General features: G+C 42.0%; 2 protein-coding genes across 2 annotated transcripts in view; both read left to right on the top strand.

Annotated features, from left to right (window-relative positions):
• The first annotated feature begins 18,113 nt into the window (after positions 1-18,113).
• Positions 18,114-23,633, top strand: LOC144671975 (beta-1,3-galactosyl-O-glycosyl-glycoprotein beta-1,6-N-acetylglucosaminyltransferase 3-like). The gene is made up of 2 exons (XM_078533913.1): positions 18,114-19,499; positions 20,964-23,633. The coding sequence occupies exons 1-2, from the start codon at positions 18,756-18,758 to the stop codon at positions 21,558-21,560; spliced, it is 1,341 nt and encodes a 446-aa protein (XP_078390039.1). The 5' UTR covers positions 18,114-18,755; the 3' UTR covers positions 21,561-23,633.
• A 36,378-nt stretch (positions 23,634-60,011) lies between these two features.
• LOC144672044 (NACHT, LRR and PYD domains-containing protein 12-like) overlaps positions 60,012-72,089 on the top strand; it is a 15,891-nt gene continuing 3,813 nt past the window's right edge. The window contains exons 1-8 of the mRNA XM_078533986.1: positions 60,012-60,034; positions 62,036-63,369; positions 67,249-67,415; positions 67,668-67,839; positions 67,942-68,007; positions 69,540-70,975; positions 71,060-71,280; positions 71,933-72,019. Of these exons, the coding sequence (XP_078390112.1) occupies positions 62,931-63,369; positions 67,249-67,415; positions 67,668-67,839; positions 67,942-68,007; positions 69,540-70,975; positions 71,060-71,280; positions 71,933-72,019 (2,588 nt within the window). The 5' untranslated portion in view covers positions 60,012-60,034; positions 62,036-62,930. The remainder of the gene's footprint in view (positions 60,035-62,035; positions 63,370-67,248; positions 67,416-67,667; positions 67,840-67,941; positions 68,008-69,539; positions 70,976-71,059; positions 71,281-71,932; positions 72,020-72,089) is intronic.

Below are 72,089 nucleotides of genomic sequence, written 5' to 3' on the forward strand. Positions count from 1 at the left end.
TAAGGTAGTTAAAAACAAAACAAATCTAGCATAAAGATTAAAAATGTAGATAAAAGGAACAGCCACTAAAAGGTAGATGCAGGGATTTGAGGAGTGCAGTTAGGATATTTTTTTACAAAAGGAGAGTGGCCACAAACTTCGACGTCACTTCCAAGATGGCAACTAATGCTAGATCATTTTCTTATTTTAAATCTGAGTTTGATAGATGTTTGTTAACCGAAAAGTTTTAGAGACGAAGGCGGTTATGTGGACGTAGGTCTCAGTTCAGTCATTACCTCATTCAATTACTGTACAGCCACTAGGTGGTGAATGGCCTCCTCCTCTTACGATATTCCTGTCGAAGGTGTATCCTGCAAGCTCGCTTCCGCTATTCAGGAATGAATTGCTCATCTGTACATAATAGATGTGGATAGATGGTGGAAGATGAAATTTCTCTCCCGTTGTCAGTAGTTGAAATGATGTGTGATAGGCACCATAGACTGGTTCAGGCAGCTCCAACATATCGCCACACCCCGCTTTCCCTACTACGGTGGTTCTCCATCAAGAAGGGAAGGATAAGCGGAAATTTAAGTGAGCAGTTCAAAATCAAACGAGCTTTTCAAAGAGATTATTGGGAGATACTGTTTTCGATTGCACAGCGTTAGTAACCAGAGGACACGTGTATAAGGTAATTGACAGAAGGAGCAGAGGGATGAAGGGTAAACATTTCCTGCAATGAGTTGTTGTGACCTGAAAGGCAATGGCTGAAAGTAAGGTTGATGCAGGTAAATATCACGTTAAACTAAATGGAATTCTGGCCTTTATTTCCAGAATATTAGAATACTGGGTTTAGTGGAAACGTTACAGCCATGAAAAGCCCAGATTAGGTCGTATTTCTATAATTTTACCCCGCTTATTAGAAGACAAGATAATTTCTCTCCTACTTCTCATTTTATACTAAGAACTATCACCCTCCTGTAATACATAGCATGCTTGCTTCGAGCTTCACTGTTAGGCATGGAGGACTTATCCTTGATGTCTTCTCAATTTCTCGCTCAGATATATTTATACCAGTTCCTCTATCTTACTTCCGCCAATTAAAGGCGTTAGAAGCGATGAAGAATATATTGGTTCGCTTCCTGTTGCTTAATCTGTATCAATTAATTATATCAGAACTTAGCTCCCTCGAATACGCTGATGATACGGACTTCTCTGTTTTTCTGCATATCTCCCTCAACTCTCACCACCTGTCCTGCTGCCCTCAAGGACCTATGAACATGCACACCAAGGTCTCTCCGATCTTTTTTATTCATTCGCTTCGCTGGCTGTGCCGGCACTTATTGCCCATACCTAGTTGCCCTTGTGAAGGTGTTGGTGAGCTGCCATCTTGAACCACTGCGGTCCATGTGGTGTTGATATACCCTTAGTGCTGTTAGGAAGGGAGTTCCAGAATTTTGACCCAGCGAAAGTAAAGGAAGGGCGATATATTTCCAAGACAGGATGGTGGGCTACTTGGAGGGGAACCTCCAGGTGGTGCTGTTCCCATCAATCTGCTGCCCTTGTCGTTCTAGGTGGTGCTGGTCTTGTGTTTGGAAGGTCTACTTCCTAGGGTTCTGTTATTCATCGTGTACTCCCTTGCCTTGTTCCTCCACCGAAACTGCAGCGTTTTGCAATTTTCAGGATTAAATTCCATTTTCCTCAGTTCTGCCCATCTGACCAGCCTCTCTACATTATACTATAGTTTAAGGCTTTCCTCCTCGCTACTTACCACACTACCAGTTTTTGTGTCACCTGCGAACTGACTGATCATACCTCTTATATTCATGTCTAGGTAATTAACATACACTACTAACAACAAGGGACCAAGCACCAAATTGTGCTGTGCACCACAGGGTTCAGGCCTCCCGTCACAAAAACAATCTTCGACCATCACCCTCTGCCTCCTGCCACTAAGCCAATTTTATACATAATTTGCCAAATTGCCTTGGATCACGTGGATTCTTACGTTCTTGATCAATTGTGCATGTGTGCCCTTCTCAAAAGCTTTGTTGAAGTTCATGTAGACCACATAAACTGCACAACCCCCATCTGCACACATTATCACCTCCTCGGAAAAATCAATAAAATTTATTACACATGCTCTCCCCCTGAGAAAGCCATGCTGATTATTCTTGATTAACCCTTGCCTCTCTAAGTGGAGATTAATGCTGACCCTCAGCATGTATTTTTCCAAAAGATTCCCTACCACTGATGTTATGCACACTGACCTACAGTTCCCTGGTTTATCCCCACGAAACATCTTTGATAATGATACATCTTGAGCTGTCCTCCAGTCCTCTGGCTGTCCTGTGGCCAAAGATCATCTGAAAATTAAAGTCACGTCGCTGTAATCCCCTCCTTTGCCTCCCACAGCAGCATGGGTAACATCTGATCTTGGTCTGGGGATTTATCCAATTTTAAGACAGCTAAAACGGCTAATTCCTCCTCCCTCTTCATGCTAACTTGAATGTATATACACGGGCCCCCTGCATGATTCCTATACCGACATTGTACTTCTCTATAGTGAATACAAGTGCGAAATATTCATTTAAATCCTCAACTGCATCTTCCAAATTTTCACACAGTTGGCCACTTTGGTCGTTAATGAGCCGTTCACTTCCCAAGATTATCCTCTTGCCCCAAATATACTTACAGAATGCCTTTGGATTTTCCTTTACTTAACCAGCAACCGTTTTTTCTTGCCCCCTTTTCAGTTTACTAATTTCTTTGTAAGCAATCCCGTGCACTTTCCATACTTCTCTCAGCCTTCCACTGTTTTCAGCCCTCAGTATCTATTATAAGCTTCCATTTCTTACTCATCTCATCCTACATATTCCTCGACATCCAGGGTTCTCTGGACTTGTTCGACCGACCCTTCACCTTCACGAGAAATTGTTGGCCCTGCACTCCCACTAATTCCTTTTTTGAATGATTCCGACTGTTCTGAAGTACCTGCTCCCATCCATTTTGGCCAGTCCCTGCCTTGTCATATTAAAATTGGCCTTCCCCCAATATGGAACCTCTATTTCCCATTCCCCATCCATTTTCGTCCTTTCCCAAAACCACCTCAAATCTTATTGACATATGGTGACTTTCACCAAAACTTCCCCCACTGAAACTTTTACACTTGCTCAGCATTGCTTCCTAAAACTAGGTTCAGCACTGTCACCTCTCTTGTAGGATTGTATGTTTGCTGCCTTTGAAAGCTCTCCTGGATCCATTTTAAGAATTCTGCCCCCTCTTAGACTTTCATAATTTGCCTTTCCAAGTTAATTTTGGGAATATGAAATCCCCTACTCCAGTTACCCTGTTAATTTTACACTTCTCTAGGATTTGTCAATATACCTGCACTCCCATCTCTCCCTGACAGCTTGGGAGCCTATAGTACGCTCCCAGCATTATAATTGCCCCATTTATTTTAGTTCTACCCATATGGCTTCATTTGAGGAACCACCCCTCCTTATTACAGTAATTCACTCCTTGATATATATTGTTACATCACCTCCTTTTTTACAGCCCTCCCGCTTACCCCCCCCCCCCCCCCCCCCCCCACCCCACTCTCCCAAACCCGCTTCTCGCCTGAAGATTGAATACCCCGGAATACTGACTTTCCAGTCCTATCCCTCCCTCAACCATGCCTCCATGATAGCATTGATATCATATCGCCATGTGTTAATCAACACCCTCAACTCATCAGCCTTTTTCTCAAGCCCCTTCGATGTAGAATGAATGACATCCAACCTTGCCATGCTCGATTGTGTCTTACCTCGACTATGTACATTCTGTCTTCCAGACTGACTTGGTTTGTCTTCTAAACTTGCCTGCACATCACCAACTATTATACCTTCTCACCATACCTCCCGCCCCCCACCAAATTAGTTTAAACCCCCAGCAGCAGCACTAGCAACCCCCACGAAACCACCACCCCACCTCACCACAAGGATTGTGGCCCCGTTCCAGATAGGTGCAAACTGTCGTACTTGTATAAGTCCCATCTTCCCCAGAAATGGGCCCAGTGACCCAAGAATCTAAAGCCCTCCATCCCGCACCAACTCTTCAACTATGCATGCATCTGCTCTATCCGCCTATCGCTATATTCACTAGCACGTGGCACCGGGAGTAACCCTGAGATTGCAATCTTTGAAGTCCTGCATGTCAACCTGCTATCTTGCTCCCTAAATTATTGTTGCAGGACATCATCCCTCTTTCTACCAGTGTCGTTGGTACCAATTTTAACTGTGATCTCTGACTGTCCTTCCCCCCACCCCCTCCCCGCCCCGCCCCCCAGAAACCCCTACCCCCTTTAAAATGCCCTGCCAGCCGTTACGCCCTTGATGATCCTGGCCTCCAGGAGGCAGCACACCATCCTTGAGTCAATCTGCGGCTGGTGAAAAGCCTGTCTTTACCCCTCATCATTGAGTCTACACTAGTGTTCCCCCTCTCCTTCGCCTTTGTGCAGCTGGGCTATGGTTGTGCGCCCCAAAGGCACAGTTACTCTCGCCATTTTCCAACACAGGAAACAACTGTTCTTGAAGGAGATGCACTCCGTGGCTTTCCTGACTTCCTGCCTGCCTCCCTTCTGACTGAAGGACTTTATCGTCACCTATTCCTTCTCTGAATGCACTTCCTTAAACTGCGGTGTGACGATGTCTATAAACGTGCTATCCACGTAACACTCAGCGTTGCACATTTGCACAGCTCTACCTCCAGCCGACGCTTCAGCTCCGAACCCCGGCGCTCAAGCTGGTCAAACCAGTGGCACTTCCTGCAGATGTGGCCATCCAGAAGTCCAGGAGCGTCCAAGACATCCACTTTCTGGGGGCCGTGCAAAACACAGGAATGAGCTCCACTGCCACATCTTTAGTTAAAATACTCTTACCCTCGAAGGAAATTGTTTAAGTTTCTCCTTTAAGATTTACGTAAGAATGATTTCATTTCAGTAGTTTTTAAGTGGATTAAAGCAATTTACCCTCAAACGACAAACAGCTCTGTTTTTTGCGTTGGCATCACTTTCGTCAGCCTTTTCGATTACTGGCAGGTTTTCTGCTGGGGTTAGGCTGTTGCTAAGATTAGGGCTTCGAAGCTCAGCCTTTTATTGATTAGCCCCGCTGGCGCCGTTCACCCCCAGGTTTGCTCTGCTACTCTGATTGGCTCGGAGACAGTTGAGTCACTTTTGCGAAACCATATCAAACCTGCGAGCCTTGGTATACCAGCACCACTGAGCTAACTGGCCATCAGAAATGAAGCATAAACAATATCAAAATGCAAGCCATTGTTCATGCAGAGGATTCCTCTTATTCCAGATATGAAGTTGGTACACAATCGCGACCGTTAGATAGAATATGATCAGAACGTTCCTTAATGTGTATGTTACACTCCAACTAAAAATATATTGTGTGCTGATTGAAATTTACTATCCCAAGCATCTATATGGATATTACGACAGGTGATTGACCCCGTATAGTTTCAGAAAATAGTACTGTCAGTTCTAAACATGAAATCGTTTTCCGATTTCAAGCACTAAGTTCTAGTTTCGATACATAGTAAATGGGATATTTCTAAATACAAGTTGTGATGTAAATATTGCAGAAGAAAACCTTATGTGACCGGATAGTTTAGGCTGGGCAATGTGAGGAAGGGGTTGGAGGCATTAAGATGCAACGTCTGTTTAGACTGCTTCTTGCAAGATACCACCTCAGTAAAGGAGCTGATACCAGCGCAAAGAAGATTCACCGGTATGCCAGTAAGATTGTCCCTTAAAGTCGATATCAGTGCTCATTAAATACATTGGATTACGATGTATCACATTTGAGGTAGAGTGCTATCTTACCACTGACCAGCTATTCGGGAGCAGGCATTACATTTATGCGGATGGCAAAGACGACTGTAAAATGATTGTACTACTACTTAAAGGGGACACACCATTTTTTCGCTCACGTGATGTGGGCGCCATTAACAAGGCTACCATTCATCACCCACTCTTTGAATAATTGTCGACCGGATGAGAAAGATACGCCCATATTGTGTTCGGTAGCGTCCTTCCCAGTGACAGTGAAAAGCAAAGCAATACATTTTCAAGTCAGAATGTTCACCGCAGTGTAACATGGAATTGGCGTTATTCCCAGGCATCTACTGCCCTTATTCCACTGAATGGCAGAGGTTGCGAGTTTGAGAATTGGTATGGGAGAAACCTTAATGAGGTGCCGCACTACATCTGTTCCATAATCCACTCTGGAACTGAGGCCCGTAATGGTGACGGAATTGAAATTTTAATGTGTAGACGAAGAGGCAATCAAGTGAGTTGCATTGCCTTGAATTCTTCCGAGCTTCTTCGTCTTCTTTACAGCTTCACTGATTCAAGCATTTTGAGCAAAGATCATTGGCGAAGCAGCTGAAATGTTTTGTGCTGTTGCATTAACATGCGGAACTCCTGTTGAGATGAGTCACAAAGAGAAATGGGGTGCTTTGTAATGGGCATCCGCTATTGACACCTATTGGTCTAACGAGCAATGGGAGGTGAACATGAGACCATACAGAGCGGCAACAGCACCTGGTGGATAGAGGGGCAGGAGGTGAAATGATGTCCTTCCTCGTTTCAGTAAGGTCACACTCAAGAGGTTAGTAAGCAAATTTAGAATATATGGAATTGGGAGTAATATATCGACATGCAATGACCATTTTTAAAGGGATAGTAAACAGTCAGTAGGGATAAAAGAGTAATTCTCAGATTGGCAGGCTGTGCCTAGTGGGGTATGACAAGAATCACTTACTGGACCCCAGGTATTAGCAAACTACATGTGGATTTGGACGTGAGGACCAAGTATATTATTTCCATATTTTCTGATGATGCAAAGCTAGATGTGAATATGAGTTGTGTGGGAAATGCAAAGCGCTTGTGAAGGATTTAGGAAGACAAGCTGAGTGAATGAGAACTGGCAGATCGAGTAAAATGTGGGAAATCGTGAAGTTATCCATTTGGTAGGAAGTGAAATGCAAAGCCATTCTTAAATGATGAGAGATTGTGAAGTTCCAAGGGACCTTCGTGTCCTGGTTCATGATTCACTGAGGGTTAACATGCAGGCACAAAAAGCAATTTGGAAGGCAAGTGGCATGTTGGCTTTTATTGCAAGAAGATTTGAGTGCAACAGTCTTGCTGCAATTTTATACAGTCTTGTACTACTGCGTAGACTTATGGTTCCCTTACCTAAGAAATTATGTACTTGCCATAGAGGGAGTGCAATGAACGTTCAAAACGCTGATTTCTAGGATGGCAGAATGAATGAGGCTGAGAATGTATTCTCTAGAGTTTAGAGGAATTGGAGTTAATCTCATTGAAATATGCAAAATTCTTATAGGGCTCAACCTATGCATGAAGGATGTTTCCACTCTCTTGGAGTCTAGACGAAAAGCACCCAGTCTCAGAATAACAGGTGGGAAATTTAGGACAGAAATGAGGATGAATTTATTCGCTCAGAGGACGGGAAATCTTTAGAATTCTCTACACTACAATCTGTTGTGGCTCAGTCATTTAGTACGTTCAAGAGAGTGAGTATAGTTTTCTGGTTAAGAAAACTATAAAGAGATATGGACATAGCGTGGGAAACGTGTCGTTGAGCTGCAAGATAAGCCATGAGCTGCTTGAAAGGCAGAGGAGACTGGAAGGACCGAATGGCCTCCTTGCAGAATCACAAAATTGTCACAGCATGGAAGGAGGTGATTTGGCCCTGCGTGTCTGCACTGGCCTCGGAATGAACTTTGTTACTGCTTTCACTCTGCAACCTTTAAAGTTGTTTATTCTCAAAAAATTATCAATTGCTTCTTTAAAGCCTGAGTTAAGCCTGCCCGCCACACCCTCAAACAGTTAATTCCAGAACCAATCACTTGCTGTTTGATCACGTTTGCTTCTTTCACCAATTGCCTTGAACCTGTGCACTCTGGTTATTGACCGGTCTGCCACTGGGGATAGTGTCTCCCTCTCTACTCTGTCTAGGCCCCTGTCCCAGCCTTCTTTTTTTCCAAAGAAAAGAGCCCCAAATTCTCCAATCTGCCTGAACTTTTTCAACCCTGGAATCATTCTCTTAAAACTTGTCTTTGCATCCTACTCCTGTTGCTATTTCCAATGGCACGAAGTATAGTACAATGTTCCTCCCCTGGGTGACCTCCATGATGACATTCAGGGTGTCACCCTATAGGCTGTATTTCTTGACCTTCTCCCGATGAACTATCTTGTAATGGGCTGCTCTCTGCCAATCAGAGCGTTGTACAGGTTGGGTGGAAACAAACACTGCTCAAAGGAAATTGCACGTAATCAGCAACTGGGTGCTAATGCAAGGGGTTTCTGATTAGTGTTGTCAGGTAAACTGAATTTATAGTAATCCACAATATGACCAACATACTGAATTTGAACCTTTAAACACACGATCTTTAATAACACTGCATCCAGTTACTACCAATTTCCACCATTTGTCTAAGATAAGCTCCTGTACGCTTTATCCGACTGGGATACTCTCTAAATAGTTTACAGAAGAAGGTAGTCTATATTAGATACAATTTTCGCAGTGTGTACGGATTAAAATTACTGCAGAGGGAACATTTTTCAATGAAGACTCGAAGCTTGATAACCCAGCTGAAATGTACGGCTGGGGTATTAGTGTATTTTCACATGTTCGGCAATGAGCTATCCTGGACCTCCCTCGCCAACCACATTGTGGATGTATCTATACCACATGGACTGCAAAGCTTCAAGAAGGCAGTTCAGCACCACATTCTCAAGGTCCGTCAGGGATGGACAATTAATGCTGGCCCAGCCAGCGAAGCCCACATCCATTTAATGAATGAAAAAAAAATGAACATGGGTTACTTATATTTACCCGCCGTTTTTTTAATGTTAATTGAAAGCAAACTTGAAAGCACCCACCCACCCCCTCCATTCGCCCCCGCCCCTTCGCCTCCCCCCCACCCACCCGCACCCCAGCAGAAAATATTTCAATAATTATCCTGTTTTTTGGCAAGCAATAACTCAAGATTGAATAAATATTTAATGATTCCGGTAATTTTTTTTTAACTGAGGAAAATGATAAATAGATATTGCAGTAAACTGGAAGCAATAACTTACTCAATAACCGGATACAGCACTACATTAGAAATGCAAACAAATGCAATACACTGTGTGATTTGGACACCCGCACTTCCCAAACTCACGCCACTTAAGGGATATTCTTCCTTCTTGTTTTATGCTATCAAAGTGAACAACTTCATACTTATTCATATTGTATTCCATTTGCCATGTTTCAGCCCATTCGCTTAGCCTGCCTAGGTCCTCTGGAATCCTCTTTGTATCCTCCTCGCAACTTACATTTCCACACAGTCTGGTGTCATTAGCAAATTCAGAAGTTTAGTTGTGGTCAGGTGTTTTTACCTTGCCAACAATATTTGATGCGGTGCTCAGTCAGTGGGGTGAGGATGTGTGTCTGGTTCAGCACCATAGCGTGTAGTGATTGTCAATGATTTGAGGATGTTGGTTTCAGCAACTTGGGTGTGGATGCGGTTAGGCAGTTAAGGTATTTGTCTGGGACTGGTTCATTGTGGTGTAAAAGTGAGCTGGTAGGCCATGGGTGTGCGTCTGGGTCAGTTTTGAGGGTGCGGTTCTGGGCTCTGACGTGTGAGATGTGAGCCTGTCTCTGCAGTATGCAACATCAACAAGATGAAATTCAGCAAATTACCAAGCCTCATTCGACAGCAGCTTCAAAACCGTGAGCTCTGCCACTTTGAAGGTCAAGGGCAGCAGATGCATAAGAAAGCCACAATTTGCTGGCTCCCGTGTAACCACACGCAGTCCTTACTTGGAGCTACAATGTGGCTCATTCGCTGTCACTGGGTCAAAATCCTGGAACTGTCTCCCTAACAGCACCTACATCACAGGACAGCAGCTCTACATGAAGGAGGTACACCACAGCACTCTAATGGACGAATAGGGATAGACAATAAATGTTGGCCTAGCCAACGATGCCGACATCCTTTGAAATAATTAATAACAAAAAGAAAAAGAGATAGCGTTTCACATCTGTGACCATTCATCAGAACGCTACTTTGACTATAACTATGGTAATAGTTCCCTGCTGGTTTCTCTCAAACCCGAATGTATTTTACATAGTGGAACACAACGCCATCCTCCAATTCCTCTTCACCGTTTTCCAACAATTTTATCTATCGATTCATGTCCAGAAAAAGTACATCCATGGATTCTCTACCCTCACCATTACGTATGGAGTCCTCCATGGCCCTAACCTTGCCTTTGTCGTCCGTTTACCTAACAGGTGACATTTTCTGAAAAGAAGGGGCAAGCTTTTACATGCAAGTTTACAACACCATACTCTAGCTCTACAACCTCTCCATAACCTTCCATTGCCATGCTTTAGAAAACTGAAATTAGATGTCCACTCTCAGCTGAGCTTCACATATCTCCACCTAAAGGTCATGGAGATCAAATAGATTGTCCACGCCATAATTCAATTCCAATGTTGGTGATTCAATCCCAGCCAATGATTTAGATGCATCAAATTATTTGAGCCATCAGAATCCTTCTTAATACCAAGCTAAGCTTTCAAAACGACATTGTCACAAATTATAATTTTCCTTGAATACTTCTCTGGCCTTTTTTTATGAGTTGGACACTGTATTTTCCAATGTTCTTCCAGAAGGCTTTACATCTCTTGCCCACCACAATCATGCACATATGCTACATTCTGATCACCTCGGATGTATAACATTTAATACCACGGTGGGAAAGCACTCAGGAGATTACTTGCTCTGATTAATTTCTACTTAAATATATGGGCCATGGTTTTCTGGCGCTTTCTCACTTTAAAAGCAGAATATTCTTCACACTCATGTTTCTCTGGATTTCACTAATGTGCTATCAATCATGCTGGAATTATACGTTCCTCGAATCATAGACGAATGCAGTACTTCTGAATGCCGTTATGAGGCCAGCGATCCTGAGCTGGCTGTTTGGAATACAATTCAAATTCGACCAAATCACCTGCATCTGTCCTTAAATTTCTATCAATTTAAAAAAAAAACAAATATTTGTCTAATTTTATTCTAAAAGTTACTATTGAAAACGGGTCCACTCCTTCATCCAATGTCTTTACAATCACAGCTCAGTGCATGTTTTGGTCACATTGATTCTATTTTTCTTCTTCCCTATAGTGTTAAATATGCTTCGAGAAGCATTTCCCCTTTATTTACTGTAACAACGTTGTTCATATTTTAAACACATCTTTCAAATTTCCTCTCAAAATTCATAAGGAGACCAACCTCTAGTGCCTGCCCAAAACAGTAGTTACTCATATCCCTGGTAACAGTATATCACCGATCTTCCTGCACACCAGCAACAAAAAATAACTTTCTTACTATATCGTGCAATGCCTGGAACGGAAAACTGTACTCCAATTGTGGCTGAAACAGTGTGATAAACCTCTGCCATGGCTTCCTTGTTTTTTTTTGTTTTCGTACGCCAAGCATCCATTTATAAAGACAGGGTTACTTAAATTCATTCTCAACTGTCCTTCAAAGATTGAGTACAAGCAACCTGATTCTCCCTGTTCATGTGCCATCTTTCATATTGACCTAATTAATTTATATTGTCTCTACTCAATCTTCCTACAAAAGCCTATAATGTCGTAGTTTGTCAAATAACATTTGTCAACAATCAGCCAAGCAGTATCTCAGCTAGCCTCTCTGCCATTAGGACTTTGGTAGGAGCTTCTTCACTGGTAAAGCTAGATGAAAAATATGGATTAAGTATATCATCCATGCATTTCATCCTTCATGAGTCAGACCCAGGTTTGGTTCTTAATTACTACAGATAATACAATTTTCCTATTCTTATATATATTGAAAATTTGGATTCCAATTCATATTAAGGGCCAATTTATTTTCTTACTTCCTCTTTGCCTCTCTTATTTCCCTTTTCATTTCGCCATTCACCTTTCTATGTTTAACCTAGTTGTCATGTGCGTTAACAAACTGATGCTTGTCATGCATCCGTTTTTGCTGCTTCTATCTCTTTTTTTGACCAAACAGCTCTGGATTTGAATGTCCATTCTTCCCTTCTCGGAGAGAAGGACGTCCTCTTTGATGGCAGTCCACTCTTTTATAATAGCTTTTCTTGCCAGTGTTTGAATCTATTTTCCATTAGCCAAATTCGTGCTGAACCCAATGAAGTTGGACCTGCTTCAATTATAAGTTTTGCTATCGATTGCTTGTTGAACTTTTCCATGCTTTATGATGTGATGATCACTGTTTCCTGAATGAATAGTAAGCAAAAAATTTTAAAAGAATCAGCTTACATACCAACGTCAGTTATGTTTGAGGAAGTAACAGAGGGAGTAAACAATGACGAAACCTTAGACACAATTTATGGATTTAAAAAAAACCTTTAATACATGCCACATAATGGACTAATGGATAAGGTCAGAAAATGTGGACTCAGGCTACGAGTAGCAGAGTGCGTTGTTCGCTGATTTGGAAACAGAAATCAGAGAATGGAATTCGAGGGCATTTAATCAGACTGGTCCAAAATGATGAGTCTTGTGATCAATTCTGTTCACAATTTATGTTCACAATTTGGACTTATGGTTAAACAAAATCTAAATTTATGGCTGACACCAATTTTGGGAAGATAGTCAATATTCTTGAGGACTGCAACAGATGAAAGGAGGGGGCTATTAATAAAATAGCAGAAAAGGGAAAAACCGTTGGCAAAGGAAATTCAGCGCAAATGACTGGAAGGTAAGCATGTTGGAAGGAGGAATTGCCACACCGCAAAGTAAATGGAAGTTGCAAGTCGAGCCGAGGAACACAGGGATCAGGAAAAACAGATGTACCAATCACTTGCGCCACAGGGTAGCAATTTTTGAATAAATAGAAAACCAAGAATAAATCATCATTTCTAGAGGGATGGAATTCAAAAGTAGGGAATGTGTGTTAAGAAGAAAGAAAAATACAGCACAGGAACAGGCAGTTCGGCCCTCCAAGACTGCGCAGATCATATTGCCTGTCAAATTAAAGCATTTTGCACTTCCGGGGTCCATATCTCTCTATTCCCATCCTATTCATGTATTTGCCAAGCTGCCTATTAAATACCACTGTCGTACCTGCTTCCACCACCTCCTCTGGCAGCGAATTCCAGACACTCACTACCTTCTGCGTAAAAAAACTTGCCCCGCACATCTCCTCTAAAGTTTTTTCCTCTCACCTTCAATCTATGTCCCCTAGTAAATTGATCTTCCACCCTGGGAAAACGTTTTTGACTATCTACTCTGTCCATGCCACTGATAATTTTGTAAACTCCTATCAAGTCGCCCCTCAATCTTCGTCACTCTAGTGAGAACAATCAGAGTTTCTCGAGCCTCTCCTCATAGTAATAACCACCAGACAGCAGCTTGGTAAACTTCCGCCGCACCATCTCCAATGCCTACATATCCTTCTGGTAATGTGGCGAACAGAATTGCACGCAATATTCCAAATGTGGCCTAAACAATTTTCTATACAGCAGCAGCATGACTTCCCAGATTTTATACTCAATACCCCTGCCAATAAAGGCAAGCATGCGATATGCCTTCCTGACTACCTTATCCACCTGCGTTGCCGCTTTCAGTGACCTGTGGACCTGTACACTCAGATCCCTCTGCCCGTCGATGCAATTAAGGTTTCTGCCATTTACTTTATAATTCCTATGTGTATTTGACCTTCCGAAATCCATTACCTCTCATTTGTCTGGATTAAATTCCAGCTGCCATTTCTCCACCCAAGTCTCCAACCGATCTATATCCCATTGTATCCTTTGACAATCCTCCTTGCTCTCTGCAAATCCTCCAAACTTAGTGTCATCTGCAAACTTACTAATTCGCCCAGTTACATTTTCCTCCAAATCATTTATTAATACTACAAACAGCAAAGGTCCCAGCACTGATCCCTGTAGAACACCACTAGTCACAGCTCTCCATTCAGAAAAGCACCCTTCCACTGTTAACCTCTGTCTTCTATGAAGAAGCCAATTCTGTATCCATTTTGCCAGCTCACCTCTGATCCCGTGCGACTTTACCTTCTGTACCAGCCTGCCATGATGGACCTTGCCAAAGGCCTTACTGAAATCCATGGACATAACATCCACTGCCCTTCCTATAGGTTAAACCTATATCGAACGGTGAAAAAACAAATTTAGTTTGTTGTGTGGCGTTCTGGTCACCATATTGTAAAGCAGCACATCGAGGCACTGAGAGGAGCAAACATGATTTGCAAGGTTTTTAAGAGAAACATATAGGAATGTTTTAATTGGCTGCGGCCTTCCTGTGTTGCACACAGAAAGCAGAAAGGAGCAAACATAGAAACATTTAAATTATGAAATGCTTTGATAAATTAGCGGCACGGAGATATGTTTTTTCTCCCGGGGAAAGAACATATCGACGATCGTAAATATAACAGAGTCACACAGAAAACTCCCAGGGAATACATAAGAAAGTATTTACCCAAGTAGTGGTAAGAATGTAGACACTGCTGTATCAAGCAGCTGCTGAATTCAACTGTTTAGATGGCTTGGAAGGAAAGCTGGGTAAGTATATGAGTGAGAAAGGGATAAAGGGTCACGATGGCAAATTTCGAAGAGGGAAGTTCGGAGGAGATTCGAGTGGAACATAAACATCAGTTTGGACTGGTGGAACTTTCGCTCAATTTTGATGGCATAAATATCCTACGGGGTGAAAGGGATTTTGCAGAGGGACGGATTAACAATGACCAGCGATGAGGCAGAGTACGGGACATGCACAGAATCTTATAGTTGCCTACCTCCCCCCTCATCACTCAAACACGCTAGCCGAGGCCGGATTGCGTTGGGGGTTGGGGGAGGGGGTGTAAATGCACTCTGTAATGTTTACCGTGGATGTGAACACTTTATCAGGCAGACATAAAAACATGTAAAACAGGAAGCACTAGGATTTCTCAGCTGGTCTGGCAGCATCTGTGTAAAGACTAACAGAGTTAACCTCTGCATTGAATGTACTGTCAGACCTGCTGAGCACGCCCAGCACTTTCCATTTTAATTTCAGATTTCCAGCATCGGTGGTATTCCCCTGACTGGCCGCATAATATAATTTATATGGTGGGAAAGATATCAAAGCTGTTCCAATGATATCGGAATTTATGAACTTGTTCCTAGGAATGGCCGGGGAGTGAAAGGGAAAGGTCGCTAAGGGAACTATGGGAGATATGGTGATTAATGGAAATGGGGAAGTTCCTGATTGTGAAAGCATCCATTCGTAAAATTAACATTTTGGGCACCTTTCATGAAGCATGAGATTGTTTTGAAAGCTCTATTTCATGTGGCTTTAAAATTGATTTTGTTTGATCAAAGTGAATAGATTATTTGCAGTATATTTTTGGCTAAATCGCTTTGTATTTGTTGTTCTCCTGACGGCATCAGTAAAAAAGAGCACCATTTAGCAGCGTCATTGTCAAAATAACTTCCAGGGCAGCTATTTGCCAGTGATAACATAAGTTAGTTGGCTGTTGTTTAGAAATTCCCATAATGCAGGATGACGGAAAGTCCTGATATCACTATTCGTTCTTTTTTAGTAAATAGGGATGGACAATAAATGTTGGCCCATCCAGCGATGCCCACATTCAGTATATGAATAAAAAATATGTTTCAGTTTATGCTGTATACCTTAATACACGAGAACGTTTATTTAAACAATTATAAACCCTTAAAAAAACATCATATCTTTGAAATAAACAAGAACATTATTGACAAAGTTTTGCAAATATTTAGTCCCCTTCGCCTCTAACAGATTGAAAATAATGAATGGGATGAATATAAAAACATAAGAAAGCAAGAAGAGTAAGCCGTTTCGGCCGTCAAGCCCACGCCACCTTACAATGAGATCGTGGCTGATCATCTATTTCAACAAAATTTTGCTGCACTGTACCGACAATTATTTGGTTTAATAGATCTAAATATATCGATTTCAGTCTTAAACTCAATCAGCCAGCCTCAAAAGCCTTCCTGGGCAGTGCATTCCAAACATTCAAAACCCTCAGAGTGAATAGATTCCTCCCCATCTTAGTCATAAATGGCCTACCCCTTATTATGAAACTGTTTCTCCTGGTTCTATTCACCTGCCCCCCCATCCCCAACCCACAGCCCACCACCCCCCCGCCCCCACCCACACCCCCCCCCCCCCCCCCCCCCCACCCCCCCGACTCCCAGTCACGGGAACCAGATACCTGCATCTACCCTCTCAAAACCTTTAAGCCTCTTTCATGTTTGAGTGAGGTCACATGTTCAAAGCTCCAGGGAATAAAGGCCTAGTCTGCTTAATCGTCCTCCATTGGGCAATCCCTCCATCCTAGGAAATAGCTAGACAATTAAACATGTCTGTATATTAAGCATTTTCTGGTACATTCACTCTAGAATCATAACATTATAGAATGGAACAGCACATTAGGCTCAATTATTTATCCTATACTCCATGGAATCTTACTATTCAATCTAATTCTTCCACGAGCCTTTCATACACACCTTTCCAGGTAATAACATCTACTGTCTAAATCATGTTCCTGCATGTTGCCTCTATTTGTTGTGCCAACAATTTAAATCGGCATTTTCCAGTTACCAATCCAAAGACTATTCGAATCATTTTCTTTCTTTACATTAACGGAACCGTTCACACATTTGAACACTTTTATTTTTCTCAAATCTCATCTTCACTTTCTCTGTGATTAACAAGGCAGCCACAGATTCACCAGTTGCTCCGCACAACAGATGGCACTCATCCCCGGTAACATTCTATTACATTCTTTCTCCAGCCCCTCAAGAAGCTGATATCCTTTCTGAAACACAACTGTTTCCTAATTAGTGGCTGATCAGTGTTAGATCAGCTTTCATATTTGTGTAACGTAATCATCCAAAGTCAGAATATTGTTTGTTTGCTTAAATGCGTCCAGTCACCTTCACGCGCCCAGATGTGTCTGCTCCAGCAGCTTTGTGCCATTGATTTAGCTCCACACCTTCCAAAACAGAGTGCGCAATTTCAGTCTTGTCTGTGATAGATTTTATCTGTAATGTTTCTGCCCATTTCATCACTCTGTTTATATCTATTATTACCCTCCTAATTGCTTACTTAATTTCGGAGCTCCGTGTTATCTGTAATCTTTTAAATGTTGCCATAGAGTCCATCGCCTGGTAAACAATACCTCTTTAAAAAGTCAATGACTCTCTACTACAAGTGAGTTGAAAATATCGCTCTATTACCGTCCAACAGTCTAATAAATAACCGGTGACCACCGTTGAGTGCATTTGTCCGTTTACAATTTCTGTGTCCATCCATACTGCCACCACCCTAATCCCAAGGCTTTAATTATGCAATAACTTCCATTTTAAGGCACTGTAACAACGCTCTTTTGAAAATACATATGCACAATATCAATCAGACCGATTTGATCAAAATATTCCAATATTTCATCAGGGGCAGGTCTAATGCAGTGCACTGACCGAAGGAGAGTAATGTTGGAGTGCTCAACTATTAGGGCATCACGGCTGTCTAAGCGCAATACTTTCAGAAAGTCAGTGTAGAAGGATATTTGTAATGTCCGAGATATACAGCTCTAGGACCGGAGGTGCAGAACAGAAGGATGTTTGCGTTGTTGGAAGGGGACGCCCAAATGGACTATTGACATGCTCAGTTTGTGGCAGTGATGTATATTAGGAATATCCGTGTGGAGAGAATGTAGCACAACCTGAGAGGTTATACTGAAGGAGACCAGCCCTGGCGGCTGGCAATACTGAAAATAAAATGCTACAGAATTAGAAGGGCCGCACTGAGGGAGCGCTTCACTATGGAGATGAAAGCTCAGGTCGAGCTGCACTCTTGGAGGGTCATAAATGGGGCACAGCTGCACCGTCCTTAGTTCGGCACTGAGGTGCCTGGCGCAGCCCTAGGGCCAGCACTGAGCAGTGCAGTGCAGCAGAGGGGACGTTTCAAAAGGACGTCATAAGCTTTAAAGCCGTTTTGGGAAGTGCAAAATTCGCAACAGCACTATATTAATGTAATTACTTATATATGGTATCTCTCATATTTGACATAAAATTACATGATTCTTGACTTCATTGAACTATTATCACTTTTCTCCCTTTTACCAGTTAGGATCTGGAAACTTTTAACAAATCCACCTGGCCTTCCTGCTTCTTCTCTGAGAAATGATTGAAGGAAAGGCCTAAGTTACAGAAAATGAAATAGTGAACGCGGTAAGTGTACACTTATTGATATCAGTAACATGCGGGAGAAACCAATTGTTACCCCGTATCTCCAAAAGAAGAATCGAATATCGGTGATAGTGACTGAAACATTGAGCAAACCACAAATTCAAAGAGCAGAGTGTGAGAAAGTCTGATCAAACACAAAATCTCAGTAAAAGGAGTTCCAGACAAGAAGAACAAGTGGGACCTATCGATGCAGGTGGCCGGTTGAATCCCGATGAATATGCAGTTCCTCTTTGCAGCTGGGAACATTTGATCTCAATTTATCTGTGTCTTAAATTTCGGCGCACAATTTATTCACACTGTTGTACAATCTTTTTTCAAGGCAAACGTTCGACAACTGCACATCTGAATGTAAATTATATCTGGTAATCTGGTTAGATAATTATCATTAAAATACCGTGGAAGAGCAATCAGAATGCTGAATCGGAAATATATCCTGAGCGGACTTTTTGTTATTTTTTTTTGTGGATCATTTTATTGGAGAGGAAATTCATTAATAAACTATTGGAAACCAGTTAAACAAAAATCGGGTTACCATGTGCGATATGAACACTTAGATCTGGCAGGAAAGAACTCGACTTGTTGGAAGATAATTAGTGGTGACACTGAAGCTATTGAAGAGGCTGTTTTAAAATCGATCACAGTCGAAAGCAAACATAAAGTCGTCACTGAAATTGATTATTTAGCAATGACGCAAGACTGCTGCCATTTCGTTAAAAACCGCAAATACATCACATTCCCATTAAGTACCACGGAGCAGAATTTCCCTCTGGCCTATTCTATGGTGATCCATACTAACATTGAGATGTTCGAGAGGCTCCTAAGAAGCATTTATGCTCCACAGAATGTGTACTGTGTCCACGTGGACAGGAAGTCTCCAGAACCATTTCACTCAGCGATTCACGCTATCGCCTCCTGTTTCAACAATGTCTTCATTGTAGGAAAATTAGAATCGGTGACATACGGCTCATGGTCTAGAGTTCAGGCTGATCTGAACTGTATGGAAGAGCTGCTGCAGAGCCCTGTCCCATGGAGGTACCTCATCAATGTTTGTGGGCAGGATTTTCCAACGAAAACCAATTGGGAGATAGTCAACAGTCTCATTGCCAAGAATAGCTCAAATGTTATGGATTCAGTACCTCCGCCAGAGTTCAAAAAGGTAAATTGATCAGCTCATGTCATATGTTTATCCATTGCCTGACCTTTCCTTCCATCCATCCACCCCTCCATCGCTCCTTCTCTCATCTCTCTCTCATCTCTCTCTCTCTCTCTCTCTCTCTCGCCCCCTCTCTCTCCCTGTCTCCCTCCTCTTTTACAATCATAGAGTTTGTTTGTCGACTAAGAGTTTTATCCTAAATACCTTGGCTTTTCTGGCACAGACATTTATAGAAATCTGGAAATGTCCACCCTCTGTGGATGCAGTTAAATATAACAAATCAGATTTGAGTACATTTATTAAATTTTAGCGTGAATGCAACGTGCTAATCGACAGATTGCGATGAAATTAGAACATAATAAATAGGAGCAGGAGTAGAAGACGTGCCCATCGAGCCTGCTCCACCATTCAATACGATCAAGCTAATCTTCGGATTCAAATAAATTTCTCGCTCGCTCTTTATATCGCTTAGTTCTCCGATGGACCAAACATCGGTCTATCCCAGCCCTAAATATATTCAATGATGGTTCATCTACATGCCTCTGGAGTAGAGAATTCCAAAAGATCCATTAACCATTCAGTGAAGAAAGTTTCCCTCATCTGAATCTAAAATGATTGACCTCTTATCCAGAGGCTCTGTCCCTGTGATTTTGCACCGTGCAAAACGCTATTTTTGGTAATCGAGGTATGCAGGTTCCCATTTATCTGCCCTTGTATTTACACGCTCTAATAAACTTGTCAACCCTGATTTTCCTGTAGTGAAACCATATTGAGTGCCCTAATCATACATTGTTTTTTTCAGTGAATTGTTAAGGCTCCCTTCATAGCACATTCCAGCATTTTCCCAGCAAGTGATGTTAGGCTTACTGGCCTGTAGTTCGATGTTTTCTCACTTTGTCAGATGCAACACAAGGTTTATGAAGCTACCTCCTTCATGTGGTCTTCCTGTTCTTTCACTGCTTTGGCCTGACTTGTATATGGAATTAGATTACTTCATTGCTCAAAATGTGCGCCCTTTGATTTGGGCACAAGAATAGAAAAGTCACCGTGTTGTTAGCTATTTTCAGGCAAATGAAGACCTGGCAAGTTAACAGTTAATTTTTATTAGCTCTTTTAAAAGACTTGCCTTCGAGTGGTGTCGACTAATTAGCTCATTTGATTTCACAGCCTAATTGTGAGGGTCAAGCCTGAGCTAACCTGGTGACACCTCCTGTATCATGGATTTTCAATGGGCCATTACGAACAATGGAATGTGCCAACGCCTTGTTGATTCTTCTATATTTGCACTTTTCAACGGCTTGGTATCAGAATGAGCTTTACAAATTTCAGATAAAGCAAAACATGTAGGTGGAATATAAAGCAATTGAGGCAACACAAGTTTATAGTTACTGCTGCCAGTCGCGATGTGCTTGGAAAATGAAAATAAATTGGAAAATGAAAAACATTTCTCTTTGCGTTGATTTTCAGAGAAGATGGGAATTTCATTATGAAACACACAAGGGCGTCGTCAGAACACATCGAACGAAGAGTCCACCACCCATACACAGTCCCATGTTTGTGGGGGGTGCATATGTTCTTGTCACTAGAGAATTTGTGAGGGCTTTGTTTGTGAACCCGGAAACACAGGCGTTTTTCAACTGGTCTGAAGACACCTACAGTCCCGACGAACACATCTGGGCAACCCTGCAGAGAATGCCTGAGATACCCGGCTCCATACCGTACACTCCAGGGCCCTACAAGCGTGATCCAGTTGTTACCCGAGCAGTGAAGTGGTCTTTTGAGGCTGGGGATGTAGCGAAAGGAGCCCCTTACCCACCTTGCACAGGCAGATACCGCCATCAAATCTGTATTTATGGGTCTGGAGATCTAAACTGGATCGTCCAACAGGATCCTTTGTTCGCGAACAAGTTTGATCCACGAGTGGACAACACAGCTGTGCGATGTATGGAGGAATATCTCCGATACAAAGTGATTAATAGAACATGGTCTTTAAAATCAAGTGAACTCGATATATCGAAGCCCCCACCCCATGAAACAATAACGAAAGCTGCAGGATTCTCATGAATAGCCCTGTAGAGGGGGAGGCATCATTAATTCAAACCGGAGCATCCCATGAACTGAATTCTTCAATTAAATTATTCCATTCACAGTGACGCTACCAGAAATCTCTGTATTGTGCATCAAATCAATCAAACGTTTGTTTTTGCTGAAAATCTGTATAACACCCCTGTCTGAACGCAGGGAACTGAATACACTCTAATTAACGAACATGCTGTTCCATTTTTTGCACAGGCCTGATATAGTAAAAGAGAACATCTTTAGTAAGTATTCTTAGCGATAATAAAATGATACATATTTAATTATTGGTCTCTTAAATAACTCTTGTTCTCGTTAAACGTACTTTGAAGAATTGCCAAACACTCGTCATTTTTTCAATGTTTTATTTTTCAAGTCGTGCTTTTCTGTTAGAATTTTGTAAAGTCAATTTGGCATGGTCATTAAATAAATCTCACAATATAACAAGTTTATGCAGGTGTTGTATTTCTGGTCTTTTCCTATCGACAAGTCACAAGTGATGCATGACTTTCTTTCTCTCTGCCTCTTGATTGGAGTCGACATTGTAGAAAATGCTAATGACTTTCTGTTTGCACATAAATATATAACAACAATCCAATGGGTTTGATTTCCACAGCCGTCGGAAATATTATAATAATGATTAAGATAATTTGCATTGATTGCCAATTGTGTGGAAATAAATGATAAGGGATCTGCAACTGCATGAATTTAGCATTTCAGTGTTAAAATAAGGTTCAAACATATTTATCGTGAACCAATGGAGCAGCAGAAAGGCATGGGTTTTCAGTTTACAGATTTATACATTCAGAAATCAGTGGCTTGTACCGTTGAGAAACAGAGCGTTGTTACCACCATAGCACTGTCTGCTGTCTAACACAAAGATACTTAGCTCCGTTCCTTCACGTTTTACTCATGGTACATTTTATTTGCACTTATTTTCATTTCATTTCACTCGTTATCCCCTTTATGACTGCTGATTGCGTCATTGTTTCCAGTAAGGCATTCCTTCTAACACATGTTTCTTCTTCTTTGGAATATGAGCGTCACAGGTAAGGCCAGATTATGTAACAAATTCCGGATTGCCCTTGAGAGATCTCTTCATAAACACATGCACCCCATCCTGTGTGCAGACGCCCACAGTGCAGATGTTTGACGGAACGAAAATGAAAGACTGACATTTCCAATCAGGATGGTCCATGAATAGAACGGTGTCCCCGAGGTGCTGGTTTATTATGGGTCCTTTGCCTTCGCTTTTTCTTAGTTATATGGGTCATTTTCTTTCAAAAGATCGGCCTTAAAATATTGACGTGTTGCTAAAATGCATATATTGATAACATTATCTTTTGCCATTGTGGACGAGGGTGGAAGCAGTAAACAGTTAAGGTGGTCGAAGTGGTGCCTATCAAATGGACTGTTTTGTCTTAACAGGTATCGAACTTAGTGGATGTTTTTCCAGTTGTACACAATCCGGTTTCAAATACTGTATTTCCGTAAAAATCGGGCAAGTGGCTAAATAAATTCTTCTTAAAGCTGGTACTTTTCTGCTGCTCGTGTTTCTTGGCAATTATCAGAAGGGTCGGGGGAAGGTGGAAGGTCGGAGCTGGGTCAGAATGCCGGGGATTCGGAGGGTCAGGGGATCGGAGTGTAAAGGTGTGGAGGTTATTCGTAGCGTCGGGCGAGTTTCAGGATCTGCCGGGTTATTCGGGAGAATCAGTGGAGATTTGCAGATCATTTGTACAGTTACCCACGAGCGAGTGGATCTTTCTGAAGTCTCCAGTGTTACCTCAGATTTGGAACATTTTTTTTTTCAGAATCTTCCAGGAGGATTTCACATCAGAAATTAAAACTTCAGAGGCAATTCCGCGCAGTCGTTGCGTTGGGATTTCCGAGGCCTCCACCAGGGCTTCTTGGGATACCTCTAGGATACGACCATCAAGACACCAGAAGATTTGGGCAAACATGCGCTTTCTGTTTATTGGAGAAAGCGTGCCTAGAATATGAAAGAGAATTCAGTTCGACAGTTTGTACCTATTCATCTATTTATGTGATAAAATTAATTTGACAATCATCTTGAGTCACTGTTACATTATGTTCTACAGTTCCTCTCTGAATTAACTTTGGGTCACATCGTAAATAAATGTGATGGTACAGGAATTGTGAAGTTTGCAACATTATTGGTTTGGAAGCTGAGATGTAAGGAGGGTCAGTGGTTGAGCAATATTGCATTTCAGTGATTTGATAGGAAACGGTAAAAGCAAGCCAAGCCATCCATAGCAGAAAAGAAAACAGCTAGATATATTGAAGAGCAAAATCATTGGTTTAATTGGGTTCTACATCTACGGATCCTTGTGGTATTTTCTATTACTATACTCACTGTATATTCACTGTTCCTAGAAATTGACAGCATTGGCTTACTCTGTGCAATGTTTTGCTTTCAAATTCTTCCAATAATTTGACACAAATCTATCAAAAGTGAATACAACTATGAGCCAGACAGGATCATTAGAGTTTGCATATGTGAATAATTCTGCACAGGAGAGTAATGGGCAGGAATTACTATTGAAATAGAGTAGAACAATGAGCGTTAATATTGGATCCGTGATACAGACCAACAGATCTGCCACTGCCTTTCCAAAAAGGTGGAAAGCTGTACACTTTGGAGAGACCACACCTACAATGGGAAGGACCATAATCGCGATCAAGTTAACTGAAATGGAGAGAAAAGAATGAAAATGAATCATTAAATAGGTTTGGGGCCAAATCAACTGCTTAACCAGACCCTGAGTGAGATTGCCGGCTTTATTGCTGCAAAGAAAAAAATGTGCTGCATTGGCCTGGATTCTGCTTCCCTACAGGGGAATCTTTGTAACAAAATTAAAAACAATGAATTGTAAATTCGTTTGAGAAAGCGGTTAATGTCAGCACAGGACCTGTCGGAAAGCCACGTGAGGCTGCAGTGCGGGTGGGGAAGGAAGAAGGCATTTTACAATGATAAAACCAATGGATTGGATTGAAATTTGGCTCTTAAAACGACTGTTATTCTCGTATTTGCATTAAACACTGCCTAGCTGATATAGGTTCTAGTTATTCATTGGTGAGACATTTTTTACACTTCGCTTCTTGCTTTGTTTCACGTGTCCCACTCTCCTTCACATCACAATATTTTCATTCAAACTGATTTCAACTCGACAGGCACGCTTCATTGTTTCCCTCAAAATTCTGCCTCATGTTATCTGGGCAGCGTATGCTTATATTACTTGGTGGGGAATAGGTAGTAGGAATGTGGTACGAACGAACACAGGTTCACTTCCCAGAAGTGTCATTGCACACTGGTGCTGGGCGTGAACCCTGAGTAACGTTATCCCCAAACAAATTCTTGAATTTCACAGCCGGGTTCCCACAGAGAAGCAGATAATACTTTCGCCTCTCAATTTCCCAGTTTATTATTACTCAGGTCCAGAACACTCATTGACAGGTTTTCACTAGGAGCAGAGAATAGATCCTCGGTAGAAGAGACGGTGAAACTGTTCACATTCAGACTGGCGAAGACAAATGGGAAGAGAGTAAGGGATTTTAAATAAATCAATGTAATTGCCCGAAATTTATTACTGAAAATATTACTGATAACATTACGGTGTTGATGTTCTACAGTGTCAGGCATCCAGAAGTTACAAACAAACTATCACAGAGACTGGTCCCTACTCAATTCCACAGTTTTGCAGTCCGGGTTCCTCGGTGCCGAAGATAATTGTTTCTTGATTCTCCCAGTGTATTGATTCGCAGTCTAAACGCAAACCGGCAAAATGTGAAGGGCTGAATGTATCGAATTCCAGAGCTGAGGCATGATATTTTTTTCTTATCTATTTAATGAAGATTATAAAAAAACAAGCCAGTCTTCTGATTTTCTTATCACTGACCCTATGTCTCGCCCTTTCCAACCTGCCGTATATTTGAGAATTGTCAGCAGTGCATTTATTAAGCGTGTTCATTAAATAAAGTGCTCTCTCTGTAAAGCCATATGTATCGTTCAGTCTGTTCTCATTCACTCAGCAGAAGTACCCTCCTGGAGTTCAGTGACAGCCCTTTTATGTATCTGGAATGCGTCTCATATCAACGACTCCTTTCCCAGATGTAGTGGGAATAGGGACAGTTCACCCAATTAAGTTATAAAGCGGTGACATTATGCACTTTATAGTCTATAATACTCTGTATGAAATCAAGGGGCTAGTTATATTTGAAAATTACGCTATCGCTTGCTGTCAAATTCCCCCCGCCCCCTACCCCCTCTCAAGATTTTATGTAGCAGGGGAAGTCTATATTGTCCCGTTGAAATTTAGAAGCGCTGCTAAAGTCGACTTTATACAGGAAAACATTCTCACGACATGCGTCATGAATTTCAGATGTAACTGGTATGACAGTTTTCGAGACATTTTTCCACGATCCATTCCCACGCCTGCACGGGGTGTGGCACACATAGGATAGATTAATGGACATTTCCAGGACACTACATTCAGTTTACCAAGGATATCTTAACTGTACGGGGCCTCACTACTGGCCGACACTTATCTGAACTCTGGGGCTAATATCCTCCCAGAAAATAAATTTAATTGCAATTTGACGGCAGAATTTATCTCCCAAATGCCACGAAAGAGATGGCCCTGATCATGAGCGCGAGGTCCAGGTCAAAGAGCTGAGGACCCAGAGCTAACTGCTCTTAGCTGGATGATGGCACGGTGAGTGTTTTGCAAAGTGTGAATCACTGCTGCATTGATGAGTTAAGATATTGTACCGAGGTACTGCAGAAAATAGTCGGCTCACTCCTTGGAGGTTGGCATCCCAAATGTTGTGAGTTATTCTTTGTATCTCAATGTCTGCTTTTTATGCTTCCCTCTCCTATCCATGATGAGAATTGTGTCACTGTCGCTTGCTTATTTAAAGAAGAGATGGTTCAGGTATATTTAACGTACATTTCCTTCAGAGGGAAATGCACAGTGAGAAAAACCAGGGATCTTTGACTGACGAAAGAGCTGGAGAATAAGTTGAAGATGTCAGGATAAGTATCGAAAGTTCAGAGTGGAAGTTCAGAAAAAAAAGGCATCCAAGGCGAAGTATGAGAAAAGTTTTCTAACTAACATAAAAGTGAATCCAAAAGCCTTCTGTAGGCACATTCGAGTGGAAGGGTGAGAAAATGGGTGGCTGGGCTGACTGGGGACCAAAACGGGGATTTCTGCGTAGAGATAGGGACATGGTTGACTTACTAAATTAATACCTTTATATTTGCCTTTACTAAGAAACACAAGATGTTGCTAAAGGCGCAATTAAAGGTGAAGCAGTTGAGGCACTGCATTTGCTAAAACGTTCAAAATGTGAAGGCAATGGAAAGGCTAACTGTACCTCAAGTTGATAAGTCGCCAGGATCTGTGCAAATTCTTCCGAGGATACTGAGTTAGAGGCAAGTGTTCAATTGCCTCAATAGCTGAAATGTATGCTGGACGGGGCCCAGACTTTGGCAGATCTTCACATTGGATGCAGCAGTTCTCCAGGTCCAGTAATTCAATGTATTTAAAAGTCCATTGATATATGAAAGGACTGCAGAGTCAATTGGCATCACTCCCAATCCACAGAATTTAAGTGTTTCCACAGATCCCACTGTGGCCTGAGCCAATGCTTTATTCTGGGACTCAAACAGGTAGTGCAGTATATTCAGGTTATTTTTACCAGTATCACTCGCTGCGCTTCAATCTGCCCTTCAACTTCCTCCTTTACCAGCCAAGTTGTTTGAAAAAGAAATTGATCCATAAGCTCCTCCAGAGTCAGAGCTGAATGAGGAGCGGAGAGGCCAGCAACAAAAGAGAAAATAAATATGTCCAATCACCAATATTCCTTGCTGTGGGCTTCAATGAGGGGTTTATGGATTTTCTGGGGATTTGGAGTCAGGAATTGTGCGTGGCAACTACAAACTCTTGGATGGTGAGATGTGGGAATGTGTACACCACGCTCTGGGCAGAATCATCTCTCTCCAAACGTTCCATTAGAAATCCAGGCAGGAACTGGGAATACTGCAGATATTAATTAATCAAGTTTCTAATTCCAAATGCAAAGCACTTCTCAAAAACTTCTATGAAGGTCATCTCACCAGCCTTCAGTAACGCAATTTCCTGACCATAATTTTCAGAAGGTTACAACTATTGGAGGAATATAGTTGGGCATTTGTCTTGGGAACTTTCTGCTTCATCTTGACTTCTTGTGTAAAGCAGGAGCCCTGTGACAGACTGAAGATCCAGCAGTAGGAAGGCTTGTAGCACATGGTGTACAGGAACTCATTCTCCTCCACGTCTGGATTTCATTCCAGACACTGATCTCAGCCTTTCCCAATAAATTAAATGCGATAGCGTGGCTGGCGACTAGCACTGAACATCCTGGGAGAAGCTTATGCTATATTAAAACATACACAATGTCAGACACTTCGCACCTGTGCACATGGACTGATGTTCTGCATTTCTACGATTGTTAGCAAAATCAATGCTTTCCTTGAATTCATCGAAACCATTTAATGTAAATAGCATTTCCACCAGGCTCTTCTCGAGTTCACAAAAAACATTCCCCAAACAAGGATAGAAGAACAATATCTTATTCCACAGATTTATGTTACAACTAATACTATTCAAATCACGGAACTTACAACTGGGAGCAAAAAAAAGCGAAGGGTATATATCCCCAGGGGCCTAATAACAAATACTATTTTGCACCATCGTTGATTTACAATCATTGTTTGTTTCCTTCAAAGCATTGTTGATTGCATTCACTGCTGCTGAATTTCCAGAATTAGATTTTCTAATAGAAAAAAACTACTCTGAGAGAACAAATAGCCTGTTCGGATTTTTTCCCCAGTTCACTCTGGAGATGGTTCTCTCTCCATCGTCATGGTGCTGTCCTGTTGACACCAGTTCATGTTCTACCAGTGCTCGATCTTGAACATTAAATATGACCGTTGGCTCACCCACCTGGTTAAACTAAAAACGAAATCACCTTATCGGTTATTCTGGCAGTGTTCGCTCTCAGTTACCTGAATAACACGGTCGCTCACCAACGGTCCCACGCCCGTAAGTCGGCACCATTCAGGCTTTAGGGCCCACTGTCAGTGCGTGGCGGATAATACGGTGGCTTAGAGATCGTCATCCTAACCAAGGAGTGCTGGAGAGCGGGATTTTCACATTCAGAAACTGCAGACGCTAGGAAATAGTAATGGCCAGCATCTGAAAGCAGTCCCTGAAACTTGACATTGTCAGGTGATGTGATCCATCGTGTGCATCTACCGCACAAAGAGAAAGTGAGTGCATCTTGCACACTGGTCAGGTTATGCAAGCTTAATTTCAGCTAAAATAAAAAGGAAACTACTACAGATGCTGGAAATCTTAAATAAAAAGAGAAAGTGCTGGAAAGACCCAGCAGTTCTGGCGGCATCTGTGGAGAGAAAAACTATGTTAATGCTTCGAGCCCGTGTGACACTTTATCGGAGCTTAAATGTGGAAACAAAATGGGTTCTATATTGTTGAATTGAGGGGATGGAGCGGGCAGAGCAAAGTTGAAGTCCAGGGATACGTGAGAGCTCAGGAGAGATTTAACAAAGGTGTCATGGATACAAGGTAAAGGGATTGGTAATGATAGTGTTAAAGACTAAGGAATGTGCTAATGTTAATATAAAGGGCAGAGAGGGGAATGTGATAACAGCAAAACACAGTAATAAATTTCAGACTTACCATGCGGTTGTGGGGGCGGGTGTGGGGGGTGGGTGCTGGGGGAGGGTGTTGGGTCGTTGGTGAGGATGTTGAGAAAATAACATTAAAATGCAGTGCAGAGTTCATTGCCTGAAGTTTTTGAACTCAGTGTTAAGTGCAGGATAGTCTTTAATCAGAAGATGAGGTACTATTCCGCCAGTTTGCCAGAACAACTACAACAACAGGAGATAATCTCCAGATTGGACTTTTTTACAATATTCTGCACTTAAGATTAGAATGTAACCTCCAACTGGCGTCGGAAAGTGCTGGCCCGCAGACATTAGAAGGAATAAGTACCAAACTTTCCACAATTTTACACATGGACGGCCGAGGCTGCCCTTGAATTAACTGAACATCTTAAGTGGCCAAATCTTGACCATTAAGCGACTTTTCCCACAGGTCCACAATTTTAACGGTGGCATAAGGAGTTCACGGGTGTGGCTTATGCCCGAAAATGAACCGTATTCGGGTATCGGAGTTTGAAGGGCATGGAAGTGCTCCATCAGCAGCCTCTTCTTAACATTAGGCAAACCCCCACCCCCAGATAATCCGACCTCTAATTCCTGCCTCCCCAACCTCCTCTGCTTCGCCACAAGCACCCCCACGTGTCTCTTCCTATGCGCCTGGACCTGACCATCTCTCCCTACCCTGAGCCTCCACCACCCGCACCCTCCCTCCCCACACACACCCCCGCCCCCCCCCCCACCAACCCCCGCCCCCCCAACCCGGCACCGCCCGGCCCCGCCCAGCCCCGCCCCCAAATTTCTAGATCCATGACTCCTGATACTTAGTGTCCGGGGACTCTATGCAGGACCGGCCTGTCCAAAGCAGTTTCTGGCGCTGCAGAGACTAGAGTTTGGGGTGAAGCCCAGTTTCCAAATAATATTTGAAGTGTTAAAAGGCTGCGCGGCAGGCAGTATTATCGTGGATCTTTCCTCCACCGACTCTTCGAATGGCTGGAAGGGGAACTCCACAGTCGGAAACATCTTGGCTTTTATTTGTGATCGTTTTTTTTTTATTATTTTTCGTTTGTTTCATAAGAGAAATAGCCTCATTATAAGTTTCCGTATTTTAACGTGTTATTATGAATTATATGGCTTTGGCAGCTGACAATAAATTAGTAGCAATTCTTTAATTATATTAAGCTAATACTTTTGCTCTAGTTTTGACTGCTAAAGCTGTTATTTTTTTGTTTTTCCTCACAGTTAACTGAGTGGCGATTGTGATTCAGAATCGAGGGAATTGCAGTCACTCCAAATGCATCGCTCGTTACCTGTTGGCACTGTTAATAGCAGATATGCTGCTCGTCATTTTTAATGTCATTCTGAATCCGATTAACAACATTTATTTCCTAGTTAGCTTCTAGTTCATCACGCCTGTGTGCGCACTGAGAGCCGTATTGCTTTTGCAGCCCTGGACTGTTCTGTTTGGTTCACAGTCGCCTTCAGATTTAATAGATTCATAGGTGTTTGCTGCCAGAAGCTAAAACCGAAATATTTTACCGAGAGAACTGCTGCTGTGGCTGTAGTAGCTTGAGTGTTATTAGCTGTTTGAGATCTATCGCCTGGTACTTTCTTTATATTCCTGCAATCATTATTCAAAACACCAGACTATTTAACCTCATCATTCGGGGCAGCATTTGACTGGATTGACAGCATTCTGACACCGTTGGTTCCATTTGTATTCATTTTTGTGTTCAAAGCTCTTATTGCCAGGAACGTTATAACAGCCAGTCGACTCCGCAGAGGGCTACGGCGCCAAAGAAATGGGCAGATCAGTAATAATCCTGAAGTAGAAAATCGGAGGAAATCCATTATTTTGCTCGTTGCTTTGTCAATTAATTTTATACTGCTGTGGAGTACATACGTTGCATATTCTTTAAATTGGCGTGTTATAACCTATAATTGTGAAGGCAAACAACATACTGACCCAATATATGACGCTCAACAAATTGGATTCATGCTACGGCTTCTCGGTTCGTGCACCAATACCTGCATTAATGCTAAATTCAGATAGGAGTTAACAGATGGGTTGAGATATCCATTTGTTCTAATTGTTAAATTTTTTAAGCTACAATAAAAATATACTGATCTGCAACAGGATGGATGCTACATTGCAATCTCATTTCATATTCAGTGTTTAAGTGTCACTGCACAGCCAGTTCAATAGGGCGTGCTCTTTAATGACTTTGACCTATGATTGACAGACGCGTCTTCAACAACATGGGCTCAGCCATAAGACCCACTCCCTAAATATGTTCCCCGTTGTCTCCTGTTATCCTCCTTTTAGGGAAAACCCGCCCACTTAGCAGCAACCTTGTAAGCCAGCCTTTGCCAATACTGCTAACAGCTCTTTCTTTACCTCGGCATCCATTTTGCTGGTTTACGCTTTTATAAAATGCCGTTTAATGTCCCCCCTCTCCTAATTTAAAACTGTTGTTATATAGTTCTTTTTTCCAATCCTATAGGGAAGGGCAATAAATGCTCGCCCATTCAGCGAAGCCCACATCACCGTGAATGAAATTTAAATTATATAAGCTCTACAATTTCATGCACAAAGGACACCTCACCACACTAGAGTTCACTCAGCCCCTTTCTGCTTCTGATTATAAACACCACTTCACAGTTTGTTTTCTTCTTTCGTTGTGCAGGAACAATCCTCTGCATTAAAATAATTCTCATTTCACTCTTATGCCGACATTAATTCCTTCGAGATTCTCACTCATGAGCCAGGGGGAATTGTTTCCCAATTTACTTAATGAAAATTACCCTTACAATTATACACATTTTCATCAGATAACCTCTTCTCCTTCTTAGATATAATAAAAATAATTTACGACAGAATCCTGTAAGTCATCGGCATCAGCATGGCCAGTGTTGTTGGATGACGTGCACATTAGCTGAATCAATGAAATATTTCTTTTTGTCCTTTTTAACAATGTAAATCGTTCAAATGCCTTATCTAAATAGGCGAATATTTTGGTAGGGTAACTCGGCCTGCTACCCATCTAGACTGGCCAGCGATTAGGGATGATGAGGAACCCAGAGCAACCATATTCATCTAGTGTTGCAGCGAATAAAATGAAATGGCAATCTTTGCAGATCATAGCCAACAGTTGAAGGCAGTGGCCTGAGAAAGTGAACTTCCACTGCCTCCACACCCTCAAGTCTATCAAATAAATTACAGGAAATTGTGTTTGGTCGGTGGCTTGTCTTCTTCACGGTAAAAAGGAAAGGAAAATTAGATTAGTGGTCTCCTCTTTTCAGATGATGCCTTCATTCAAGAGACTATGCCCGCTCAAAGTAGCTGAAAAGAGGATTCTTCCTCCCTGGAGGCTGCAGACCCATAATAGCAAGTTCAACGGGCGAGCTCACAGGTCGCAGACAACCAAATCGTCGAGCAACGTGTTCCCCTAAGGCAAAGCGCCAACCCATCACTGAGTCATGTCACGCCTTAGCGCGCTTGAGAAAAATACAACACGCACAACAAAACATAATAAACAGCATGGGAAGGTTAAAAACAAAAACAGAATTACCTGGAAAAACTCAGCAGGTCTGGCAGCATCGGTGGAGAAGAAAACAGTTGACGTTTCGAGTCCTCATGACCCTTCGGCAGAACTGAAGTATAGTTAGGAGAGAGGTGAACTATAAGCTGGTCTAAGGTGGGGGGCGGGGGGAGAGAGAAGTTGAGGGTGGGGTGGTTGTAGGGATAAGCAAGCAGTGATAGGAGCAGATAATCAAAAGATGTCACAGACAAAAGGATAAAAGAGGTGTTGAAGGTGGTGATATTATCTGAGAAAAGTGCTAATTAAGAATGGATGGCAGGATACTCAAGATACAGCTCTAGTGGGGGTGGGGTGGAAAGACTAACAAAGTAGTAGTTGTAGATTTAAAAAGAATGGAAATAGGTGGGAAAAGAAGAATCTATATAAATTATTGAAAAAAAGGGAGGGGGAAGAAACAGGGTGGGGATGGGGGGAGGGGGAGTTTAAGATCTAAAGTTGTTGAATTCAATATTCAGCCCGGAAGGCTGTAAAGTGCCTAGTCGGAAGATGAGGTGCTGTTCCTCCAGTTTGCGTTCGGCTTCACTGGAACAGTTGTTGACCCACATACACAAAATGCAATGTAATAAAAATTAACAATCAGGAAACATGAACAGAAGTTTACAGTGCCCGTTAAATCAATCTATTGATATTTTCTCTCATGCATACCTCAGCAATGGCGCATACATAAAGTTTGTTGATCATACCACAATCTCAGTTTCACATTCTTTCCCCTCTCAGCAATTTTGAGCATCATTTATATAAATGGTGAGAGGGAAATGAAAACATATGTGTCCATCATTACATTAATGATATCGGGGTCCTCTGCAGGCTCACAATGAGTCTGTATAATTTTGCTGCTGGAAATATTGTGACTGAACTTCAAACACAACAAGTGGCATGACATCCATCCCTAGTTCAGTTTCATACTACCCCTCCTCACATGAATGCACTTCCCGTTTCATAAAGGCTATGAGAGAACATTAATCAGAGCACATAGCCTCACATTCGGCAGCAGTGTCGATTCGTACCACCCACACCTCTCATCAGCTGATCGTAAAAGATGACATAAGGAGATTAGTGGTGAATGATCTTACCTGACAAGATCAGGACGTTGAACAAGGTAGATGGACAGCAGAAATAGCATGGGTCATAAAATACCGGTGAGAATAATTTATAGGCTACCTAACAACAATAAAACCGTTCACCAGAGCATTATGGATAAACTCTTTGGAGTTGGTCACAAAGGTAATTGGCCACTTTCAAAGGGGTGGACCAATCTAGTCACAACATGTGGCCTGGGAGGTAAAAACAAAAAACTACTGCGGATGCTGGAAATCCAAAACAAAAACAGAATTACCTGGAAAAAGTCAGCAGGTCTGACAGTATCAGCGGAGGAGAAAAGAGTTGACATTTTGAGTCCTCATGACCCTTCAACAGAACTGAGTAAAATTAGGAGAGGGGTGAAATATAAGCTGGTTTAAGGTGGGGGGTGGGGTGGGTGTAGAGAAGTTGGGGGGGAGGGGTGTGGTTGTAGGGACAAGCAAGCAGTGATAGGAGGAGATAATCAAAACATGTCACAGACATAGGATCAGAAAGGTGTTAAAGGTGGTGATATTATCGAAGAGAATGTGCTGATTAAGAATGGATGGCAGGACACTCAAGGTACAGCTCTATTGGGGGTGGGATGGAAAGACTGACAGGGCATTACAGGTATAGATTTAAAAATAATGGAAATAGGTGGGAAAAGGAAAATCTTTATAAATTATTGGAAAAAACAAAGGGGAGGGGAAAGAAACGGGAAGGGGGTGGGGATGTAGGAGGGAGTTCAAGATCTAAGGTTGTTGAATTCAATATTCAGTCCGGAAGGCTGTAAAGTGCCTAGTCGGAAGATAAGGTGCTGTTCCTCCAGTTTGCGTTGGGCTTCACTGGAACAATGCAGCAAGCCAAGGACAGACATGTGGGCAAGAGAATAGGGTGGAGTGTTTAAATGGCAAGCAACAGGGAGGTTTGGGTCTTTCTTGCGGACAGACCGCAGGTGTTCTGCAAAGCGGCTCTGCTTTTCCAGGTGTCTGTTTAAATCTGTGAGATTTACTGTCGCATTAACGGGAGTGTAACTGAGAGTGAGATTAATTAGGGGGTTCGAGTAGTTATTATAGCAATAATTTAGTAGGCATGTATATATCTATATTTTTCTTTTATTAATGAATGTTTAATTTGTTATTACAAATACTCCCTTGAGACGCGGTGGTCTTAATACTACCGAATTCAAAGCCTGCATCTCGAAACATACAAATTGCAAAAATAGGTTATGGCAGTTGCTTCAGGTTTCCCAATGGGATTTAAATAAGTCAGGCTTTACAATCGGCTGTGTCACAATAAGGATAAATAATTTCTATGGGATAGATGGAACATATGGGGTTAGCGATTGTGAGATGGAAGTGAAATGACTCTGCGTAATGCATGAGAGATAAATATTGTGGGTGTGAAAGACATTGTGGAAGTGGAGTAAAGGAGACGGTGATAGCTGGTATGGTGAGCTGTGGATAATGAATTAATTCGGCAGCAGGTGAGGGTATTAGATGGGAATGGAGATGAAGCCACAATTATTATTGGGATAGGAAGGAGTGAGGAAAAAAGGTCGCAGTGGAGAGGAGCTGAGCTCTTGTGCTGGGTGCGTCGGAGCACTCAATTAATTATATGAGGGTGCGGGCCAGTGAGCATATTATCTGGCAGCGTGGAGCAGAGCATTTTAGGTGGGAATGAAAAGGGTCAGAGGATTACCCGTGGATATGGAGGAGGTGAGGGTATTGTCTGGAATGTGTGATGTGCTAATGTATTACGTGAGATGTGAAGGAACAGAGGGTATTAGATTGGGTGTGGGTACGATATCAGTATATTAGGCGGAGTGGAGAAGAGAATATGGTATTTGATGACAATTTGAAGAGGAGGGGATATTAGGTGATTTGACTTTGAGCTGTGGAGTGGCTGCAATGAACTGAGAAAATTTTGTGAGGTGAATGAGCTGATAATATTTTTGAAGTTGGATGAGATGCGTATTTTTGTTGGTAATGTGAAGCGACTGGGATGTTACATGAACTTTGGTGGTTGAGAATATTACATCTTCAACTCCTCCCCTTCACATCCAATATTTGCAATTCTAACACAGCCTATCTAATATTTTCAGCTCATCCTGATGATTAGTTAATATCTGTAGTTCCTCCTCAACCCCAGCTAATATCATCAAGCCCTCAATACAGCTATCTCATATCCACACTGTCATGAGCATTTTAAGTGTGTTTCCCCGTAGTCGACCGTAAACAAAGAGTTTTAAAGTGAGTGTGTATACTCCACACATGCATTGAGTAATTGAATTGAAAATAACACAACAGCAAAGTATTTTGTACTTCAAACGAATGGTTAGTTTATTTATGCACTCTCACCATGAAATTTACCTAATAAAATATAACTTTACTAGCACACACAGAAAGCACGATTAGTTACAATCCAGATAAAACAATATTTATAAACATGAGAAAAGTTTTGGTTGGTATTTCTCTGCACAGGCCTTACTTCTTCTGACACCTTGCTTGTTGTGAAGGTTTAAGGTTGTCTCTGCAGCAGCGATGGCTTCGACTGTCGAATTTCTGGAGATTGCTTTAACATGGTAAGGAGAGATGATATCTTGGAGTGGGTCTCGAATGAAGCTTTGTGGGTGGAATTTAGGAATATAAAAGGAACAGTTAAGTTTTTGGGTGTTCATTATAGACCCCCAGATAGTCAACGGGAAATTGAGGAGCAAATATGTGCACAATTTGAGAAGGTGTGTAAAAGCAATAACAATAGGCTAATTTTATTAGGTGATTTCAACTTTCCCAACATTACTTCGGACAGAGATAGTGTTAAGGGCTTGGATGGGGTGAATTTCTTGAAACGTGTACTGGAGAACTGTTTAGGTTAATATGTAGAGGGGCCAACAAGGGACAGCGCAGTGCTGAAACTAATTCTGGGTGAGGAAGCTGGACAGGTTGCTGAGGTGGTGGTGGGGGAGCATTTTAACGATAGCGACCACAACATGGTACAGTTTAAGCTTGTTATGGACAAAGAAATAGACCAGTTGCAAAACAAAATGTTTTGGTTTGGGAGAGAGTGGGTTTTAGTAAAATAAGGCAGGACCTTGAAAAGATAGACTGGGAACAGTTGCTTGTGGGGAAATCTACACAGGAGCAGTGGGAGCGTTCGAAAAGGAAATGGGGAGGGTACAGGCTCAACATGTTCCCGCTAGGGTGATAGGAAGGAATAACAAGCCAATAGAACCAAGGATGACCAGGGATAATCAGTTTAAGATCAGATGGAAACGAGAAGCTTTTAGCAGGTACAAGGGAAGCAAATCAGTGGAGGCATCAGTGGAGTACAGAAAGTGAAGGGTGGAGCTTAAGAAGGCAATTAAGAGATCAAAGAGGAATGTGAGAAAGCTCTCGCTTGTAAAAGTAGGGAAACTCCCAAGGTATACTATATGTATATCAATGGGAAGAGGATAACCAGGGAAAGAGTAAGGGATCAAGTGGGCAATCTGTGGGTGGAGCTAGAGGACATCGGTAGAGTGTTGAATGAATACTTCACATCTGTCTTCACCCAAGATAATGACGATGAAGGCATCGACCTCGGGGTGAGAGGCTGCGAGGTTCTTGAGCAAATTGATATAGGGAGTGACGAGATATTGGAGATGCTAGCAGGCTTAATAGTGGGCAAACCTCCAGGTCAAGATGATTTGCCTCCCAGACTACAGAGGGAGGCAAGTGAGGAGATGGCAGGGGTTCTGAACCAATGTTTTAATTCCTCCCAGGCCACCGGGGAGGTGCCAGAGGATTGGAGAACATCTTATGTGGTTCTGCTATTTTAGAAAGCTTGTGGAGATAAACCAGTGAACTACAGGCCAGTGAATGTCACGTCAGTGCTAGGGAAACTATTGGAGAAAATTCTGAAGGACAGAATCTATCTCCACTTGGTGGGGCACGGTTTTATCAGGAATAGCCAGCCTGGCTTTGTCAGAGGGAGGTCATGCCTAACAAATTTGATTGATTTTTTGAGCAGTTGACCAGGTGTCTAGATGAGGGTAGTTCAGTTGGTGTGGTTTACATGGATTTCAGCAAAGCCTTTGACAAGGTCCCACATGGGAGACTAATAAAAAAGACAAATGCACATGGGATACCGGGTAATTTGATAAGGTGGATTCCAAATTGGCTTAGTTGTAGGAGGCAGATGGTGATGTCAGAAGGATCCTTTAGGGACTGAAAGCCAGTATCCATTCGTGTATCACAGGGACCTGTGCTCCATCCGCTATTATTTGTCATTTATATAAACGACATAGCTGACTATGTGAGGGGTAGGATTAGTAAATTTGAGGATGACACAAAGATTTTCTGGCTAGTAAAAAGTGACATTGAGTGTCTTGGGCTACAGGAATATATAGACGGGATGGTCAAATGGGCAGATAAGTGACAGGTGGAATTTAACCCTGGAAAGTGTGAGCTGATACACTATCGAAGGAGTGAATTGACAAGGAAATATTCAATGAACGGCGTGGCACTAGGAAGGTCTGGGGAACAAAGTGACCTTAGCGAGTCTGTCAATTAATCACTGAAGGCAGAGGGGCCTGTTAGTTTTTTGGTGAAAAAGGCATACACCTGCCTTTGTCAATCGAGGCATTCATTACAAAAGTACGGAGGTCATGTTGGTGTTGTATAGAACTTCGGTGAGGCCACAACTGGAGTACTCTGTACAGTACTGGTCGCCACATTATGGGAAGGGTGTGATTGCACTGGAGGGGGTGAAGAGGAAATTCATCAGGATGCTACCAGGGATGAAGCATTAAAGTTATGAACGGAGGTTCGATAGACTTGGGTTGCTTTTGTGTAGCAGAGAAAACTGAGGCGCGACCTGATCGAGGTGTAAAAGGTTATGAGGAGCATGGATAGGGTGGATAAGGAACAGCTGTTCCCCTTAGTTGAAGGGGCATTCACAAGGGGACATAAATTCAAGGTGAGGGGCAGGAGGTTTAGGGGAGATGTGAGGAAGAACTTTTTTACCCAGAGAGCGGTGACGGTCTGGAATGCACTGCCTGGAACGGTGTTGAACGCGTGTTGCCTCACATCCTTGAAAAACACCTGGATGAGCATTTGGCACGTCATAACATTCAAGGCTACGGGCCAAGTGCTTGTAATTGGGGTTAGGTAGGTAGGTCAGCTATTTCTCAGGTGTCGGTGCAGACTCGATGGGCCGAAGGGCCTCTTCTGCACTTGTGATTCTGTGATCCTGTGATGGTAGTTTAATAAGTAGAATCAGGTTTACCGAAGGTCGCTTACTACTGTTCTGCAAGCGAGGCACTTATTGCGGTCTAGTAACATAACAAAAATCAGTAGGTGCTTTCAGATGCCTTTCTCTGCCCCTGCCTGTGTTGAGGCTATTGTCTGCTTCACCATACCCACATAAATGTACCCACCCAGTTAATATTCTTTGATCCTCCCAAATCCACCTAATATCCTCATTGCAACAGTATCCGCGACCCATGTCAACTAATATCCTCAAAACGTCTACATCGTCATCCATACCCTCAGCACTTCCTCAAACACACCAGGTTTCGTCTGTACCTGCCCAACCAAACAACCTCAGCTCAACTGTAGCAATATACAAAGCATGAGACAGACAGACAACAGTATTGTGAAGGTAAAATTTCCATGCATGTTTTAATCATTTAAGGCTTGATCCCAAGGTTGACCCAATTGGTGACCTAATTGTTCGCTTCACTGTTCTGATTTTTCTTTCATGTTTAATAATAAAATGTAAATCTTAAGTAATTTTTTATCATTCCAATTATTATTCTGCTTCTTATTAACAGCAATAATAATAAGTTAAGTTTATAATATTTAACATTAATAATAAGAATCGGCATCATTTTCTTCACACATTCAAAAAGGCGTGGTTTTCTCCTATCAACTGCTCGACAACTCCTTCTGGTCCATGCTCTCTCTCCGAGGCTGCTTTCTAAGTCCGAATGTGGGAAGCCCTACTCTGAATCTAACTCGCACTGTTATTGGCCTTGGAGAGTTTGATGAGACGGGGAAGAGGGAAACTTGCGCTCTATCTAACTGAGGTAAAGATATCGTAGGAATGTTAGAGGTAAAAGTGTAGAGGGATATTTACTTTTCAACTTAAGTGTGCTCCCCCTGCACTGCCGGTTTTTGAATATGACAGAGTGGAGGGAGCTTTCCCCTCAATTTTACCTGGTAGTTTCCCTAACATTGCATGTGAATGTGCTGGGTCTATATCCTTACGGAACGACATAATGGTGACTCATTACAAACTTGAAAATAAAATTGAAGTGCATCTGTGAATTAGCACTGATCTTTAACCAAACAACGCTCCCACAGTGCTGTCCAATCGAATAGAGCAAGCCTCTATAATTGTTGTAACACTGACAGTGCTTAATTCGCTCAGTGCTCTCCCTGTACCGCTATAACAATTGCTTTTATGCCGCACCTCAGAGCTGCCTCTTTTCCTGACCCTCCCAAAAGGCAGTCCTCCCTCAGCACTGAGCCTCCGATATTGCAGAATTTGTTCAGGGCTGCCCCTCCCATTGATCAGCTTCCCCCACTACTGCCCTTCCCTCCCACCCCTACCCTGACAGTCAAATAATCACTCATTAGCGACTCATTTCCAGTGCAGCCTCCCCACAATATTGACCTTTCTTCCTTACCACAGCCTTTCCTGCCCTGCAATGTTCCTTCAGTACTGCACCTCTGACTAGGCAGCACTATGCTAATTATGGCCCTTAGACATTTCAATGCTTCTCCATTGTTGGTCGTGAAACCCTGTAAATGCCTTTCAGAACTGACCATCCAATTGTGCATCGTTTTCAACGTTATGACTGTTCCTTCCTCAGCGCTGCAAACTGAGCTGAACCTGGGTGCAAGATTTTATTTTGTTTATTCGTGAATGTCGGCAGGCCTAAGGGGGCTAGAGCTGTACCATGGCAAGTTCAGTTCCGACAATTTCTCCCACAAGTCGACATAAATGCTAAATAACATTTACCCTCCCTATGATAACAAAATTCTCAACTGGCTCCTGTAGTTGAAGGCCAAAAGGCGAGAGGTAGTACCTGACAGATATTATCGAGCTGGATCCTGACATAACTGGTAAGCCATGGCAAATGTACGCGCAGAAAAGTCGGTCAGAACCAGTATCTCTTACCATGTGTATACCTGTTAATGCTGTGTTTGCAGGTGTTAGATATTCATCTCATGGCTGAACACAACAGCTCAAAATGCAAGTGTTTCCTTTCATCCTGATTCGCACAGTGTCAAGTTAATGGCTCACTCCGGATACGTTGCATAACAAAACCCCACACTGCACTGTCTGAGGCATGGAACTTAGGGAATTCTGCACTGTTATAAGTACAGTAAAGAGGGGCCGCCCTTCAGAAACTCACAAATTACTGACCCCTGATAGAGCAATGCTCCCTCAGAGGTCCACATATGGTAGTGCAGCACTCAGTCAATTCGGCACATCGCACAAGTCAACGTCATTCGTTTCCCTTCCTAAGGTGACCAAAAACTCAATAGCTCCTGTGAGAACACGATCAACTAGAGGAGGGAATGCTATTTGCAAATGTTACAATCCTGGATTCTGAACTTATGTGCAAGACATGGGGCATATGTCTGTTCCAACATCGTCCATAATTAGTACCTGTTACTGCATAATATGTTGCAGAACAATAATATACCTGCAATGTTAGGGGAATGTATGTTATATTCTCATCTCATCAATGTACCCTCTCCAACTCAAAGTGGAATAGTATTATTTGACATTCCCTCACGCCCCAATCCATGTCATTCTGAAATCATGATCAGTTGCACAGAAAAGCTATGCGCTTCATAATAATCTTTGCAAACTTCCCTGAAACACATTGTATCATTGCCACTGCTTTGGAACAGGTTGTTTCCTTATTCTGTTGAAATTATGTAATTGTCGATTTATATCTGATAATTATCAGACCCTTGAGCTTTTACATTGCATACAATCCTGACGACTTTTAATGAACATTTACTGCTATATTTTCCTTAATTGACTGAAGTTGCTGCTTATGTATATAAGCTGCATTGCACTCTGCATTGCTCGAACTGCCTGAAAATCCGTGCAAATGATACCACGATCATTGTGGAATGGATGACTTGATATTGAGATCATAGAGACAACACAGGTCAGAAGGAGGACTTTCAGCTCATCACGTATTGACGTATTGGCCCTGCAGGCCAATCGATTCAATAGCATTCCGCCACGCTATCCAGGTGGCCCTGCAAGATAATTTCCCTTGTGTGAGAAAATTATCATCACGTCTGCTTCTACCATCCTTAAAGGCAGAGAATTCATGGTAATTGCCACATGTTGTGTTAAAATGTTATTTCTCAAGCCTCTACATCTCTTCCCCAAAACCGATAATGTATGTTGCCTAATCCTTATACCATCAGCTAAGGTGAGCCACTTTTATGTGTTTATTGTGTTCAAATGTGTCATAATCTTGCATGACTCAGCGAATTCTGCCTTCAGTCACCTGCGCTCTGAGAAAAACCATTCGAGTTTACCTAACCTGACCTTGACGATCTTCGTCAATCTGAAATGCAAATTTGATAGGCCCATCAGCAGAGAAGAACAAGAATGTTTATGAAATGAAATGTTGCAGATCACCACTAACTGTCAGAACTCTACCAGGCACACAGTACTGATTTTGAACAATATAATCGTTTTTTTTTCATTCTCGCTAGCTGAAAATTTCATAACTCCTCTAAAAACGCCATGCATTTCAACACCAAGGGGAGTGGGGCGTTGCAAAAGGCAATTATAGGTGCACATAAATTCCTTGCTTCTCAGACATCGCATGATCGACATTTCGTGGCTTTGGCTGCATTTTGAGGAGTGTTAATAGGTTCTGATGAAAATTAGTTGCTCTGAAATGTGCACTAATTCTCTCTCTACGGATGCAGTCAATTTGATTTTTTCAATGCTCCCTGTTTTATTTCAGGTGTCCAAAGTCCACGATATTTTGCTTCTAATTAAAGTCCACCGCGTCGACGTAAACAGATGAGAAGTAACCCATTCCCTTTCCGCACACACCAAGGCCCGGGAAGAAGGGAAAGGGGAAAGTTGAGAGAAAAGCAACTGAATCTGTTGAATTTCCATCAGTATTCCCTCTGTCGTTCAAGGTAAGCTCATACCTTCTTCAAAGGTTCGCTATATCTGCATGATTATCTAAAATCTCTCCATCTCTTTGTTACATAAGTTACAATGTTTTGCAAAGGAAAGGGAGTGAGGAACAGAAGCAGACATGGTGTGAGAGACAGTGAAAAATATAGGCAGACTTGGAGACAGAGAAAAGCAGGCAGCCATGCAAAGTAAGATGAATAAACACAAACACACACACACACACACACACACACACACACAGAGAGAGAGAGACAAGGAAAGAGAGACTTACAGTGGCAGGGCTGGAGAAAGATAAGTAACATGGTCACTCGTGGCAAGAGAGGGAAAAACAGACACTAAGACAAACAGTCGGAGGAACAGGGTTGTTTTAGCAGAGTAGCAGATTTGGGAGAGAGCAGGAAAAAGGAGCAAGGTATATTGAGAGAGGCAGGTATGATAAGGGAAAAAGCACCACACAGTTATGAATACAGATGCAGACTGACATGGAGCTAGGGATTGAAAGGCATAGAGAGAGCGGGGAAGAGAGATAGAGGTATAAATGGAGAGAGGGAGAGGAACAGAGATGATAGAAACCGTGGAACAAAGATTGAGATAGAGGTGGAGAGGGAGAGGAGATGGACAGGAGGAATGGGACAAATATAAAGAGAAGCAGAGTGGGAAACGATCATAGTGATTGATGAAGAGAGAAGAGCAAAGGGACATAGATGGAGAAGTAGAAAAGTAAAGAGTGAGATAAAAGAAGCGATGGGTAGGGACAGAGAGAGAGAGAAAGAGAGAGACAAGGCGTGAGAGAGGAGTAGTGCAAAAAAGCAGTGACAGAAATGGAGAGACAGAGCAACATTCATGGAAAGGGGCGGAGGGAAAACAGAAGGGCAGATATCTAGGTCTGCTGTTCGCTTGGGCTCTGAGGGCGCTCACCGTTTCACCTCTCTGTTTGCATGTCCTTCTTTCTATTGATGTGTATTCAGGTCAGGCCCATAGCAGCCGCTATGATTGGCAGATTTGTTAACTTTGCTGTAGCCGTTTTAGTTGAATTCCAACTGGGCACTTCGGTAAGACATTTTTATTAAGAAATCAACACGAATTGTCGAAAGAACAACTATTGCATCCATAGTTCAAATAATCACCAAAGCATAATATCAGACTCAGATTTTAAAATAATTTCATTGTCCACGCTATGGTTGGAATATTTAATATACTTTATGTTGCGGTTATGGGAATGAAATATGAAGAGGGATATCGTTATATTCTACCCTCTCTACATTTTAATTAATTTAATAATGAGCCTGAAAGGTTATTTCATCGCATTCATCGGCTCATTGCTGAATTTACTCTGAGTTACAATGCAAATACACGTATTGGTGCCAGAACTGAGAAACTGCAGCATCTTTCACTTGTGATCTATGATTAGGCTGGGTTCAGTGTAGGAGTAAATACCCCGAATATCTCACATTGGTCTCTTTTAGTGGGGCTGTCCTCGCTTGATTTCGCTTTAACTGATCTGATTTCAATCAGAACTTCTCCAGCAATGGCTTTTCTTCCCACATCAGCACCTTTACCTTTGGGCTCGCTGAACTTTCCTTCTGTTTCCACCCTCTTCCCCATCAGCATGCTGCTCACTGGGTATTCATCTAAACATATGATTTCAGCTTTCACAAGCGCATGAAGAACATTTAGCTGCAACTCTTTGTCATCTCTCCCGACCCGCCATCGCCTCAGTGTAGGTATCTGCAACGTGCTCCTTTTAAACACGGGGTAAAAAAGAAATAATCCGCCAGCTTTGCTCATAACACACAATCGACAGTTATCTCGCTAATTCCATCACACCTCTTGGCTTTTGACTTACACGATTCCCCTGCACAAGTTTCTGTCTGTTTTCATGGCTATATTTTCCCTCTGAAACAGGGCACCAGCCACTATAGCTCTAGGGGTGCCACTGAGCATGCAACATTGCTGACAAAGTGACTCCCTTAACGCCTGCCTACGCATGAAGAAGGATTTAAAGGTTGGTAATCAACCTGTTTTTTTCTCGTTACGAATGCGCGTTCGTGGCCATCAAGTCCTGCAATGGAACACAAAGCTGGATATTCTGGCTCAGAGGGAAGGAGGCAACCCACTGCGCCACAGATCATCTCCTGGCACTTGGTTCAGAGTGAATATGATGTTTTCAAAGCTCTAATTCCGGTTAATTGTATACGATATCATCAACCTCATATCAGTTCCTTCAAACGGCTTCTCCTTTTGACGCCAAAGCACCGCCAACCTGCACACCGCCTCGCTCACCATAAAGTGAAAACATCAATCACGTATTTGGCAAATCCATAATCTCAGTCCTCTCCTTCAGTCCATCGCCCCTTTATTCTAATGCCATGCTCATCTTCTGACTACTGGTGCATGGTTCGACTCTTAACGTTCAAATTGGAGACAGACAACATCCCTCGTGAAAACCTTTGAAGGCTCTCTAAGATCTTAGCCTTTCAACACTTCTTCATCTACAGAATTCGCAATGCTGTATTCACCAGTGGAAATGGGATCAGCGATTACATTAATGCTGACATTGACGGCTCAACCACCTCTACATTCACTCCAACTGTACATGTTCATCTTTAAACCATTAATTCCCTCAACTAACCTTTGTTGTGTAGCCTCCTCCAGTCCTACAGTTTCTCTCCTTACTGGCAACCTCGATCTTTCTGTCCCTTCTAGTCTGGTTGATTGTGCATCCTCCTTATTATTGCCTGATTCATCAAACATTCTTTCGGCGACATCTAATCCCCTACTCCTGAAGAAAAATTCTCTACATTCCATCACTCTCCTTCGTTTCTTTCTCTTAATCCCCATAATAACCTTTTTATTTTTGACAAGAATTTACGGACGCTCCCCTGAATATCTCATTATTTGTATTCTGTTTAATTTCATTTTTTTTCTATTTAAGCGAATTTGGCATTGCTGATGATGCCTGCATTTGTTGCCAATTTCTAACTTCTCTCGACCTGAATGGCTTGCTAGACATCGTACAGTGAATAATAAAGTACATAATTGTGGGTCTAGATTGGCTTTTCGGTCCAGAACAGGTAAGGGTGGCAGAATTCCTTCCTTAACGGACATTAGTGGATCAGAGAGGTTTTCACAGCAACCGACTACTGAAGCTACCTTTGCAATTCTAGATGTATTAATTACATTTAAATTCAACCGTTGTCGTTGGATTTAGTCGAATGTTGGGCATTTGGATTACGAATGTAGTGACAATGCTGCAAGGCACCGTCTTCTTACAAATGTCTGATCGTTTTTATTTGTACATTGGGCTGTGAGCATCGTTAGCCAGTTCAATAATAAATCCCCATCCCTATTTGTCATTTATAATGCTGTTATTATTCGCCATTTGGAACGGATGCAGTCCATTTTCAGGAGATGCCTGCACACTGTTATTCGGGAGGGAGTTCCATAAATTTAACTTGAAGGAATAGTCATATAATTCCAATGTGTTTAAATGCGATTGCTTCCCTTGCCATTCAAGGTGGTAGAAGTGACGAATCTGGAAGGTGCTGCCGAAGGAGCCTCGGTGATTTACTGAAGTGAAGGGGGCATGCACTATTGCCACTGTGTAACAACAGTGGGGAGACCGTGTGTCTAACTTGATGGATGGAGTGCATTTCAAGCGAGTTGCGTTACCTGAGTGATGTTTTGAATTATGACTCATTCTATTACTTTAAAGGCGCACAAAAACCAGCTAAGCGATTTTAAATGCGCCACATCTTACCTGCCAAAAAATGTTTAAATTCGGCAGAGCTTCGCCAAGGCAAATATTGTATATGCATCATGAATCTTGAAGAGCATTTTTCGTTGTGAAACCAGAAGATCATTATGGGGTGTGTTTTCAACTTAATACAACTTAATTTCAGCAATATGAAACTCATCCAATGAAGCAAGGAGACGATGAGACTGGGAAGATTTAGAGGAGAACCAATTTCCCTCAAAGTCTAAGGCGCCCTGCTCTGCTGATGGCGTCGAATGGCTCAACTGGAACATAAGGGAGCATGTTAAAGAGGTATTCCCTTTTCCCTGCAATTGTCCTGCTGCTGGCGTATAGGAAAGCTTCAGTTTGCAATAGAGCTGCTGACACGGAAACCAAACTCGGAATCAAGTTACACTCAGTGTGCAAGTAGATGCAGCATTTTAAGTGTGACACAAACGGAGGGACGGCCCATTAATCTATGCAGTTCCTTGAGCTTTGAAGAAGAGCCATATGGACTCGTAATGTTAATACTGTCTTTCTGTTCGCAAACCCTGTCAGACCTGCTGAGTTTTTCCAGCATTTCTTTCTTTTTGTTTCAGATTTCAAGCATCCGCTGTACTTTGCGTTTAGCTCATGGAGGGTGATATCCCCGTAGTGCTTTGATTCATTCATGGAATGTGGGCATCGCTGGATGGGTCAGCGTTAATTTCTATCCGTAATTGCCCTTGAGAACGTTGCGTTCAGCCGCATTCTTGAACCGTTGCAGTCCACGCGGTGTAGTTATAGCCACAGTCATATTACGGAGGGATTTTCAGAATTTGGTCACAGTGAGAATGAACGAACAGCGATATATTTCGAAGTCAGGGTGGTGTGTGGCTTGGAGGGTAACTTAGGGTGAAACTGCTCCCATGCATCTGCGTGCCCTTATCCTCCTGGATGGTAGCGGTCATGGGTTTGGAAACTGCTGCCTATGAAGCCTTGGTGAATTCCTGCAGCGCACCGTATAGATTGTACAGACGGTGGCCATTGTGTTTTTGTTGGTCGTGGAAGTGAAAGATGGTGGGTGGGACCCCAGTCAAGCGCACTGTTCTGTTCTGGATGTTGTCAAGTTTCTTGAGTGTTGTTGGAGGTGCACTCATCCAGGCAAGGGGAAAGAATTTCTTCACACTGCTGACTTGTGCCTTGAAGATTGTGGACAGCGTTTTGGGTGTCAGGAGGTGAGTTATTCGATGCAGGATTCATAGCCACTGGCGTTCTATTAAAGCCAGATTATTTATATGGTTAGTCCAGGTCAGTTTCTGGTCAATTCAAAGCCCCAGGTTGTTGATAATGGGGGAATCAGCGATTGTAATGCTATAGTCCGTTAAAGGGCGATGGTTGCATTCTCTTTTGTTGGAAATGGACATCGCCTGGCACTTGTGTGGCACGAATGCTACTTATCATTTAAAAGCCCCAGCCTTGACATTATCCTGGTCTTGATGCATTTGTCATGGAGCGACTCAGTATCTGAGGAGTGGTGAATGGTGCTAAAAGGTGTGCAATCATCAGCGAACATCACCACTTCTGACCTTATGATGGAAGGGAGGCCATTGATAAAGCAGCTGGAGATGGTGGGGCTAGGACATTACCCTGAGCAACTCAGTGGTGTTCTGGAACGGTGATGACTGACCTTCAGCAATTACAACCGCCTCCCCTTGTGCTAGTATCACTCCAACTAGCAGAGAGTTTTCCTCCGATTCTCTTTGACTCCAGTTTTCCCAGGGCTCCTTGATGCCACGCTCGGTCAAATGCTGCCTTGTTGTCAAGAGTCGTCACTCTCACCTAACCTCTGGAGATTAGCTCTTTCGTCCATATTTGAACCAAGGCTGTAATGACGTCAGGAGCTGATTGACACTGATAAGCTGAACGCCAGTGAGCAGGTTATTGCTAAGCATGTGCCACTTGATAGCACTGTTAGCGACCCCTTCCATTGATTCACTGTTTATCATGAATGGACAGATCCGGCGGTAACTGGCCGTTTTGGATGTATCCTGCTTTTTTGTGCACATGATATACATGAGCAATTTTCAGACTTTTCGGGTAGATACCAATGTTTTAGCTGTACATGAACAACCTGGCTTGGGGCGCAGAAAATGCTGGAGCGCAGGTCTTCAGTTGTTGCATTTCCCACTCCCGCCATTATTTTTGTGTAGCGTAAAGATTTTTTTGCAGCAAGCATCTCCTTTAAAATGGAACCTACTTCCAGCAGGGAAGGGCAAGGTCATTAATGTTTGGCAAAAGATAGGAATGTTGGTGCCTAACTGCTTCAGCTGAGATTCCATCCGTGCTGAACGCCTTTCATTTTGTTAAGTGGACTTTGAGCACAAGGGAATAGCACACATTTCATCTCTGCAGAAAATGCAAATGTCCAGCTATATTTAATCCTACAGAAGAAAGTAGTAAAATACTGCAATGCAAAAAGTCAAAACGACTTGTAAACCTCAAATGAATTCCAGCTTAATGCATTGGGAGGGGAGTTATTTTTGTGGGAGGAATGTGGTCCCGAAATATTCATTTCGAAATCAGAATCCTAATACAGAAGAAATGGGAAACTGTTTCAGGACTGCAGCTTAAAAACTTTCAAAGTGGCAACAAAAAATAAGTACATTAATAAAATGTAGGAAACATTTTGGGGCACAATTCTGGAACAATAGTATGGAAAAGCATGCAAGTTGTATTACTATTTTGAAAATAAGCTTTTGAATATCTTATGGAAATATGCTTTTTTCATTATTCATTCACAGGATGTGGACTTCGCTGGCTGGGTCAACATTTATTGTCCATCACTAGTAGGCCTTTAGAAGTTGGCGATAAGCTGCCTTCTTGAACCGTTGCAATCCCTGTGGTGTAGGCAAACCCACAGTGCTGCTAGGAAGAGAGTTTCAGGATTCTGTTCAGCGGAAGTAAAAGAACGGTGTTATAATTCTAAGGCAGGGTGGTGAGGGAATTTCAGGAGAAATTATAGGCAGTGGTGCTCCCATCTCCCTGCAGCACTTGTCCTTCTAGATGGCAGTGGTCATGGGTTTGGAAGATGCTCCATAAGGAGTAATTCCTGCCGTGCATCTCGCTGCTGCTATGGTGTGCCGGTGGTAGAGGGAATGAATGTTTTTGGATCTGGTGCCAATCAAGTGGGCTGATTTGTCGTGAAAAGCCTCGAACTTGTTATGTTTTGTGGGAGCTGCACTCATCGAGGCAAGTAGGGAATATTCCACCACACTCCTGACTTGCACCTTGTTCATTCTAAACAGGCTTTGGGGAGTCAGAAATGGGTTACTCATCGTTGAATCTCGAGCCTCTGAGCTGATATTGTAGCCATATTGTTTATATCGCTCGTCCAGTTCAGTTTCTCGTCAATTGTAATACCCCGGTGCTGACTGCTGCTGATTTAGTGATGGCAAGGCGATTGAACATCAAGGAATGATGCTGAGAATCTCTATCGTTGGAGATTGCCATTATCTGGCACGTGCGTGGCGCGAATTTTAGGTGGCACTTGTCAGCCCAAACATCAATATTGCCCTGGTCTGGTTGCACTTGGACATGGGCTTCTTCAGTATCTGAGGAGTCGCCAAGGGTGCTCAACATTGTGCAATCATCAGCTAACATCCCCACTCCTGACCTTCTGATAGAAGAAAGGTCATGGATGAAGCAGCTGAAGCTCGTTCGGCCGAGGACCCTACCCTGAGGAACTCCTGCAGTGAGCTCCTGGGGCTGAGATGACTGACCTTCAACAACCATTACCACCTACCTTTGTGCTATGTGTGACTCCAACAGTTGAGAGTTTACCCCTGATTCCCATTGACTCCAATTTTTCTAGGGCTCCTTGATGACAAACTCGGTCAAATGCGGACTTGATGTCAGGGGCAATCACTCTCACCTCACCTCGGGAGTTCAGCTCTTTTTGTCAATGTTTAAACCAAGGCAGTATGAGATCAGGACCTGAGTGACCCTGGTGGAATTCAAACTTGGCTTCAGAGAGCAGGTTATTGTTAAATAATAGCCGCTTTATAGTACTATCGCTGACACCTTCCATCACTTTGCTAATGATCGAGAGTAGACTGATGGCACGTTAATTGGTCAGGTTTGATATGTCCTGCTTTTTGTGTAGAAGACTTACCTGGGCAAGTTTCTATTTAGCCATGTCAATGCCAGTGTTGTTGCTGTACTGAGAAAACATGACTAAGGGCCCGACAAGTTCTGCAGTCGAAATATTGTGAGGGACCATAGCCTTGACAGTAACCAGTGACTTCAGCCGTTTCTTGATATCACTTGGAGGGAATTGAATTGGCAAAACACTGGAATCTGTGATGGTGGGCATCCTGCAGAAGGCCGAGATGGATCATGCACTTGGCACTTCTGGTTGAAGATTGCAGCAAATGCTTCAGCCCTATTATTTGCACTGATGTGCTGGGCTCACCCATCATTGAAGATGGTCATATTTGTGAAGCCTCCTGATCTAGCGAGCTGTTTCGTTGTCCATCACAATTCACAATTTGATGTGGCAGGATATGATTTGTTGTTTGTTGGATCGCTTAGCTCTGTTTATCATTTGCTGATTGTGCTGCTTGGCACACATGTAGCCCTGTGTTCTAGATTCACCAGGTTGACACCTCATTTTTAGGTATCCCTGATGCTGTTCCTGGCATGCCCTCCTGTGCTCTTCATTGAACCAGTGTTGACCCCGTGGCTAATTGTAATGGTCGAGTGTGGGACGTGCAGGGCCATGAGTTTACACATTGTAGTTGGAGTACAATTCCGCTGCTGCTGATGGACCACAGCGCCTCATGCCTCCCAGTCTTGAGTTGCTAGGTCTGTTCGAAATCAATCCCATCTAGCAAGGTGGAGCTGCCACACAACACGATGGAGCTTTATCTCAATGTGAAGGTGCGACTTAGTCTCCACAAAGACTGTGCGGTTGCCATTCCTACCGCTACTGTCATGGACAGATGCATCTGGGGCAGGCCATTTGCTGAGGGTGTGGTCATGTATGTCTTTCTTCCTTCAACACCTGCCTCAGACCAGTCCAGCAACTTTACCCGTTTACCATCGACCTGGTCGGTCACTAGTGGTGCTACCGAGCCACTCTTGGTGACAGCCATATCTGTCCCCCACCCAGAGTACATTTTGCGCCCTTGCATCCCTCAGTGCTTCCTTCATGTGCTGTTCAACATGGAGGATCACTGATGTTTCAGCTGAGAGACGGTGGTTAGGTGGTGATCAGCAGGAGGCTCTGTTTCCCATGTTTGACCGGGTGCCATGCGACTTTATCTGCAGTCCACGTTGAGCATACCTATTACACCGCCTTCCTGACTGTACACCATTGTGACCATTGTGTTTCCACCTCTGCTGGGACTGTCCTGCCGGTGGGATAGGACATACCCAGATTGGAAATGGTGGTTTCTGGGGCATTAGCTGCAAGATATGGTTCCATGAGGGTGACTATGTCCGACTGCTGGATGACTGGTCTGTGAGTCAGCTCTCCCAATTATGGAGCAACAAACTACACCCCCCCACCCTCGCCCCCCCCCCCCCCTCCTCCACACACACACACACACACACACACCCGCACCAAACCCCCGATGTTTGTAAGGAGGCATTTGCATATTCGACAGGGCTGTGGCTGTGTTTTTATGTTGTATTTTCCGGTGCCTAGGTGAATGCCGGGTGACCATTGTTTTGACCTCTTGCTCTATTAATTCCTAATCCATCGGCCACTACTGCACCTTCGTAAAAGATTTTGTTGCCTTCAGGCTCTATAACTGCATTTTCCGGTGCCTACATGAATGCCGGGTGATCCATGTGCTTTGACCATTGTTTTGACCTCTTGCTCTATTAATTCCTAATCCATCGGCCGCTACTGCACCTTCATAAAAGACTTTGTTGCCTTCAGGCTCTATAACTGCATTGTGCTCCTGTACCCTCTTCCAAACTCTCGCATTTCCAACTAAAACATGTTATTGTCTTTTTTCTCCAATGCCTTCCAAGATCATGTTCAAATATGATACTTACTTGTTCATCTTTACTTGCTCCTGGTATTTGCATGTTCCTATTTTAATATTTCCATTCTCCCTGCTTGTAGGCTTAGCGAAGGTGTTCTGCAAAGCGTTCACCAAGTCTGCATTTAGCATACCCTGTGGCTTATACGGCATTTTGAGTGGCGAATGCAGTAACCTAAATTGAAAGAAGTGAAACTAAATAGCTGCTTCACCTGGAAAGGATTCAAATTGGCCTTTCTGGCTTGAAAACCATAAATGGGAATAAATAACTTTCTAAAAATATTAATAGCTTTATGCAAATCATCAAGGAAATGCATGCCTGAAAATATACTGTTAGGAATCCTACAGAAAGGATTCTCTTAATGGTGATTTGTGCAGAATATGGTTGGTTTTGATTTAATTGGCATTTAAAATTTACTGGATGCATTGGTTGTAATCTTCTAAATTTAGATGTTCTGCAAAACAGTCACCCAATCTGCCTTCAGTTTAATCAATGTAGAGGAAACCACGTCATGAGTAACAAATACGGGACACTAAATTGTAAGAAGTGACACGAAATTGCTGCTTCATCTAGAAAGGATTCTGATTCACCTTGCTGCCTTTAAGCAAATAACTTGGAGAATGATACGATCTAAAATTAAATATCGGAATGGAAACCATAAAAAAAAGAAATTCATGTGTGAAAAATATGATGTTTGGAGCCCTAATGGAAGGAGCAGCGCCATAATATGAATTGTTCAGGATATGACATGCTTTGATATAATTCACTTTGAAATTTTTATTGAATGTAATCTTCCAAATTTCTGCAGGTTCTGTAAAACTCTAAGCGGATTAGGAAACTATCAGTCTAATGCACATATTAAAGGAAGGGCAGAAAGGAGGAAACTATAGGACATTTAGTCTAATAACTGTCAGAGGGAAAATGTCACATTTCATAATTTAGGGAATGGTAACAGAATATTTAGAAGATCATCGCAAAATCAAGTATAGCCAATATGATTTAAGGATCATGCTTGTCAAATTCATTAAAATTCCTTCAGGACGGGAACAAAATGGGTGGAGGGGTCCAGTACATGAAATGTACCTGAAATTGCAACAGGAATTCAATAGGGGTCACACAAAAGGTTATTGCATGGCAAGAGCTCATGAAGCTGGGGTACAATATTGGCATACATCGTGCATTGGATAATAAACAAAGAACAAAGTATCAGATAAATTAGGTCAATGTCAGGGTTGTTAAATGTATAAAGAAAGGTGCTGCATGAAAGACAGCTGTGTTCTTCAGAATTACATCTAGATTAGTGACTGGACTGAAGGCAGATTATAAAATGATAAAATATTCTCACGATAACAAAATAGTTGTGAAAGCAAATTCTGAGAAGAGCATAATATGTTTGAAAATTATGATACATTTCAATGTTATTGATGTTTTATCTTCCCTTAAAATTTTCTTAACATTAGCGTATCTAATCATAACACTTTGCTCAAACACTCTGGTTTGGCCACAACTGCAGTACTGCATGCAGTTTTGGTCACCACATTACAGGAAGGATGTGATTGCACAGGAGAGGTTGCAAAGGAAATTTTCCCAGTGATGCTGGCTGAGCGGGAGGACCTGAACAATGAGCAAAGATTGGATAGACTGGGATTATTTTCCTTGGAGCAACGAAGGTTGAGAGGGGACCTGATAGGTGTACATGAGAGCATGAGGGACATAGATAGGGTGGGCAGGAAGGCACTTTATTCCGTTAGTAAAGTGTTCAATAACCAGGTAAGGTAAGCGGTAAAAGGCTAAGAGGGGTGTTGAGGAGATTTCTATTTCACTCAGAGGATGATGGGAGTCTGGAACTCGCTGCATGAAAGGGTGGTTGAGTCAGAAACGCCATAATATTTAAGAAGCATTTAGATTTTCACTTGCGCTGCGATTGTCTCCAGGGCTTTGGGCGCAGCGCTGAACAATGGCATTAGTATAGTCAAATATTTGTTGCCCAACGCACACGTGGATAGCCTCCAGAGGTATGGTATTGACAAGGTGGACGTGGAAAGCAAGCTTCCTGTTGTGGATGAGTCCAGAACTAGTGGGGTGGGGGGGGCGGGTGGTTGATGAGTTAGGTGGGACTGTTTTAAAATTAGTGGTCGCACTTTAAGGACAGAGTGAGGAATGTTTTTCCCCCTCAGAGGGTTGTGCAACTTTGGAATTCTCTGTCTCAGAAGGCGTTGGAGGAGGGGTCATTGAATATTTTTTAAGGCAGAGTTAGAGGTTATTTTAAGGGAATGGAATCAAAGGTAATCGCACGTAGATGGGAATGTGGAATTCGAAACACAAACAGACAGGACCTTTTTGAATGGCAGAGTAGTCTCGAGGTGCCGAATGGTCTACTTCTGTTGCAATCTCTAATTTCCATATGTTCATAAGTGGAGACAGTAAGAGAGAAATGTGACAACCTAATTCTGTGCAAAAGCTGAGAAAAATAAAAGCACAAGCTGAATTGATTAACAAAAAGAAAGTGAAGAAGATAGAGTGGTAGTAGGGGAAATCGTGTGATTGTATGATGTTAAATGAGTGATAGCGATTAGACAGGCTGTTCTGTACCTCCAGCATGTTTTTTAAAATTCGATTGAAGATCATGACAGTATTCTGACAGAGAGCGATATCATTCCAAATTTTAAGGACCCGTCAGCTCACTATCAGCTATTCAACCGTGCATTGTTGCGTACAAACGAATGATCGTCACGGTCTCAGGAGCAAATCAATTTACCTTTTGACTTTAATCACTTGTTACATCAATTATGTGAATTCAAAAGGGCCTTGAAGTTTGTGTTATTCTGATAGCGCATGCTACAGTCACAATGTCACTAGGTTATATTCCATGAAAGGTTGTTCCATGTCGAGATAAAGCTGCAGTAATGTTAGCAAGCCGTGAATCGTGAAAGAGCTTTTGGAAATCAAACTTCAAAGGTGGGGATGGAGCTGCACCTCATGTAGATCTCACAGATCACTGAGTAAACCAACGGTGGACTTTGCTCTTTATGATCAAAGTTTGCACAATGGTGTATAGATTAAATATTTGAACTTGTTGGCTAAATCCCAAATGAATTCCTTCAGTGGTACAAAGTAGCTCTGTTATTAAGCAACATCTAGATATGGAAAATGTCCAATTATGCAGACCAATTAACCTGTTTTCCTGAATCTGTTCTTCACGTAAACCGCTGCCCAAGCTGGAACTGACATAAATAAGAAGATAACCAAACATGATAAATGTATCCGTATTGAATGTTATGATCTGTACCTTGTGATTTTTGCCACCTCATTTGGTGTTAATATTTCCCGCTTTGCCTTTTGGCCCACCCCAAAAGCTTTGCTCCTACTTGCAGGTAAATACATCCGCTGAAGTACACATTTGCAAAACGAATCCGGGAACTAGTTTGTCTGTTTTTCTGCTATCATGTTGTCTGTGTTTTTTTAATCAATTTTCCTCCCTTACCCCTCTGCGAAAAGTTTCTTCAATAATTGTCTGTAGCTCTGTTTAAAATGATTTCACAAAAACGTACATGGGTTGCAAGCTTTTATAACGTGGCTATAGCGTATGCATAGACGAAATTGCCATGAAGCTAGAACGGCTCCAGTCGAGTCTTATTTTCAAGTTATTTCTCATAAATGAAGCTGAAATGGCTGCTCAGGGCATATATGTAGTATGAAAGAGATTGAAAACAATAAATATTATTTTAACAGGTTGCTGAGAGAGATGCTCAGTAAGACTGATGGCCCAGCTCTGGGGGAAGAACTATGAGAGGGGTCTTGGTGATGTAAAGCATTGCAAACTGAAACAAAATCACATCAGCGAAAATGCCATATAGCAAAATGAAGTATTTATCAGGATAAGACTATGTGTTTTAGCCAAAGCTCGAAACACAATGGGGAAAAAGGTAAAAACTTTAAACAGAGGAAATTTATGTAGTAATTATGCTTGACAGCATATGTGGAAAAGAGGTATATTTCCATGAAAGGAAGAGAGGGACCCTTAATTCATTACAAAGTGTTGTAATTGTGAATAAGGTGGACTATTCCTCCGGGCTTGTACATTTCAAATAACCAAGGGATTGTTTCAGCTTTATTCTTGTCCAACTGTTAGGAATTATGATACGGAAGTCGGTACAAATCCATTTAACAATAATAATCACATATTAAATTTCGTGCTTACTTATGCTCTGCAGTTAAATATTGGAAATTATGACTATGTAAACATTATGTGCTTAACTATTTCTATAGCATTGCCTGAAGCAAACGGACACATTTATATTTAGATTGACTTTACTAACACGAATTGAAGACAGCCCCTCTACTTTTATCACAGAATCACAGTGCAGAAGAGATCCCTCGGCCCATCGAATCTGCACCGACACGTGAGAAACACCTGACCTACCTACCTAATTCCATTTACCAGCACTTGGCTCATAACCTTGAAAGTTATGACGTTCCAAGTGCTCATCCAGGTACTATTGAAAGGATGTGAGGCAACCCGCCTCCACCACCCTCCCAGGCAGTGCATTCCAGACGTCACCACCTTCTGGGTAAAAAAGTTTTTCCTCACATCCCCCTAAACCTCCTGCCCCTCACCTTAAACTTCTGCCTCCTTGTGACTGACCCTACAAATAAGGGTGACAGCTGCTCCCTATCAACTCTGTCCAAGCCCCCCATAATCTTGTATACATTGATCACGTCGCCCCTCAGTCTTCTCTGCTCCAACTAAAACAACCCAGGTCTATCCAACCTCTCTTCATAACTTCAATGTTTCATCCCAGGCAACATCCTGGTGAATCTCCCCTGCACCCCCTCCAGTGCAATAACATCCTTCCTACAATGTGGCGACCAGAACTGCACACAGTACTCCAGCTGTATCCTCACCAAGGTTCTACACAACTCCAACATTTAGCCTATTCTAACACAGGCTTTCTGAACAATAGTGTAGCTGTAATGTTAACCATGTCTAGCAAGAATATGTGTAGTAAGGGTCATGGAATAGAAGCTGCTGTGATGGCCTGTTAAGTAAACTAAAATAACTTGTACTAAGAAGTGAGCAAAGGAGGACGAGGCGCTTAAGCTACCTGAAGGCAATGAGTGCTTCTTATGCAGTAAAACATCCTGTGCAATCTCAGTATTTTGTCTTGGAATAAATGTAACATCAAAACTTTAATATAATTTTACGCCTTGAATTGTGCGTAGAATTAACACTCGGGCTGCAGTGTTTTATTCCTATTGTTATGAAATGCACAATCCTACAATTTTTTTTGACAAATAAAAATGTGCAGAATATGTAATTTTAGTTATTTTTTGCCGCATAGATATGCAGCTTTTTGCATTGTATTACGCATTCTTGGTTAAATCGTTAGAGGCCACGGCCAAAAATAACCAAGATCTCGCCTCAGATAGCTGAAATAAGTTCGAAGTTACTGAGACGATTCATTATGAAGTTTAGACACCAAAATGATAATTAGTTGAGCAAGTTGAAATATTATTACTTGCTTTTAGGAATGAATTTTGAACTATTTCCTCTTGCTGGAGAGGCAGGATTAAAATGTTTTCAACCAAAAATAGTGAATAATGAAATGAGGGAGGGATTAGAAGAAATATATCCTTCGTTGAAGTTCTTTGAAGCCCAGGCATGTTGGGAGTTTTGGCAGGATTAATGATTGATTGGAGAGCACTGCAATTATAAAAAGGCAATTGGATCAACATTCCAAACATAGGGACGTGCAGAACAGTAGTTAAATGATTAGTCAGCGACTTTGTTTTGGGTTCTTCTGTAAACATCAAGCACACAATAATACTTTCAAATGCTCCCTGCCTGTTGTTTCGAAATGTAAACCGAATTGGCAATTGCAGTTTTCCAAAATAATTAAATTATAAGTTTCCATGAGCTCAAGTGCAATGTAAAATATTAACATTATGGCTCTTTTGAAATATAAGTAAAGGGGTGTGTAGATTGCCGAGCCCATGAAAGGAAAATGTAGCATGCTGCAAACTAGTGTCACAGGAATGACTTATAGGAAATTATGCAAGCTATGATTATTTTAAAAATCGGCTAAAAATCTTCAAACACAAATAATCACAAGGATTACGCAATTCTAATGACAGAATACTGAATGTTGTGAATCTATTGAGAAAGCCGGAGGCGAAAGTAGAGTGTACATGCATTCCTGCACAGGCAAGTGTCGGTCACCCATATGATTGCTCATGAACAGCGTTGTCTAGGTGAGACAACTGGAAGATAAGGAAAGGCTCTCTCAGCGGGTTCGGTAGGGTGGAGAAGAAACAACAAAAAGGTCAAAAGAAAAACATATAGCTGAAGACTGCGAGAAGATGTACGGCCATTACTGACATCCACATTTGACAGTAAGAAAGCATGGAAACTGTATAGAACATATCGTTTGGTCCATCGATGCCTTTCCTTGTCTAAGCTTGACCTTTATTGACCGAGTTTCTTCTCACTTTCTCACAACAAAGTAGTTCTATAGCTAAAGCATTTTTTTTCACACCCAATCATTTTGTTACTAAATGCTTGCATTCTTACAGCAATCAGCCAAGCTGTTCCTGTTTAGTCAGTTTCACACAAACCATGAGTCGTGCAAGTACAGTGTTGAAGGTAAAACTTTTAACAAGCTTTGTCATAACTGAAGCAAATCCATTTTCACAATAAGCTGCCCCTGACTCTACTCCGTGCAATCATTTAGTTGGCATTTTACACCATGTGGTTAAATTAACTTTCTAGATCGTTATTTCACTACGTGTTGCATGACTGAAACAGAAAAGATTTTTTTTCTTCTGCTGCTGATCATGAACAATTGACTGTGAGCTTGGCATGAACTTTGGCCAATGTTTTGAAAGTCACCACTCCTTTCTTTGTTTAAATACAAACTTTGAACCGATGTTGAATATTTACATTTTAACTTCGATAAATTTAGATTTTAAGTCTGCCCACTTCCCATTCATTGGATGCAATGCTAAACATCTGATGCTGGGCTGGAAACGAAATTCAGAAAAACAAACATACAGAACCCAATAGCACTGATTGTTCGATACGCAACTGACTCAGATGCTGGGGCCGCAGTGAAAGGTAAGGATGAAAAGCATAGAGTTAATGGACAGAAATGCACGTATTGTTCAAGCCTAGTTTTGGAACCAGCTTCTACATAGTTCGGTGAGTTAGCTCGGCGTCCTGTTTTGTGTTGAGCTCTCATGCCAGGGTTAAACTGCAGTGTGCACTCTGATTGCCCTCTGCGCTCCTGAGCAGACCTGGATCACAAACTGATGGGGTCCTCCTCCGATGTATGGCGGAATCCATGGTGGAAATTCAGCTGAGTTGAAGTAGGGAGAGTAGTCGATCGCTGTGGGATGTTATGCCGCCACCCCCACCACCTCACCACCCACCGTACTTCCAGGCACACAGCATCAACAGTGTCCCGATTCCCCGAAGCAGTTGCAACGAGTTCGGGAGAAAGCACCGAGAGTAAAAAATAAAACTACTGAACTCCATTCTGCAGAATCTTATATTCTTAGGCTATGAGCATGCCTATATATCATTTCCAAGTCCAGAAACATCTTATTTTGTAAGACGTCCGACTGGAAAAATTTCCCGGAGGCGCCAATGAAACGGCTACCTGCAATCCATGGACCCCACTGACCCAAAGGAAGGACTTACTGGACAGGATAGACATTAATAATAAAATGCCTGGCTACAGATCCGATATCACCCCAATGAAAGGGAAATCGTTTCACAGGGTAAGTGGTGGCAGCAGGTGTGGCCCTGTTATAACTAAAATCTGAACGTGCCGAATTCAGAATAATGTCCGTTGAAGGAAATACGCATCCGGCAGTCGAGTTAAAATGTAGATTGCAGACTTTCAGCAGGAGTACTACATTGAAATGAAACATAGTTACATGCATGTGCTCTTTATTGAATTAAACTGATGTGCGTTGTTAGTTCTTTCTCTCCAGAGAAAGGGTATTTGAATAGAGAGAGTATATATATTCTACGTTAGTTTACTCTATGTTGTACATCAGTCACATGGAACGAAATGTTTCGAAGTAATAAATAAAATAGTAAGTTTACGATTTTTTTTTATTTTTTCTGCAATAAAGTTTTCTTTTTATTTTCTAAATTCACTGCTGCAATTGCCAAATGCCCTTTTAAAAGGAACGTTAAATTATATCCCCTTTCAGCATTCCAAAGAGACCGTTCCCTCCAAGACACGCTGGCCCACTCTTCTATCACCCTCAGCACCTCATCCCCTTCCCATGGCACCTCCTCATGCAATCACAGAAGGTGCATACGAGCCGATTTAAGCTCTACGCCCTCGGTATCATCGGCCACAGAAAGCCCCACCATGTGAATCAGCGATTTACTTCGACTTCTTTCAACTTGGTTTATTGTGCTCGCTATTTATAATGCAATATCCTCTGCATTGCCCAGGGAAATATACACTGTATGACCGCTTTGCAGGACTACTCCATTCAGTCCGCAAGCATTATATCGATCTTCCAGTCGCTTGGCTTTTCAATTTTCCACCTTGCATCCATGCTCATGCTTCGGCCCTCGACATGCTCTAATACTCCACTGAAGCCCAACGCAATCTTAATGATCAGCAACTCAACTTCTGACTTGACACTATACAGCCTTCTGGACTCAACATTGAGTTCAGCAACTTCAAGCCATGAACTGTGTCCTACATTTTGTATTTCCTTGCCTAATGCCAATATGTGCCTTGTTCTCATAATTTGCTTTCAGTCAGCACCATCCTTTATTTTGTTTTTAACATCTTCTGATATTTTCCTTTCAGTCAGAGCTAAGCTTTATTTTAATGCTAACACATTCTCTGCACTAATGCTTTGTTCCTTTACTACTAGCATTCCCATTTTCTTTATCTTTTGTTCCATGACACATAGTTAAATAAATCTCACTCGCCCTCTATCCTATCCCAGGCATTTTCTTTTTTTTCTCCACCAGGCCCTCCCTGCTTTTTCAACAGCATAAAACCCATCACATTTCTGCCTCTCTTCACTTCCAAAGAAGAAACATATTGGACTTGAAACCTTAACACTGTGACTCTCTCCACAGATGCTGCCAGGTTTGCTGAGATGTTTCCATCGCTTTCTGGTTATTTTTCACAACATCTGAACGCCAGCAACCTCAGTATTTTCCTTTTATGAAATTACATCACATGTAGTTCTGTACTGCTCACATCACAGTAGGTGGAACTTAATTTTCTTCTTTCAGTTTGATTAGTTTACATTAGTTATTGTATGGCAGACAATGCTTCCTTCTTCTTTGCTCTGTAACCAAGGTGTGTACGTTTTGACACTTGCTGACCAGGCCTGGTTCTCCAAACAATTGGACTTCAAAGAAGGGCTACTGGGAGTCACATAGGCAATGTTTCCTGGCAGTTCATTTCCTTAACCTAGGAGGGTGAGAAATGGATCTCCAGATCACTGGACCTCACAGCAGGGCCTGAACGAAACCTAAAACCCTTGACTGCCTCTCTTCTTCTTTTGTACCCTAGGAGTGATGAGGTTTGCTAATGTCGCAAAACCCACAGAAGTAACCCTTGTGCCTCTTTGACATTCTAGCGCTGTCCACAGTACTGTACTTCAAACTACCCGAACAGCTGCACGTTGTTTCCGTCTACGTGTGCACAAATATACAATAAATTTCTTTGCTGCCATATGTAAATATTAACAGAACATCGTTTATCGATTATTCAATGCATGTATAGCTTTAAGATATAAACTTAGTTCGTCATTGTTTCTTAACATGCAATTTCATTTCTGTGCCCTCTCTAGGAGCTTCTGAAAACGATCAGTGAGAGGCAGAGCACAATTATAACTCTCGTTTGAAATCACAACGATTTCAACATAGGGTTACAATCAGAGAACTTAAGGAGACTGTGCCAGCTAAGCTAAAGTTTTGGCATGACAATTTGTGTAGATTTCAAACAGGGGAACGGGGAGAGAAAATGGGAAATTGTGGGAGTAAAAAGTTTGACTTACAGAGCTCGAAAGTTACCAAGAATAAAAGTTTCCCCATGGCCAGATACAGTCTCCGTTCCAGTTTGGAATTAAGAAAACAGAATGAAAATGATCGGAGTCCACAGACAGTTGGGCCATTCCACGGAAGCTCCGGTGAAAAAGAAAACACTCAGCAACCTGTTCTCATTCGGAAAATCAAAGCAAACTGTGAACAACATGGCAAGAGACAGGGGAAGCAGGAAAGCAATTACTCTCCAAAATGTAACACACTTGGAACCAGCGGGTCCAGAAGAAATGCGGTAGATGAAAATAATCAAACCCCACCAGAGAATACGGGTCCGACCGTCCGAGGCGATGAATTTAAAAATTGCCAAGTTAAAAGGAAAGAAAGCTTTGAAGTGACAGATATCCTGAACAATTTACCAGGTAGGCCAAAGTTTTAACATGATTATTCAAATGATTATTTTTGGGGGATTCGGGTGTGGCTAGAAAATGTGGAATTTATTGCCTCACGTTGTATTTACCTTTTGAACAGAATAGCTTTATGGACAATTCAAAGCAGAATTTATATTCAATCTGGTTGGTATAGTGCCGCAGTCGCATACAGATCAGGCAGGTTTCCTTCTCAAAAGAACAGGAGTAAATAACTTGTATTTGCACTGCATGATGACAGTTGCTTAGTTCAAAAAACTGCATGAGGTGAGGATATCTGGCAAACGCGGCCCCTCATGCAGCTTGGCCTATATGTGACTCCAGACACACAACAATGTGGTCTTAACTGCATTCCGAAATGATCGAGTGTGCATGCTGTGAATCTTGACATCTTGCCTACCTCATGCCAGATCTACCAGCTTACCGTACACTCTTACTAGCAGACATTTACTGTTTTAAACCTAAAGCGCCAATTACAATGTGTGAATCTGAATAACCATATACAATGTAAACAATGCTTAATAGTAACGTTTGAAATTAACGTGACGGAAAGCAATTACAGCTCGAACAATAACTCGTATGTTTGGAGAGATAAGTGGTAGTTTGAGATAAAAGTTGCTCAGTAACTTGATCAGTGGACTGTAACATTACTCACATCACATTTTGTTGAATACCGAACTGGTGTTAAAAAATTCTATCTGCCCCTCTACGCCATCCACAGCCTAACCATTTTTTTCAACTTCGTCCAATCAGTATTTTTCCCCCGCTTCTTGCCAATGGAACAAGAATTATTTAGGAATGATGCCTCAATGTCTGCTATCAATGTATTGCAGGAATAGATTTTTTTTTCAATGAAAGTGGTGGCATCAAACTCCATGACAATGAAATTATAGAATCGCAAAACACAGAAGGATAGCACAGTTTAGCACCTTCATATATAACAATGAAAACAATGATCCTGAGCCTTGCCACAGAGGAACCCACGGCTTCCTTCTCCAAACATTATTTCCCCTGCCCTACCTCACGATTCATCCGCTCTGAAATCAACTTTTTGTATCCTTACCATTCTACTTGTTGTCGGGCGGAGGTTTAAAGTCGACACTGACATTGATTAGCATGACATATTTTCATGTACATTGATACCCCTCTGCCACTGAAACCCTTCACTATTCTTTCTCACCTCGATATTGGATAATTCTAAGGCTTCTTATCCTCCACAAACCACTACTTCTCGAAGACACAAAAACATTTATGCCGTTTTGCAATCAATCTCATTGGCCTATTATTGCAACCTAGCCCCTTTCAGGCATGTTGAAGTAATTTTATTAAAATCAAATGCCTTCGCGATCTTGATGCACTCTACACCTGAAATTATCCACAAGTTAGATTTTGTTCTTGGCATACTTCAGTATTCTGGTTCTGATATTTTGAATATAAAATTCTGTCTCCTTACCTGACCAACGAGAGAAAAGTTCCAAAAATTTTGGTGGCACTCGCTCCACTCTCCCACTTACCTCTTATGGATGTCAACTGGTCACTGCTCTTGTGAAAGACTCGTAAAAATATGTGGTTGGTTAGGTTTGGTCATCCCACATGGATCTCTCCTTACATGAGCCACTTCCATTTCCTTGTCAAATTCCATTTCAAACGGCTCTTGGATATTTTGCTTTGTGTTAAATGTGCTATATAAATGTAAGCTTTTGTTTGAATTTGGTATTAAATTTACCGTGTTGTGTATGCACAAAAAACATTTGAACTTTTCTTCACAATCGAGACAGTGACATTTTACATCTTGGTGGCATCACTCATACATTCTTTCAAAAAAAAAATGCATTTGTGAATAGTAGCTAAAGTGACCTGTAGCTTTTGAGTTCCTTTGAGATAGGGATCTAGCATTTTTTTTTCTCCAGCCTCTGAATTCTGTCAAAAGCCGTTCTATCTCTGACTCCTTCAAGGGCTGCTCACCTTCCAATGGTTCAATCTCTCCTCCTGAGACTGCGTTCTGCAAAATTCACAAAGATGCACTCCTGGCTGAAACTACTGGCGCACTTCCAACTTCGAACAGACAGCTGGCTTCACTAAGTTCACAATGACCCTGGGTTTCTCCGAACTCTAGTGCACCGCTGCACCGAGTTGTAAATTGTTTCAAAGGCCTTTCTGAGCCGTAAGTGTTTCTAGCATAGATACAAAATCCTTCCGCAGCCTACAAAGCTCCTTAGAACTTCTCCTGAATCCTAACTGCAAACAGCAGCTCCCGGGAATTATCTGTGCCCTAACTGTCTGGAGTCTGTTGACAGCAATATCTTTTCATTGAGGTACCTCTTCCTCTGCTGCAGAACACTCAAGTCAATTGAAAACAGGGAAGCTTCTGAAGGTCCACTCAATTCAATGGTGATCTGGCATTTCTGGGTGCACTAAATGCTTTTAAACCAGTTAGCTCTCACTCCCAAGGCAAAAACTATCCCTGGACTGCACTTCTTTCAAAAAGTGCGGACATTACATCTCCAATTTCCAGTTAGGAAAGCCTATTTGCTGCTTCATGAATCCACCGCTTCTACTCTGACTCTATTGCACAAACATGGGTAAACTTCTGAACTGCCATTTTCCTTTAGGTGTACTGACATTCTCTGAAGTCCATCATTTCAGTTGCCTTACCTTCACAAAAGTAATGTTAACATTTCCTCTGAAAGACTAAAAAGAACCATGAATTGATTTGTGTAACAGGTGACATAGAAGCAACGAAGGGGCGGAATTAGATGATGATTGGTGCATTTTAAGAAGAACTTTGACAAAATACCAAATACAAGTCTTATAAAGAAAACCATGGCCCCTGGGACTGAGTTGGGGGGAAAATGGCTTAAGGACAGAAAAGCAAATCACGGAATTGTTTCCCTGCAGAAGGAGAGTATTCGGTGCTTCGTGAATGCACTGGTTCACTGAATGAACAATTCAACTGGCGCCATCCACTCAGCTTCTCCCCGTAACTTTGCACACTCGTCCTTTGCAGATAACTATCAAATTTCTTATTGAATGCATCGATTGAATCTGCCTCTCCCGCATTCTCAGGTAGACCTTAACCACTCACTGTATGAAAAAAAATCACATCACTTGTGCTTCTTTTGTGAATTACTTTAAAACTGCGCTGTCTCATTCTCGACCCTTTCACGAGTGGGAATCGTTTCGCTCTATCTACTCCTGTGCGGAACTCTCAGACCACTCATAATTTGGAACACCGTTATCAAATCTCCTCTCAGTCTTCCCGTCGCTCATTAAAACAGTCCAAATTTCTCCAAAATATATTCAAAATCGAAGTTCCTTATTAACGGAACCGTTCGCTTAAATTATTTTCTGCACTCTCTCTAATGTTATCACATCTTCCTTAAAGACTGCCTCTTAAAGTTTGAAGCCATACTCCAGTTGAGGCTGAACTAGTGATTTATACAAGTTCAGCATAACCTCCTTGCTCTTGTAATTTATGCCCCTATTAATAATGCCCAGGATACTGTATACTCCATTAACTGCGCTTTGAAATTCTTCTGCAACATTGGATGACTTATGCACATATACACACAGGATTCTTCACTCCAGCATCCTTTTTGCACTGTTTGCTTTGAATTGCCTCTCCATTTCCTTCCTACAAACGACCAGTAGCTTGCCCCTGTTAATTTCTATTTTTATTATATCCTATTTGCATTGCGTTGTTTAAATAAACAAACACAAGCAGTTGGGCTTTGTCTGCATTGCCTTGACCATACGGTGATCCAAAGGAAATTTCCAGCGTTCTGATCTTTTGTGACTGTGTTTTAAATGTTTCCAAAAACCAGGTAACTGCGTAAGCCTTTTATATTTCCCGTCTGTATTCCTTGTTTAAAGAAAATAATCCGTTAATAAAAGACATCCTGGCAAGCTACACCGACCATCAGCTGTACGTGATTACAAAATTCTACCGCCAGAGATTGGAAGAAGCAATTGAAGAATTTGTGGAAGTTGTCAGTGCGGCAATGCTGGGAGAAGGTATATTCACCAACGTGGAGTATCAGGTAGGCTGCTTCGTCTAAACATCAGTTTGGGGATATCTTTCTGATCCTTCAACACACAGTCGTGAATCAATATTCAAATAAAGTAAACATGTATTTCACTGAATATCTGTTGAACGAAACTGGAAATTTATGTTAATTAGAATTATATGAAAGACAAACCAGAGGTAATTATAAATGAAGCAGAGCACTTACTAATATCAGCAGACAAGCAAGGATGTCATCAGGAACTTTAATTTTGGTTTTTTTTCGCAGGATATCAAGGAGCTGACAGAAAGGGGAGACAGACGGGAGGCTTCCAAACAGTTTTTCAGCATTGTCTTAGAACATGGTGCTCCAGCAGGGAGAGCTATGTGGCTTGCCTTTGTGAAATTCTGGGACGTCAAAACCAAGCTGAAAAAAATATTGTCAGAAATAAACGAGAAAGGTGCTATATAAAGGCGTGTTTAGATCTACAGATCAATGCAGTTCATTTATTTATTATTTAAGTAGATGTTGTTGCAGTAATGACTGACCAAAATGTTCACAGGTCTGAATTTACCAAAGGAAATTATCCTCAGCGCTATGGAATCGAAGGTGTCCAATTATCTAGAAGGTAAGCATGATGACACTGAAAATAATTGTGGAAACGTGTCAGAAAGAGAATGGGAGGAAAATACAGGAAATATACATGGGCGGAAGGAAAGACGTTGCCTTTGCGATCATGTGACATTTGTAGCCATAACATAACGGCGATTTATTTAGTGTTGCCCATTTATTTTTTGTAATTCAGGAATGAATTTTTAAAAAGTCATTGATTTAATCTGTGCGGCAATAGCTCAATGTTTAATGTTCCGAAAATCTTTCCCATATTAGCTGACTCCATAACCCACTTATTTCAAAGTTTTTAACAGCTCGGAAAAATTAGACAGATGATTTCTAATCCTGCACTATCGAATCTCACGCAGTGAGTTAGCAAAACCATAAATCCGGAATTGTTGTCTACTGTGTTATAGTTTCGACACAGAAACTTCACGCCAATTTCTATGTCGTCCGTCTTCACGCAGCAACTGATTATTTATAATGGTTTAGGGGCTTTATTCCAAACGGTACCTGTCAAATGGATTTCAGATGGAAAATGACCAAGGTCATTCATGGCAATTCCATTTAATACATTCCCTGTCGAGCAAATTGTCATGGTGATAGGACTGCCAACTTGCTAAGTTCCTAAATGTAGTTCAGTACAAAATAGAGTTTCTTCATTCTGAAATTTAAAAAAAAATACTTAAAATGTACAGGTGACTAGGCAGCACTTCAGTCCAGAAAATATCCATCGTGAGATTGATGCTGGGTAACAGGGGAGAGTAATTTAAAATTAAATAAAAATCTTGCATTTTAAAGGTCTCATTTACGACTTAAAGGCCCACCAAAGCTCTTTACAGAGAAGTAAACATTTTTTAATGTATAGTTTATCTTGTAATAATGGCAATAATATTCGCACACTGCGTTTCCACTCCACCAACGGGATGTATAAATGAGGCAAATGAAGGTGGTTGGATTTATATTCAGTCAACAACAAATCTGGAATTCAAAACTAGCCTCAATAGCTGTGAACATGAAACTATTATTGATTGTTGTTTACAAAAAAAACAGTCTCTGGTTCACTAGTATCATTTGGGGGAGGAAACATTCTGTCCTTAACTGGTCTGACACATTTGTGACTTGAGATGCACAGTAAAATGTGGTTAACTTTAACTACCATCCTGTTCAAGGCAAATTAAGGATTCGCAAAAGATGTTGACCTCTCCAGCGACGCCCACATCCGTTGATATATATATATATATATATAAATTAATGGGACTTATTTTTAAAAGTCTCATTAGAAATGTTGCAAGTCCAGTAGTGAAACATGCCCTTTATAGTGCACTAATCTGCCAGTTTAAATTTATGTGCTCAACTTGTTTGTATGGACCTCGAACTTAGATCCACCCAGCGTATGTTGTTCTCAACTTTTGGTCTGTACTTCACAACAAATCATGTAACTTCAATAAAATCAAGGATCAACATGTTAAAAGCAGTTCTACCGTTAGTTACACTGTTATGAGAATTTTATTAATAATATGAATTCTCTGCACATTCACCTTTAAGATGTTCAAGAGCAATATCGAGCTGATCTTCGCTCACAAAATGAGAAATTGCTTGTCAACAGCATTCAAGGAAAGCAGATTCAGACATTCTCTCTGTCAGAACGATATACCGAACTGATAGTCATTGCAAATATCCGTGAACGAAGACTTCTGGAGCACGAGCTGTGGTCCAGGGGCAGAGACCATGAAGAGTGGCAAAAGAAACTCGTTAGGGACCAGCTGGAAAAAATCCGCATTCACCAGCTGTTCAGAGATTGCTTTGGCAAGAGCAGCCTGGGTGGCACCACAGTGGTGAGCGGAGTGGCAGGCATTGGTAAAACCACAATGGTACAGAAGATCGTCCATGATTGGGCAATTGGAAAAATGTACCCACAGTTTAACTTTGTGTTTCACTTCAAGTTTCGAGACTTGAATCTTGTCACTGGGAAGACGAGTCTGAAAGAATTGATCTTGGAATCGTACCCTTATTTTGGCGGAATGATCCAGCACCTGTGGAATAATCCTGAGAGCTTGCTCTTCATTTTCGATGGTTTGGATGAGTTCAAAGTCAACATTGATTTTCATGAAATAGATCAAAACATGGAAGCAGAGCGAGCCTGCTTCGATCCCGAGTGTATCTGTGAACTTGCCGACATTGTTCGCTGCCTGGTAAAACAGCAGGTTTTAAAGGGCTGTTCGGTGTTGATCACTAGTCGGCCTCATGCACTTGATTCATTGGAAAAAGCTGGTATTAACCTCTGGGCTGAAATACTGGGCTTCTTCTTGGAGGAAAGAAGAGAATATTTTAAAAAATTCTATGGCAGTGTAGAGGTTGCGGAAGATGTGTTCCGGCAGGTCGAACAGAATGACATCCTGTACACCATGTGCTACAACCCATCCTACTGCTGGATCCTCTGCTGCTCTTTAGCTCCCATATTTTCAAAGCCTGAAGTCGAACAACAACTCCCTAGGACCATAACTCAACTCTTCTCCAATTACATTTACAACATTTTAAACAACCACACCCGAGATGTCGAAAATCCACGTGATATTTTACGTAAGACTGGTGAGATGGCACTTGAGGGAGTCTCAACGAAGACCATTGTGTTCAATCAAAACCATTTACAACAGCACCACCTTCAACCATCGAAGTTCGTCTCTGGGTTCATGATGGAAATCCTGGAGAAAGACTGCTCCACAAAAAGCGTGCTGTACACTTTCAGTCACCTCACAATCCAAGAGTACCTTGGCGCACTCTCACCCTATTTGAAGACAGTTCCGGAAAATTTGATTGAGATTTTGGAGAAAGCTGAGGGCAAGGATGATGGGCGATTTGACATTTTGATTCGTTTCGTTGCCGGCCTCTCCAATCCGTACACATCCCAGCTACTGGTAAAGTTCCTCGGTGATTTCCAGTATGAAGTACCTTGTCAAGTTAAGAGTTGGCTAACACAGAAGGTAAAAACCCAGCTCTCAAACACACAGTGCAAGAAAGATAGAAGGAAACTTATTAATACCTTCCACTATGTGTTCGAATCTCAGGATAATCTAATGCGGTTCACAGGAAGCGGCCATCTGAAGGTCAATCTGGGCTGCAGCAGTGAATCAGAGGCAATAAGGCTAAATCCAGTGGATTGTTTCGTGCTAACGACTGTTCTGGAACCCTGTGACATCATAGAAGAGCTGGATCTTAACTACTGTTACATACAAGCTGAAGGGATTCAGCGACTCGCTCCCATTTTGCACAAGTGCAAGATACTCAGGTCTGATTTCATTTTGCTAAAATCGGTATGAAATAAGAAAAGAGCCACAACACAAAACAAGCGGTGTCGCTCTTGTCCATCATTATCCTAAATTCTGTATACAGTTCTGTTGAATTACACAAGCGGCCAATAAATAATGCCTCATATATTACCCCTCTACCCGCTCCATTCCCGGCCCCCTCCTCCCCTCTCCCTCGGCCAATTTTACCTACCATTATCTGGAAAAATGTGTTATTGAATGAAATCGTTCTCTATTAACTTGTCTGGGCTTCATTCGTACATTTGTAACGCACAAGCACTAGTGAAAATATCGAACAGACTTGGAGAAAATTATTTCATTTCAGTTACATTTTCATTGACACTGTATTTCTCGATCACACTTTATGGCTCCAACTGGGTAATTTCCAAGAACAAAATGCTATACTGCAAACATGATTCGCTCGTTTCAGCCCGTTTAATGGAATGCTATGCAATGACTCCGACCTTCTAAACTTAGTTGCCATAACCATTCCCCTTTGTTCCTAATACCTTCTGACTTTATAATTGGAAGCTTATATCTTTTCACGATAATGATAATAAAAATTATTTGTTTAACGAATTTACTTGACATTCCTGTAAGTGAATATCCTCAGAATGCTCCTTTCGCTTTCAGGCTCCTATCCAACAATCTGACAGATTCGGGCATGACAGAACTCTACCGCTCTCTCAGGAAATCCGACTGTAAAATCAAAATCCTGGAGTAAGTACGGACACTAATTTTCTATTGAGCATCACCATGCCTGTAACTCAGATGTTTAAAAAATATAAAT

This window comes from Cetorhinus maximus, chromosome 35 (assembly GCF_964194155.1).
Source record: "Cetorhinus maximus chromosome 35, sCetMax3.hap1.1, whole genome shotgun sequence".
Lineage (NCBI taxonomy): Eukaryota > Metazoa > Chordata > Chondrichthyes > Lamniformes > Cetorhinidae > Cetorhinus > Cetorhinus maximus.

Coding starts and splice junctions, on each gene's coding strand:
- LOC144671975 (XM_078533913.1), top strand. CDS start 18,756: ATGCTGAATCGGAAATATATCCTGAGCGGACTTTTTGTTATTTTTTTT. Junction 19,500..20,963: donor CTCCGCCAGAGTTCAAAAAG/GTAAATTGATCA, acceptor GTTGATTTTCAG/AGAAGATGGGAATTTCATTA.